General features: G+C 43.5%; 1 protein-coding gene across 2 annotated transcripts; it reads right to left on the bottom strand.

Annotated features, from left to right (window-relative positions):
• Positions 1 to 9,223: 9,223 nt before the first annotated feature.
• Positions 9,224 to 44,145, bottom strand: GABRR1 (gamma-aminobutyric acid type A receptor subunit rho1). 2 transcript variants are annotated; one of them, XM_049695481.1, is made up of 10 exons: positions 43,103 to 44,145; positions 27,752 to 27,849; positions 26,943 to 27,049; positions 25,408 to 25,475; positions 24,107 to 24,330; positions 20,040 to 20,122; positions 17,713 to 17,853; positions 15,588 to 15,740; positions 12,858 to 13,054; positions 9,224 to 11,691 (listed from the first exon to the last, which is right to left on the bottom strand). In XM_049695481.1, exons 3-10 carry the CDS (start codon positions 26,959 to 26,961, stop codon positions 11,398 to 11,400), a joined length of 1,179 nt encoding a protein of 392 aa, XP_049551438.1. In that variant the 5' UTR covers positions 26,962 to 27,049; positions 27,752 to 27,849; positions 43,103 to 44,145; the 3' UTR covers positions 9,224 to 11,397. The 2 variants fall into 2 exon arrangements, with proteins under 2 accessions (XP_049551438.1, XP_004264871.1); XM_004264823.3 differs by lacking the exon at positions 27,752 to 27,849.
• Positions 44,146 to 62,013: the final 17,868 nt, after the last annotated feature.

The following is a 62,013-nucleotide window of genomic DNA, read 5'->3' as shown; positions in this document are numbered from 1 at the left end:
TCATAAACATTAATACTTAGCTTAAATTATCATTATTGATTTGTCCTCATACTTTGGATTAAGTCTCCAAAGATTTTGGAAGATAAATGGGGAAGCACTCGATTACAGGAGAACAGTGTCACTTCTAGATAAAAAGGGTTATATATAGCTCTTTGACACATGAATAGGACTTTTTCAAAATTTTGTGTCTTGATTTTGAGGAAGGGGGCAACTAAGTTTTTCTCCCAGAATTAATTTGAAGGATGACACTTTACTGTCACTTGGATTCGGTGATTGTGTGTTATTCCTCCACTAGATTGTATGTTCTTTGAAGCCATTGTCTTCTCAATATGCTTAATTTCCTTCAAGTACACTAAAACCTGACTCATCTGGAAAAAAACAGGCCAAGCTGAGTTCATGTAAAGTTTAAAATAATATAATTTTTTAAATATGGAATTAGTTTCTGACCTCAACTAGAGATATAGGTGGACCTGCTTGAGGTATCTTTGTTTTTATGGAAAATGCTTTTATTACATGCCTTTTTTTTTTTTTTTTTTTTTTAACTTTCACTGTTCACAGGCCGAACGAAAGGCCTTTTCCTCAAATAGCAACTTTTGGCTATCTTTGTTAAATTAATAGACTTTAAAGGTATAATTCAAATTAATGGTTTAAATTTAATTACAGATTGAAAATGTTTTCTCTTTTGTGACTTAATTTTAAAAGCAGGCCTGACTTAATATGGGACCTGTATAAAACAATTATACTGAACAATTATATTAGACTGAGTATAGCTAATATTTAGCTTGCCTCTTAAAATTATCAGACTGCTATTCAGTTTTAAAAACTACCCATAGTTTATGAACTACTCAGGAAGATTTTCCCTTTTAATTGCTTCTTCGTGTAGTACTCATAAGGGCTGGGGCATTTAGGATAAACTAGAACATTTTCATGTGTTTTATGAATACTTGTATAAACTGAAAGTGTTTTGATTTCCCACAATCCTCCAAAGGACTGTTTATTTGTTGATGAGTTGTGTTGATATTTTTGCTGTTACAATTTCAGCAATGGAGTTCAGTGAACGTTTGTCGAGGAGAGCCTACTTCTAAGCACTGGGGGGAAGACAAAGAGTAAGATATGGTCCATGCCCCAAAAAAACTTGTGGTTGGTGGTAAGTTCTCATAAGATTTGCTTCATCTGAGCACACTGGGATTGAGGGAACATCTGAAGGCTGCTGTCTTGGAAATTTTTGAGGAAGTGTTTCTAAAACACTTAAAAATACCTGAGTCATGTCAGTCTGTTTGAATAAAAGAAATCGATATGAAAAGTCTTTTCTTAAAAAATGATTGTCTTATTTTATAGTATATTCTTTTTAAAAAAACATTTCCGATAGCTGTGTTTTATACATTTCTTTTTATCTGAAGCATCTCTAGTCTTCTGGAAAATGTCCTACATAGTGCTAGCCTTCAAACTATCAAAGTAAATTTTCATTGTAAAATAAATTAATTGTCTTTGTGCCAGCTAGCAACTCTTTATAAGTCTGTAAGGTATGAAAAATTACATCTTTATTTTTTTTACATACTTCAAGCATTTTACAAACCAATTAAATAGTTGAGGATAGTGCATTTTGACATGTATAAAATAATTTTTTCAAGTAAGCAATCAGTCTCTACTACCATCAGATCATAGTCATTTTTAAAATATTTTAATACATACATATTAAAGTATGTATGAAAAAATCTAAAATGTTAATAAATATGTTTATCAAATAGCCATGGTCTTGGGGTTTTTTCAACATAATTAAGGAGTTTTAAAAATATATGAAGATAAAGCACAGTTACCCAAATACAATGTGATATATTATATTCTCTTATGCATCAGTATTACAGATGTTGATTTGCTTTTAAACTTTAAATGTCGTATTATTTATATGAGAATTTTAAAAGAACAATTAAGTTCTTTTGTGTAAAAATAAATGTTTTACTAGTCTCGGATGCTGAAAAATGCCAATGCAAGTTTTACATGGTAAGAGGTAGGTACATAATTACAGTATTGAATTTTCTTTAAAAATTATTTTTCAACTTCAATACAAAGTAATTTCATGTAATAACTCAAATGCAGTAGAGCAGGTTTTTAGATTCTTAACAATGGCTAAAGAATAAGTGCCTCATGTAAGAAAAATTACAGGTGTCTGTGTTTTTTGGTTGAAACTTGCTTGCAAAATAGAGTTCAAGTCTGTTCTTTTTTTCCAGTGATTAAAATGTAAGATTAGCTTTGGTTGGTTTAGTGGATAAAAGCGTCCAATCACCTTAAAATATAAACCTCAGAAATACAAAAGAATATCAGGTCAAGGTCTTAAATAGACAAGAATCTCATTTAGGTCAAAGACTAAGTAGACATTGCCCCACTGGGTAAACAATAAATTGCATTTGAGAGAGTTTGAACTTTTATCTATTTGTTGTGTCACTAATGCCTGACCATATTTTGTTTGGCTCAAGACAATGGAAAGCAGTTCAAAAACTTCATGTTTTCCCACTTGAGCTTAATTTATTCAAAGAATACCAAACCTTCTAGGTCCAAGCATTGTTGCTGCCTGTAAATGATACGGATTCAGGATTCACAACCACTTCATGCCTTGTCATCTGATCTGAGTCATTCCCTGTAGGAGGATCATGTGTTGTGTATGAGGACCTTAAAGAGTTTGATGTGAACCTAAGTACCCCTTGATTGTGAGTAAAGAGTTCAAGTTTGCTTATAGCTTGATAGAGGGGTAGGATGCCACCTTTGAAGAAGTAGACTTAGATGCAGTTGAAGCCTAAAGTTTTAAACTATTGTCCAAGCCCCATTAATCGCTGAAAGTGGTAATGGGTACTAAGTTATCGTTCAGCCTAATGTTTCTTTAGAGATGGAGCGGTTACCCATAGCAACTGTTTGGTATACCTCCCATTGTCTTTATTTTTATTTTTTTATAAATTTATTTATTTATTTTGGCTGCGTTGGGTCTTTGTTGCTGCGCATAGGCTTTCTCTGGTTGTGGCGAGTGGGGGCTACTCTTCGTTGTGGTGCACCGGCTTCTCGTTGCGGTGGCTTCTCTTGTTGTGGAGCATGGGCTCTAGGCGCACGGGCTTCAGTAGTTGCAGCATGTGGGCTCAGTAGTTGGGGCTCACGGGCTCTAGAGTGCAGGCTCAGTAGTTGTGGCACACGGGCTTAGTCGCTCCACGGCATGTGGGATCCTCCCGGACCGGGGCTTGAACCTGTGTACCCTGTGTTGGCAGGCGGATTCTTAACCACTGCGCCACCAGGGAAGTCCTCCCATTGTCTTTAGAAAGCTTTTAGCTTCTGCCCATTTATCCCAAGTCACAAAACCCACTTAGGTGGGTTGTGTGTTTCTTAAGAGAAGCTTCCTTGTAAAACAATATGTATATAAGAAGAGTTTGTGATAGAAAATCCCAGCCAGAAAGAGATTGCAACCATGGTTATTTTGGATTTTTATCTCTCCAATAGATAAAGTAGGTGTCTCCAATCAGATTTTAGCCCGTGTTCTCCAGCTTCTGATGTTGCTATTACCCCACCCACTCTCTGCCACTTTTTAAGTTCTGGCCTAAATATTTATTCCGTTGATCCAAGGTTGGACAAAAGTGAATTTAGAAAATCAAGGGGAAGAAGCTACAAAGGCTTAGAAATTAACGCACAAAGCACAAATTTCTTATTCTAAGATGATAACAGATAATTTGACTAATAAAACTTGTTTTCTGTCCTCGCTCCAATATGTCATAACCACATTTATTACCTATTAATATATGGCCTGATCTATCCATTCCCACTGCCAAAGAAATATATTTTCTGCATATTCAGAAGCATGTTCTTCATGTTGAACCAGTTGTTGATGTTTTGGTTATTTGGAGGGTTTGTTTATTTGTTTTTAACAGTGTGAAGGATCCTTATTCTGGCCTCATTTGCAGACAGCCATCATTGAGCTCAGGGTAGTTTGAGTAGAAAAAAATCTAATTCCAGCTCTGGTTACTAATTCCTTTCACATCTCCTGAAGGGCCAGCTCACCCTCTTTCAGCTCTCTAGAAGGCCTGTACAAACTGAAATGGAATTCTGATAAGGGTGGAGAGACTCTTGAATTAGCTCTCCTGGAAATTTAGAGTTGAAGTGCGGCCATTTAGATGATGATGAGCCCTGGAATTTTAAGGTCAACAAATCTGGAGCCTGAATGTCATGTGTGGGCAGAGGACATTCTTCATAGCAAATAAAGCAATCAACCAGAAAAATGTAAAGGTAACTGCCGAGAAAGAGAAGCTGTCTGAAATCTTTGCAGTTCTCATCAGGCACAGCTCTGCCTCTCTCTATTTACTTCATGTCTGTGCAATTCCTGTGTTCTTCTTCTTAAGCTAGTTTGAGTGGGTTACTATTCCACAGAATCAGATACCACTAAGGTATAGTGTAATACCTTTTGTGATTTTTAAAGTCTTAAAAAGCTAAGGACCTGAAACTATACTACACACAGTTTGTTCAACGTAACAGAGTATTGGTCTCAAATCAGCATCCATTCTATACATTCGTTGTTAATATGAGGAAGTAGTCTAGAGTGTGACAAGAATATATGCTTAAGAATATTCATCACAGTATTTTTTATCCCGTGTTAAAGAAAAGATTGCCTTGTACATCCATAGTATGGAGTGATTTTATTGGCTGCAAAATACAGGGAGTTTTTAGTAGGAAAAATGGTCATACTATGTCATGGAAAAGAACCTATATCAATTTGTATCTAAAATATGATGGCAACTATATAAAACTATATAGAAAAAAAGATGAGAAGTAATACTTGCCCATGGCTGATAGGATTATGAATGGGTTTTTTCCTGCTTTTTATAACTTGAACTTTACAAATTACCCCTGCTCCACCAAAATAAAGGTGGAAAAGAAAGGAAATACACCTCCCAAATCTGTACTTAAATTTCTGGTAACTCAGATTCATACTCCCTTAGAATTAAAAAAAATTTTTAACTCAATTGAGCTTTGTGGTAGAGGAATATTTTTAAAATATTCCTGGAAAAACATTTCTTCCTGTTTTGTAGAGGCATTTGTGTTTCTTTAATGTGGGTTTGGTGCTTGAGGGCTGTAGACTTTAGGAGGGTTCTTTACCAACCTGAATGAGATCAACAAAGCAGCTACAGCTCGGAACACAGTGCTTATCACATACAGTAAGCCCGCAATATTGAGTTGATTAATGTATAAATGCAGCTCTCATATCACTTTTTGTGAATGATACTCAAAGGCATATGGTTAGGCGAACGCTAGTTCAGTGCTTTGCTCACTTGAATGCACATAAGACTCACCTAGGGAACTTGTTAAAATAAAAGTTCTAACTGGGTGTGGGGTGGAGCTTGAGATTCTGCTTTCCTAACGTGTTCCTAGGTAATGCCAGCACTGTTCTGGGAATTGCATTTGTCCCAGTTAAAAAGAGGTGCAGTGATTACCCCAAAATGGAACTCCAACTTGAGGAATTCCATGGTAATTAAATCTTATTATGGAACAGTATTACAAAATGGGAAAATAGTTGTAATACTGTAGCTTAAATCCTTGGATTTTAGCTCCCAGATATATTGGAGTACAGTCATGCCGTATTTCATAACTAAATACCATTGTGCAAAGATTGTTAACTATTTGTAACGGCAAAGCCAGTAACTATGTTAACTAAGTTCATATTAAGTTGTAGTCATGGTATATTTGGGAAAAGCCAGAACATTAAAATTGATTTTTAAATAAGGATAGTTATATTCAGATGCACAACATGAGAAAACGGTGCCAATTTGGGGTGAAGACTGAGAAATTTTCAGATTATCATTTTCAGATAATTTTTTAAGTTATCATTTTTTCATACTTGAACTATTTTTCTGGGTGTATCATTAAGTTGGGCAATACTAAAGTTGGTTGCTTTCCAATAGCTCTAAGAGAAAGAAACCTACTGGAAAATTACAAGTGGAATCCTGTTAAAACATGCCTGAGTGAGATTTAAAACTTGGCCTTTGCTCAAAGGAAATCTTGCTGTAGTAGCCAGGAAATTTTCCTAAAGCAGCTTCCGTGACTCTTTATTTAATCCTTATCAAACAAACAATTATGTTGACCTCTGCAAAAATTTCTTTTTCCTTGGAATCCATCATTTTTAGGGACAACGTTCTGGAATTACATTTATCTAGGTTCTACATTGCAACAACAACAAAAATTCACATTTTATTTGTTGCCAACACCAGTTTTCTTGCTCCAATGGCTTTTCCCCAGCCACCGGGGAATCACAATGTTTATAAATTGGAGAATCAAAATTCAGATAAGTAAGGAGGGTTCAGTTTACAAAATGCCAAAGCTACTGTTCAATTGATCAGACTAGTCAAACTGTCAGACATTGTATAGACCCAAAAGGCATTGAATTTTATCTCACAGTCACTAGGGTTGTGTTTAACCCTCACTTGGAGACTTCCCTGGTGGCGCAGTGGTTAAGAATCCGCCTGCCAATGCAGGGGACACGGGTTCAAGCCCTGGTCCGGGAAGATCCCACATGCCGTGGAGCAACTAAGCCCATGCACCACAACTACTGAGCCTGCACTCTAGAGCCTGTGTGCTGCAACTACTGAGCCCATGCATCGCAACTACTGAAACCCACGCACCCTGGGGCCTGCATGCTGCAACTACTGAGCCCACTTGCTGCAGCTGCTGAAGCCCGTGCTCTGCCACAAGAGAAGCCACCATAATGAGAAGCCCACGCACCGCAATGAAGAGTTAGCCCCTGCTCACTGCAACTAGAGAAAGCCCTCGTGCAGCAGCAAAGACCCAATGCAACCAAAAATAAATGAGTAAGTAAATAAATTTATTTTTTTAAAAAAGAGCTACTTGAAACCCACTAAACTCACCAATAGGTAAATTGTTTTTGAAATAAACAGTTTATAAAATACTCTGATGTCAAGAAAAATCAAAGATGTCTCCTTCCACACAAAGGAACTAATACTAAAAAAATGATTGAAAGAAAATAGATTAAAATTAAATTCAGAATATGAAATTGAAAAGTTAAAGCGTCCCATTATTTTGAGAATTGTGATAATACTGAACCTAACTAAATGGTGTTATTCTAACGTTACTGGTGTGCTCACTGGATAATGTGCTTCCTTATTACTGCAGATATGGGAATTTCCCATACACAGAAACTCAGTTGTAACAGTTGTTCTTAATAACATCAAAATGAAATTGTTCTTTCTCCACATACTTTATTGTGATCGTTGTGACTCACATCCACACACGGTTTTGAGCACCATGGTCAAACCCACAAGTCCGTGTTCCTAAAGGGTGGAATGCAGGCTCAGACCTGGGATTGTGAGGAATTCTCCACTGGATTGGAAATATAAAATAATTAAACTGGTCCTTCACCACAGATGGTTTGAGAAGTACTGGTCTTGAACATTGCGTGCTACACAGTAGGTGCTCAGAATTACTTGCTGAATGAAGGAATAGATAAAAAGGTGCCACTGGTAAAAAAAATTTCCTCATACTAATGTTTTGTTGTTGTTGTTTTAAAAAGGGCTTCAAATGCTTGGCTTTTTATTTATTTATTTATTTATTTATTTATTTATGGCTGTGTTGGGTCTTCATTTCTGTGTGAGGGCTTTCTCTAGTTGTGGTGCGCGGGGGCCACTCTTCATCGCGGTGTGAGGGCCTCTCACTATCGCAGCCTCTCTTGTTGCAGAGCACAGGCTCCAGACACGCAGGCTCAGTAGTTGTGGCTCACGGGCCTAGTTGCTCCGCGGCATGTGGGATCCTCCCAGACCAGGGCTCGAACCCGTGTCCCCTGCATTAGCAGGCAGATTCTCAACCACTGCACCACCAGGGAAGCCCCCTCATACTAATGTTTATGTATTGTGTGTGACAGTTTGTTTACTTGTTCAGTATTCATCCATTATCTGTAATAAGGTGAATGAGAACTGAGTTAGGAGTCTTCTACCTGTTAGCCATGTTATCAATACATGCCAGTCAGTCTTTCTCTGCCTTTAAAATTTCCTCATTCAGCTTCAAATGAAACAGCGAATGTGAAAGTACTTTTTCCTTTTTTATAAAACGGGGTTTTACAAATGTGAGGTTTCATTGTTATTAACAAACCTTTTTTTTTTCTTTAAGTATAAGTTTCAGGTGTACAGCATTATACTTCAACATCAGTATACACTGTAAAGTGATCACTGCCACAAGTCTAGTTACCTCCCATCACCGTATGGTTGAGCCCCTTCACCCATTTCTCCCACCCTCCCAACCCCTTCCCCTCTGGTAACCACTAATCTGATCTCTGTATCTATCAGTTTGGTTCTGTTTTATTTTGCTTGTTCATTTTTTTGTGTTTTTGTCTTGTCTTGTTTTTAGATTCCACATATATGTGAGATCATATGGTATTTGTCTTTCCCTGTCTGACTTATTTTGCTTAGCATAATTCCCTCTAGGCCCACCCATGTTGTTGCAAATGGCAAGACTGTTATTTTTTATGGCTGAGTAGTATTCCATTGTGTAATACATATACCACATCTTTATCCATTCATCTGTCAATGGACACTTAGGTTGTTTCCATTTTTTTATTCTCTCTAAAACCTAGCATCACTACACTTCTCTATGAAATATGAACTATGAAAAAACTAAAGAATATTGTTTAGGAACATAAAACTCAGGAAGAGAATGTTGCCGTGAAATAAAAGCTGGTCTGACTAGCCCCAGTGCTCTCTTGGCTAACACTCTGCACATCTTTGTGATGTCCACATTGTATCACAACAATAATAAGAATCCCTCAGACTCCTGGAGTGCCTTTTGAACTATCCAACAGAGAATAAATTATTTTTGATATAGTTTTAGTCAAGTGTACTTTACAGTATTTTAACTCTTTAAAAATTAATTATTCAATATGGCCATATGGTACCTGCATATTAACCAGACAATATTATTAACCAAATCTTCCTATTCTCCAGTCATGCCAGCAAAAGTTGATTAAGTACTATAGATGCCCACATATAAGGTGAGGTTTTCTCCAAAATTATCAGAAAAGAGAGTTGCTTTGTATTTGGGTCTTTACAAAGTCAAATTACAGAGTTCTCTCTCAGTTACATAGCTTTGAGAGCAAAGTACTGTCTTGGGAAAACATTACCATGGAAATCACCTCAGTCGATGCTACTTTTAAATGCTTGTAGAGGTCACCTGAGAGAATTGCTAGAAAAGATAGCAAAGAAACAACATGAATTTAATAACTTATTCTTCATAATCACTAGTATAGATATCAATGTAAACAAGCCTTTTAAAGATAAGTTTAAAAAACAATACTGTGTATGATTATGTTGCAAAGATCAAGTGTAAATACCTATAAGATGCACTGGATATCACTATTATGCAGCTGAATAATTCCCATGGGCATCTGTTATGGGCTGAATTGTGTCCTCCCCAAATTCGTATGTTGAAGCCCTCACCCCACAGTGCAACTTATTAAAATATAGGGCCTTTAAAGAGGTAATTTAGGTTAAATGAGATCATAAGGGCTGGGCTCTAATCCAGCATGACTACTGTCCCTAAAAGAAAAGGAAGCGACACCAGGGATGCATGTATTCAGAGAAAAAAGCCATGTGAAGACACAGCAAGAAGGCGGCCGTCTGCCAGCCAAGGTAAGAGGCCTCAGGAGAAACCAAACCTGCTGACACCTTGATCTCGGACTTTCAGCCTCCAGAACTGAAAGAAAATAAATTTCTGTTGTTTAAGCTGCCCAGTCAACGGTACTTTGCTCTGGCGGCCTGAGCAGACTAATACAGCATCCTATATGTTGATTCAAATGGTGGAGTTTCCCAAATGGGGTAGATGGAAGTTCAGATTATGTGCCCCAGAAACCTGCCAGATGGTTTAAAGTGGCCTTGCTCATAAGGACAAAGCAAGTGGCAAAGATGTTTGTGAAGTTTGATTGAAATTGTTTCATAAAATAAGCATGAAAAAGGTAATGTTCTAAAAATATTTTTTAATACTAAAAGTTGACGTTCAACTATTTCATCTATATTCCTTTACGTTTTTCTACTAGAGTTTGCTAAAAAATCTTTTTTTTTTTTTGATGAGCTTTTATTGGAAGAAATGGGAGAGTGCCTTGTAATTAGGCTTTCTGCAAATTTGGGTCTTTTTAAAGATTAAAGTATAGCCCTCATTAAGAAATAACATGATATTATTTAGTATAGGGATCAAATTAACTTTGGAATAAAAATGGCATTACTGTGTACAGAATTTAGTTGAGTTTCAAACAAATGCTGTTGGGATAAGTTTGGTAGGGGTTGATCTTGTAGATATATGGTATGAATAGCTATTTGTTTTTTAAATAATAGAACACTCTCCTTTATCCCATGCTCTTACATCAGTGGCCATTGTTTTCTGGTTCACAGAAAATGCTGGTATTCACTGAGTATAAATGGAGATGACCAGTGATGTGCTCCCGTTTCTTTTTTCAAAATTCAGAAACCGTGTATTTCTCATCCTAAAGAGTTACAGGTAGTCCCAAATTATGCATTTCCTTGAAAAGTTTATGCAGAAAAAAAATCAGTCTATTCCCAAGTTCCTCAGTGAAGATATCACATTACTGACTTCACTTTGAACTTGGACATGCTCCAAGGTGGAGATCCATGAAGCAGCAACTATTAAACAGGGAACACTTACACACACGTTTTCTAGGCTAGTTACCTCTATGACAAAACGGACAAAATGCATGCATATACCCTCTTCTTCAAAGTTTCCCTACCAGGGAAATTTCCTACCCAAATCAGAAGCCATTGCACCCAGTCAAAAGAGCTTTTCTGGTGAAGAGGTAAAACCTCAGGAACCACAAGAGGTAAATAAAAGGAGGAATATTATTATTGCCTTGTATTGAAATCAACATGAGGAGATGCATATAAAATAGGTAAGAGGCTATAAACTGAAGTATGAATTTTGATCGAAGTGGGGTTTAGGTGCATGTATGTTCTATGTAAATGAACTTTAGGTGCTTCCCAGTTCCACCTGGTCCAGAGAATAGAATGACACTCACGTAAGGGACATGGTTCGTATGAATAAGCATTTAGGGTCTAAAAGAGGTTGAACCACAGTGTGCCCACCTCACTGGCAGCGTGCTTTTCTAGGGGATCTCGGTAACAACTATCATCAGTTGCTATGGGTGTTTATACCTGCAGCACTGAGTATAATGCTGTGTACACAATAGGTGGTCAGTAAGTGCAAATTAAACCAGTAAGTGTCTTGTCAGTAGTTTTGGAAAGATGGAGAAGGGTGGGTGCTGTGAACTTTCTTTTCATCATAACCTTAAGTTATTTTTCATCATTCAGGTATTTCTGTAGTACAGATAGAAGAATGTGAAATTTATAGAATTACAGGCATTTATGAGAAAATCGACCAGTATATTAAATTGAATAAGATGTATGCAGCTGGAAAAATGATTCTGGAGTATTTATCAATGGCATGAGTGTCAATCTTCATGCTCACGTAGCTGCTCCTCTGGCTTTTCCTCTGTGGGGAGCTCCTGTCCGAGGCCAGCGTCAGCTGCACCATCATCCTGTCTGGCTTGTCTCCGTTCTCGGGCGTGTAGTTGCCCAGGTCATTCACCTCCCCATCACTGTAGCTGCCGTCCAGCAGGACCGCGTGTGGCTGAGGCAACCCGCAGGTGCAGGGAAGCTGCGGACACAGCAAACGCACGTTGGGATGTGAGCTCAGCATCCTCTCTCAGAAGCCCTTCCAAAGAAGCTGCCTAGTGGAGAGCATTGCCTTTTTCTAGTTTTTATTATGGGGTTGGGGGAATAACGGTGGTGGCACAGTAAACATTCTAAAACAGCAGGTAACCCGTCAACTGTTAGGAAACATCACGTCATATCAGAGACGCACAAGAAGGTTCATGATCAGATAATCGGCATGTTCTCCATGAGATCATAAACTGATATGAGCCCTGATAAAAATGTTTACAATTATTGCATGTGTGTGTGTGTGTGTGTGAGAGAGTGAGAGAGAGAGAGAGAGAGAGCGCGGCGGGGTTGGCGGGGGGAGGGATGGGGGGGAATTTGAAAGGTGTGGCATTGTGGGGATAGTTCCTCCTATGTAGCTAGAGTTTTCTGGAGGAGATAACCATTGAATTGCAGACAGGAGGATGAAAGGGAAACCAGGTAGGAGGGAAGATGATCTGGGAAGTGATGGGAGATGTATGAGGTCACATGTGGAGAATGGAGAATATGTTTCCCTGGAATGGAGGATATGTTTCCCTGGAAGCTTTTATATATATATAAATATGTATAATATATATTATATGTGTATATATATAAATATATATGTATATATATTTATATATTAATGTTTATTGAAGCATTTATTATAGTGGCAAAAAATGGAAACAATATACTGCCCATTAATAGGGGAATAAATCATGTTACATCCAAGGCACTTATTATTATACCACTATTAAAAAGAATGTCTTGGAAAAAGAAATTCCTGGAAGCTTCTTTTATGATACCTCTATGTTCATAAATCATTTGTTCCACTGTGTTGAACTGCCATTTATTTCTATCACTAAACTACCAACACCACCAAGATTAAAGGGACCACGTCTTAGTTAACTTGGCTTACCAGCTCCTGGTATATGGTAGGTGCCAAATAAATATTTGAATGAATGAAAGAAGTAGCCCAGAGTAAATTTCACACCGTTTTTGTTTGCTCTTCACACCAACCCATGAAGTAGGTGGAGGAGGGGGTGTCATTGTCTCATTTTACAGAGGAGGTTGGACCTGGCCAGGGTCCAGAGCTAGTCCAGGCGCCCATTCCAGGGCAGACACTCCAGCTCATGGTAAAGTCACCTTCTCCTGCGGCTTCCGCTCTTTCCTCTCCTGCACGGTGGTCAGGTAGTTGACGGCCGCGTACTCCAGCACCGAGAGGAACACGAACACGAAGCTGACCCAGAGGTAGATGTCCACGGCCTTGATGTAGGACACGCGGGGCATGGAGGCGTTCACACCCGTGATGATGGTGGACATGGTCAGCACCGTGGTGATCCCTGCAGACACAGTGAGAAAGAAGCATGGGTTTGTCTTTCACCAAACCCACTGGATGGCTTCGTGCCTCTGTTCTTTCTCCCAGCTGCTCCTCTAGCCTAGAATGTCTCCATCCCTGCCCCCTCTGTCTAGCAAACACCTGCTCACCTTTCCAGTTTTAGCTTTTATGAAGCTTCTCCTGTTTCTCCATCCCCCGTGCTCACCCTCTCCCAGCTGTGTCCCTGCATCTTCATCACAGCCTTTGCATCACTCTGTTCTTCGGCAGAGAGCCCCTGACAGGTTGGCAGGGTCTTCCCATTCAATTGCTCAAAACAAAGATTGCCGGGGACTTCCCTGGTGGCCTAACGGTAAGGATTCTGGGCTATCACTGCCCTGACCCGGATTCAATCCCTGGTCGGGGAACTGAGATCCCGCAAGTCGCGGGGCACGGCCAAAAAATAAATAAATAAAATAAAAATAAATGAATAAAAAAACAAAGATTGCATATATGAGCAGGTATGTATATTTCTTGTAACTCCTTCTCCAAAAAAGGAAAAAAAGGTACACAAGTTTTATTTTAATCTTTGTGCCCTTGTTGCTGGTGTAGCAGTCCTGGGCCTATATTACCAGCTGTCAGGGCACTTCTGGCAGAGCCCCATCCCACTATGCTGCACCTGGCTGCGCATTCTGCCATGTTGACTTGAGGACTCAGTCAATTTTACCAAGAATGATGTTAACCTCATTTATGGGAAACAGATTTTTTAAACTAGAATGTTTATTTATTGAGCACAGTAACTGTTCAAGCTACAGAACAACCGTTAAAGGCCAGGGCATCTGTCAGTGGAAATTTCCCCAAGATTTCAAATTAAGCTCAGAACATTTGCTTGGCAAACACCAAATCACAGCGGATTGGGGTCATCTTAAGGGCCAGCGCCAATCCTATTCCACTAAAACCTGGTGGGTCATCTCTCCCTTGAAGCTCCTGGACGTATTAGCAATGGTGCCGTGTGCGGAGTGGGTGCGATATTTAAAGCGGGGAAGAGTTGATAGCAAATAGCTGTTGATGGAAGGCTTGTAGAATAGGGATTCTCAGACTTGAGTATGTATAGGAATTACGGGGGCGGGGTAGGGGGGGTGGTCAGTAAAACAATGATAATAATAGCTAGTTCGTGAGCTTTTTTTATGCGAATTAAGTGGGATAATGTATGTAAAACAGCCCAATACTTCACAATTAGTATTAGCTGTTACTATGTTACCTTATGGATTGAAAGCAGTGACAGACACCAATGATAAGGTGTTTTTATCTTTGTGAACTAAGGCAAAAGATCACAAAGACTTGATCAACAGATCAATGAGTAAGAAGAGGAAACCAGTCAAGACAGGAAAAGGTAATAGATGTGCAAGAAAGTGGAAAAATAACAATAAAAAAAGAAATTTGGACAAGCAATTTAAAAAAGCGAGACTTCCTAAAATCTGGTTAGTTTTCTGACTTTAACTTGAAGAATGTGGGACTTCCCTGGTGGCGCAGTGGTTAAGAAACTGCCTGCCAATGCAGGGGACATGGGTTCGAGCCCTGGTCCGGGAAGATCCCACATGTCGCGGAGCAACTAGGCCCGTGCGCCACAACTACTGAGCCTGCGCTCTGGAGCCTGCGAGCCACAACTACTGAGCCCACGCGCCTAGAGCCCAAGCTCCGCAACAAGAGAAGCCACCGCGATGGGAAGCCCGCGCACCACAACGAAGAGTAGCCCCCACTCGCCGCAACTAGAGAAAGCCGTGCGCAGCAGTGAAGACTCAATGCAGCCAAAAGAAAAATAAATTTTTAAAAACGGAGAGATAAATTGAAGAACAATTTGCTTACAATAAAGTGCATAAATCCTAAATATTGAGCTCAATGAATTTATATATTTCTATAACTACCATACAAATCAAAATATAAAACATTTACAGAAAAAAAAATTACTGGGGGAGCTTGTTCCAAATGCAAATTCCTGGTCCTCTCTCAGAGCTTCTGATCCTGTACATGTAGATGGGACCCCGGATTCTTCATTTTAAACAATTTCCCCCAAAGACTGTCACAAAGATCCCTTGGGCCACCTTTGGAGAAACCCCATTACAGAATGTGACTTTCTTAGGCAGGTGGGCAGAGAAAGCACCACAGACCAGGACCACCCACCCCAGAACTCAGCTCTAACAAGATTAAAGATGAGTTGTTTACATGGGAACCTATGGGGACCTAGAAACAGCTTTGCTGCACAGATTTTTTTTTCTTTTTTTCTTTTTTGGCCTCTATGCTTTTGGGATCTTAGTGCCCAGACCAGGGATGGAAGCCGGGCCCTCAGCCATGAAAGCACAGAGTCCTAGCCATTGGACCACCAGGGAATTCCTGCTACATAGATTCTTAATAGTGGCATTTTACCTGTGAATGAATAACAAAGTTTTTCCAAGTTATAATACCAACAGGGGTTCAGGGCCAATTTGGAAAGAATGGTTTTATCTGGAAGGAATTACTTGTATTTTCAGATATCTGGAATGTGCACTTGAGAGGTTTCTTACCTAAAGGGACTCTGGCGGGCACAGCTCTGCGGTCGATCCAGAAGGACACCCAGGACAGCATGACCATCAGGGTGGCGGGAAAGTAGGTTTGCAGCAAGAAGAAGAAGATGTGGCGACGCAACGTGAAGTTAATGTAGAGACGGTTGTACCAGCCTGGGGGACACAGGAAGAAAAGAGAACACACAGCAGAGCCACTCAGCTCCTTCATAGGACAAACTTTATTCAGAGAATCATAAATGCCTTAGATGCTTCCCTGGAAACTTACCCTACCTTTATAAAGGGGAAGTGAGAAAAAACATGGAACAGAGTGATTATACAATAACTCATACCGCATGGGTGAGTCCATCTCAAGGAATTTTGGCCCTCGTTCTGTACGTAAAGGGAACCAGGCCATTGAAGACTCTTGTTACTCAAACTACAGCACAGGGCCCAGCAGTACCGCCATCACTTGGTTGCTTGTTGGAACTGCAGACTCTCGGGCCCCGCCCCAGATCCTACTGACTCAGAACCTCCTTTTAACACTCCTCTCCACATGATTCCTGTACACGTTAAAGCTTGAGATGTATGGATTTAACAACGCCCGTTGGATTTCTTACGGGGGAAAATATGTTTGAAGTTAAAATACCAAGCTAACTACAACAATGCATTTAGGCTATGCTTTAGCTCCACCCTGTTGTTCTTTACAAGGAAAACGTACAGGGAGGAGTCGAAAGGAACAGGAGAATGGTGGAAGGAGAGGAAAAGGCAGGATAAATTTGACATGATGAGGGCTGAAAATAAAATGGGGACTTGGCAACATTAACTAGAAAACTTCGCATCCAGGACAATTTTAGTGCAACGGTTATAATTATAACAGCTCCAAAAAGTGACTGTGGAGGTGCTTCCGGACTGCCTGTGTCCTTCTCAAATTCGTGTGTTGAAACCTAATCCTCTATGTGATGGTATTTGGAGGTGGGGCCTTTGGGAGGTGATTACATCATGAACGGGATTGCTGCCCTTATAACATGTGTCTCGGAGAGCTCCGTCGCCTCTTCCCCCATGTGAGGACACAGTGAGTCTCTGAACTAGGGAGCGGGCTCTCATAGACACTGAATCTGCCAGGACCTTGATTTTGGACTTCCTAGCCTCCAGAACTGTGCGAAATAAATTTCTGTTGTTTGGAAGCTACCCAGTCTATGGTACTTTGTTATAGCAGCCTGAAATGGACTCACGCAAGGAGGAAGGTCAAAATGCTAAGAGTCAAAGGAATGGGGGATCCCCCAAAGGACCAAGACTGGTGGGTGATGTATGCAAAAGCTAAGAGACGCGGGATCGCCACGTGTTGGAAGGGAGCAGTGCCCTCTGTTACAGATCAGAGAGACTCAAACGGTGGTACTTCTCTGGGTAGTCAACCATGCGATGTTTTAGCAACAGAAACTGCATAAAGATTAGAGCAAAATCAGCCTGAAAGGTAATTGGTCAAGAAAGAGGCAAGGGTTGGAGAGAGTGAAGCTCAGCTGTAACCTCAGCGGCCAAGAGGAATACCACAGCGCCTGCCCTCAGGCAACGTCGGGCGGTGGGGGGTGGGGTGGGGGGGAGGGTTGGCAAGCTTGCCCAGGCCCTTGGTTCAGAAAGCAACAACATTGCCCACAGAGAATGACCAATGACGAGTAGTTCCTGCACCGTGGCTCACCAAGAGGGTCGTGCAAGCCGTATGGGAGGAGGGGATTGGTTAAGAGAGAAGCACTCAAAGGGGCTGAAGCCAAGAGAACGTGAATGGAAAACAATAAACCTGAAATTGGACTATTTCTTGCCCATAGGAGAAGGCGCTCTGGGAGTTATATCAGGGTGAGATTCCTGCTGCTAAACTGGCGATGCTGTCGTCTCAAACAGACCTCCCCATGGGGTTTATGTTGGAGCCCTTACCAGCATTTTCTAGGTTATCACTTCTGATGCTTTGGAAGTATCAAAAAATCACCCCCACCCAATGCTCACCACCCTCTAGACCTGATCTAGAAGTCCAGATCCTTGGTTTCAAATCCAAGTGGCACAGGCTCTGCTCACTTGACCACAAATTCACAGGCTTTCTGAGATGGAGGATGCCCCGCCCCTCTCTTAGCCCCGCCCCTCTTAGCCCCGCCCCCACCTGTGCTGCTGTAGAAGGCCAGTTTGGTGGTGGTGTGGAACTCCTGGATGAGGAACTGGGAGAGTGAGATCCGCTCATCTGTCTTTAAAGAGTCATTGCCTTTCTTCCAGTATAGCATGAGGTCGTCTTCCGTGTAGGCATCTGGAAAGACAGAGACAGCGTCAGACGCCAGGAAAGACGACGAGCCTGTGAGGCTCTGTGGGGATTGGGATAAGATGGTCTGAATAAACAAACCGCAGTCTAAATGAAGCAAAAGTAAATCCAAAAAGACAAATCTAATTCTCCTCGGCCTTCCAAAAGTCATCAGGGCAAAGCCCTCAGGCCTAAATGATCATCATCGCTGCAAAAGCGCTCACCCCTCAATTCAGCCTCAAACCAGATGAAATTGCTATACTTGTAGACCAGAAACTACAATTTGCTCTTTTAAAAAATTTGTTTGCAGGTTAAATAGTGGCAACATTTCATATGGTTCAGCTTTCTAAACCATGGGTGATTTACACCTTTCTTCTTTCAAAGGGTGACGATGCATTATTGATGGCAAATACCTTTGTTCCTTTGTTGTTCTTTTCTTGTTTTTAGCGGCATGTGGGATCTTCCCGGACTGGGACACGAACCCGCGTCCCCTGCATCGGCAGACGGACTCTCAGCCACTGCGCCACCAGGGAAGCCCGGCAAATACCTTTAAACACTCTCTCAGGTAATAAGGGCTGCATTCCAGCAAGAAAGGACCCATAAAGAGATGCAGCAGAACAAGTTCCTTCTCTGCAGGCTTCCGGTTGCTCCGGCCCGGGGTAGAATCAGAGCGATTCCCCTGAGGATTGCTTCCCCTCTGGTGCTACGCTTCCCCACCCTGCCCACCTGGCTGAGCACACCACCTACCCCAGCCAAGCAGACCTACCTGCTGCGGGGGCAGAACTGGGATAACACCCTCAGGGGTTGCCGGTCCAGTCTGCTCGTGTGTAAACAGTTCTTTCTGGGGCTCCCTGAGGCTCTATTTTATTCCTCTTTTATTCTGCCTCTAACCCTTGACCTGTGTGATGGCTGCTTTCACGTGTCCCCTTGGCCAGGCTATAGTAAGAACCCAGTGATTCAATCCGACACTAATCCAGGTGCTGCTGGGAAGATGCTTTGTAGTTGTGACATCCACAACCAGTTCATGTGAAGTAAAGGCGATGACCCAGATTAATCTGGGTGGGCCTGATCCAATCAGTTGAAAGGCCTTAAGAGCGGACCTGAGGTTTCCCAGAGGAAGAAGACATTCCACCTGTGGGCAGCAGGGTGGGCTCCTGCCCGAGAGTCCCCAGCCTGCCCTTCCCCATGGCCCGCCTTGCAGGTGATCGCCGAGCCCTACGCTCCGGTCCCCTGTACTAACTCTCTCCCTGTGTATCTCCTATGGTTCTGCTTCTCTGGTGGAACCCTGACAGATGCTGCCGCCTGGGTATTGTGGGGAAAGCAAGGTTCTGGAGCCAACGATTAGTCCTTCACTGTGTTACGCCCCTCCTCTGTGTAATGGAGATCACAGGGAGCTTGGGAGGATTAAAGGACAGAGCAGGTGGAAAGCCGTGGTGCAGGAAGCAGTCACCCCCTTGGTCCTGGGGTTTATTCCCCCTGGTCCCACACTAAGCGTCCTGCAGAGCTGTCCATGCGGCCCCTGCTACATGGGGGTCCACGTCCCTGTGCTCCTTGGCCCTGGTTGACTGGAGCCAGGGGACCCCTGCTGCACCACCACCGCCCGGGGAGGCTTACCAAGGTGCCCTGGGCCAACATGACTCCTTACGGGACTTTGACACAGGCTGAGACGTGGCAGTGGGTGTGTGTTGGTTCGGGAGAAGTACAGGAATGGGAGTCATGGGAGGGTCCAGACTGTGCCCATAAGAGGAAATGTTTTGGCAGAGATTGGGGCATGGGGCAGGTTCGCAGAGAGCTAGAGATGCCAGCGGCTAGTCCTGGATGCTGCCGCAGCCTTGCTCTTCCTGGGGCTGGTGTTTAACTTTCCAGGGCGTGTGTGTGTGTGTGTGTGTGTGTGTGTGTGTGTGTGTGTGTGTGTGTGTGTGTGTGTGTGTGTGTGTGTGTGTGTGTGTGTGTGTGTACGTACCAAAGTTCAAAGCCATTGCCATGGGCATTAAAAGGGTCAGTTATGGGAATAGAAGGTTTGAGTCCCAAATTTGTTTCCGATTTTCAAACTTACCCCAGACTTCGCTTCTATCTAAAAAGTCATTTTAAAAGCATAGGCACGATTAGGAACATGTCCTGCTCCTGTTGAGGGTCAGAGGTGTTTAGAGTAACTTCAGATGTGTGTGTGGATATCTGGGTACACGTCTACTCACAGCTCTCAATTTCGAGCGAGCACGTTTGTGTGTCCAGGGGAAACCGGCTGAAGTCCATGTTGCACATGGCAGTCACTGTAACCCTAGAAACAAAAAGACAAAATCCAAGTGTGCAGAGGCTGCAAAGTACAAGTGCAAAATGATAAAACAAGCAGAAAGCCCTCTGCTTCCTCCCAATACAACTGCCTCCTTCTTGTAATTCATAAGCAGTGTGCCAGGATTTAGAGAACCAAGCATCTTATGTGTAATACCCACATTGGAGTACTCTTGGGTGTTTATGTTTAACCCCAGGGTCAGTGTGGGGAAAACAATGATTGCACTAAACTCCTATCACATGCAAGCATTGTAGTAAAGCAATGGTCTCATTCGATAAAACAATGTGAAATCACAACTCATCTGATATGGTTCCTTAAACCATAAGAGCATTTATTGCTCTCCTGTTTCAGATCATTCAAATTCTTCTTTTACTGATTTTATTGATATTCAATATTTGTGTCCAGTGTCTTAGAGATAATATTCATGAAGTACTTATGCCAGTTGCCAAATCGGCACTTTTTTTTTTACAATGTTGATATTTCTATATTGATAATAACGTCTACTAGTGGACGCAGGTGTTTTTAATGGGTAATTCCATGGAGATCACAGTAATGGAAAAACACTGGAAGATCTTACGGTATCAACATGCAAGCACTTGTTGGCATCTAACGGTTTTGCTTCAGAGTTTACACAGGAAAGTAAGATTCTGCATCAGAGAAGAAGCAAATACAGATTGTCAGTCATGGAAGAAAGACCTCCCGCCCAGTGTGGAATCCCATGGCGGGTTATGATTAACAGTCATTGGCTAGTGAACATACTATTTTTCCTTCAACCACAGAAAATTGGTTATGTATAAGTTGTAAAAATTATCTGGATAATTCATGGCCAAAAAGGAAAAAAATTCACTTGTAAATGGAAATTTCAAGGAAAAGAGCTTTCTTGAAGAAATTAATTATCCATATATTCACCTTATTTTCCTCGTTCCATTTGAGTGTTGGAATGGTTGTGTTCTGGGAGGGTTTCTGTATTGTTAACAGCTGGGTCATCTCATCTCCCCTAGAAATACTGATATACAGGATGTTTTTGGGGGGTTGTCAGGCTGGCCCCTGACTTGGACACTTAGTGGGTAGCCAGCCTCCCATTTCTCCGGGCACATCACCAGATAACCACACCTGATAGCATCACCAGCAAGAAAGAAACTAGGAACTAAGCTTGGAGACACTTGTGGCACACTTTGGGGACATGAAATGTCAAATGCAGGCAGTTTTTGCTGTGAACAAAAGGATTAAATAGCTCTACTCTCTGTATCAGTAGGTACAGGAACAGATGTTTTTAGAACCACAGACATCATCAGACTGGTTCTTGGCACCCTGACTTGATGCTTTTCCACTTGTAGCCCACACACTGAACAAGCACAGTGTGTGGTGTGATCTCACCCGTGTTTATTATTATGCTTCCCACAAGTCCCTTTAAACTGTTCCAGTGGGAGGATCATCCCCTGTCTTGGATGAAAACTTGCCAGGTCCTGGGATTTTCCTGCTTACTCTCATGTGACAGGCAGTCAAAACCCTCAAAAGTAACAAAACACATCTCACTTCCAAAATTAAAAGAATTTTGGTCCGAGATATTAATCAACACTTCAAATTTCATTCACATTGAGACTTCTTCTCCCCGTCCCCAGCTAAGGCAGAGCTGACATTTGAGTAGTCAGTGTCTGCCCATCTCTGGTCGCCTCCTACCTACGTGGGCGGAAGTGAGGGCGGTGGGGGGGGCAGGACAGTTCTCTGGTGAGGGTGGCTTCAAGCTCTCTGGGCCTGCTATGCAGTTGAAGCGGAGACTTTCTTTCCTGTGTCCTTCATTCCCACCGCTGGACACCTGCATCCTTCAGCCGCATCTCCCATGCCAGCTCTTGGCTCACCCACTGTCCATCCCACACACACTGAACTACTCCCAACAACCCTGGTAGTGCAGACCGAGCCCACCTGGCTCTGCCCCTAGATGGTTAGGTAGCTCTTCTCTCGCCCACTAACTGCAGTGTCTCCCAACTGTAGGCACACATGCTCCAAGCTCTCCAAGTGGTCCCCGTGGTCCCACTGCAGGCCCGCTCATGCAGTGCCCCCAGCTCTCCCCCAAAACATCTCTTCCTCCCACAATCACTGACTCTCATATCTTGAAGCTGACTGGGAACTCAAGAGCCATGGGATTGGTTTTTCAAGCTACCTCGTGTTTTGGTCTAGTCCTCTGAATCCCTGGTGTTATTCGATCGGGTTATTTTGTTGGTGGTTGTTGAGCTGAAGATGTCTTGGCAGCTGCCTCAGATGTGAGGACTCCTGGGAGAATCAACCCAACATGGCTTGGGGAAGGGGTTGCACCCCCTTGAGCCACCTGGGTACTCCTGTGAGAGGAGGTATTTCAGGCCCTGCAGAGGAATACCCCATGACCCTGCTCTGAGTCTGGTATCTAACTGCTTAGATTCCAAGCCAGCATGAGGAATGAAGGATTATTATAAATATTCCTTTGGGAGATGGGGGCGGAAATTCAGCTTCGACACTGCCATCTCTGACTCTAAAGATACACTGCATCCACGCAGACACCCCCTATGTAGACACTGGTGTGCGGATGCAGCTTTACCGAAACCAAGTCTGTAAAACTGAAATGTACCAGCAGCACAGCACAGAAGGAGTCAATCTCAGGCAGCAGCTGAGTCGCTTCTCTGTGAAGGCCTGAGCTCATCTCCACACGCCCTCCCAGGGGGAGGCGAGCACCACAAGTTTCTAAATTGGGCGCACAGGGAAAGCCCCACTGCATGCCTGTGCTTAAGGAAAGCTTCCCCACGTCAGTGCTTGATGAGCAATTAAACATTTCTAAGGCTACTGCACAGCACAGGGAATAGAGCCCATATTTTCTAATAACTGTAAACGGAGTATAGACTATGAAAATATTGAACCACTATGTTGTACACCTGAAACTAATGTAATATTGTAAATCAGCTATACTTTAATAAATAAATAAATAAATGAAAGAAAGAAACATTTCCAACGTATCTAAGCTTGTGAGAAGATCTTATTCTTTATGTTTTCAAAGTGATGCTCAAAATAGCATTTAAAATCATCAAGCGGCCCAGGGTCCCCGTAGTTTCTCAAGGAGAACACCAGGGAGAAGGGACAAAAAACAAGCCTGAGCTGGCCAGGCGAGGTAAACAATTTTTTTCTAAACCAAAATTTCAAATCGGAAATTGGGAATCGGAGGAGTTGAAGGAGGCAGGTCTTTGAGAAGAATACGTTAGCTACTTCTCTGACCCCTACTAGAGAAATAAAACTTTCATTAAACGTTTGAAATTGAACTTGAATAGGGCATAAATCATAAGCACCAGCCTGAGAAATTTCCCCAAGTGTATTTGCAAGACGAAATAATTCTTTAAAATGTTTACTCTGGGGCTTCCCTGGTGGCACAGTGGTTAAGAATCCGCCTGCCAATGCAGGGGACACGGGTTCGCGCCCTGGTCCAGGAAGATCCCACATGCTGCGGAGCAACTAAGCCCATGCGCCACGATTACTGAGCCTGCGTGCTACAACTACTGAGCCCAATGAAGAGTAGCCCCCCTTCGCCACAGCTAGAGAGAGCCCACGTGCAGCAACGAAGACCCAACGCAAAGATAGATAGATAGATAGATAAATAAATAAATAAATAAATAAATAAATAAATGTTTACTCGTGTGTAGAGTTAGGTTTTCTTGATGTTGAAAAGTCGGCAGCTCCTGGAAAGTTAGAAGCTAAGCTGTTCAAAGCCAAAAAGCAGAATTCCCTGGCGGTCCATGGTTAGGACTCCGCTTCGACTGCAGGGGGCACCAGTTCCATCCCTGCTCGGGAACTAAAATCCCACAAGCCACGCGGCGTGGCCAGAAAAAAAGGTAAAAGCAAAACTGCTGTGGTGGGACCAGTGATGTTCTTGGTTGACAAAAGTTTTCCCTTCCTCCCAGCTTCAGGAGTAAGAGGACTCCGAGGGAAAGAGGGAGGCCAGAAAGGGCTCACCTGAGGCTGTAGAGCACTTTGCCGTCGGGCTGGACCCGCAGCATCACGTTGTCCGTGGTGGTGTCGTGCATGAAGGAGCGCTTGGAGTGCACGAAAAACATGTCGGGGACCCAGATCTTCTTCACCAGCCGGCCGTCAAACGTCATGCTGAGGTTTTTGGTGCTCGGGAAGGACAGCCTCTCGTCCTTCCAGTAGTGCCGCAGGTAGAGGGTCATCGTGAAGTCCTGGGGGGCGAGGGCAGAGAGGGAGACCCCACCCACTGAACAGCTGGGTGATGGCAGGACCCTCTGTACCCCAGGCTGGGGAGGGAACTGAGCCCAGGAAGGCCTTGCTTTTAGTCCCTGGGGTTTGCTGCCGCAGGAGGCTCTCGAACCCTGCTTGGGGCGGGGGGGGGGGGGGGGGGGGGGACTCAGCAAGAGGCTCTACAGAGGGGGGACCTGAGCCCCACTCCATCCTCTGACACTCGCCTCCGCTGGGCAAAGGCTGCTACCGCCGGCAATGAGACCCGCAGCCTGAGGGCTCCCAGCCCACGCACAGGACCAGCCCAAAATGCCAGACAGTTCAAGCCTCTGGAAGCAGCCCTCAGCCAGGGAGTGGAGCTGGGGGAAGGGTTGGGAGATGGATAAGTAACCCAGCTCCCGGCCTCTCAGCTGCGACAACGCTGAGGTGAGTTCTTTGCTGACTCGGAGTACCCCCGAGGGACCGAGTCTCACGTAGATCTGGTTGGATGGCATGGCCCTTTCTGCTTCCTTCCCTTCCCCTGTCCCCAGCCTCTTCTTGTGTTTCCCGGGATCGCCTGCAATAAACTGCTTGTGCTGGAATGCTTGTCTCAGGTCTGCTTCTTGGGCAACCGAAACTAAGATAAGGCCCTACAAAGTCCTGTAAGTCAAGGAGCTGTGGAATGTTCTATCTTTTATCTAAGCCCACTAAAAAGGAAAAACAAAGTAAACTTTTGCTTTGTCTGCATTTTCACAGCCATACACAGAATCCACAGCAGTAGCATATATCTGGATCCTTGGACCCTGCTGTTTGTGTTGGAGAGCCTTTGCCCGGAGAACAATCCCAGTGGCAAGACCCTGGACACTGGGGCAGGGAAGATCATGTTTGTCATCTGGCTCTGTTTCATACCAATTGGGTAGCTTTGAGCAAGTGTCTCAACCTCCCTGAACTGTAAAACGAGTGTGGGAATTCCCACCACCTGGGGAGTTATGAGCCTGGTGAATTCTGGTGTGGAGCTCCTGGCCCGGCATAGGCCCTGTGGGAATCTCCCTGTCTGCAGCTCTGGTTAGAGCAGCACTTACCATGTCGACCTCTGAGATGCTGTCCAAGCTCTCCACCTGCACATCCACGCCAACAGGAATGGCCGGGCCTGGGGACAGGGCACAGCAGAGCATTTATTCTTTTCACTTGAACTCTGACTGTGAATGAGACAGGCGTAAGGAGCATTTCCCCTGGAACCTCCGTGTCTTGTCAGATTTGAAGGTTTGGTGTCCCACATGCCAGGATAACCAGAGATAAAAGGGTGGAGTCATGGGCTGGCTCCCTAGAATATTCCAACTAAGGTGAAAAGAAATGTTTTTGGTCTGAATCATCCAGGTGATTCTGAAACAATTAGATTAATATAAAGCATCTGTCTTTGGTTACACATGCTCATCTAAGGGGACGATGAAGACCTAGATCAAAGTCAGGTCCCATCTAAGGAGTTACTCCTCAGCATGAGGTCACACATTTTATATTTTTATATTTACCTCCTGGTTTTGTACCCTCTTTCATCTTGGAAGCCAATGTCTCTGGCCATAAGAAAGGCATTGCTTGGTAAATCAGTGCCCAAAGTCATATTCAAAACATTAGCCAAGCCCACAGATCTGCTTCTTTGCTACAAGATGGAGTAGCTTCCGTGGGGGATGTGATACACTGGGATGGATATGAAAACATTAGATTTTGGGGGGGGGGGTGTTTCTAGGCCATAAACACAATATTCATAAAGAGAAAGAAAGTATTATAAGGGAAGTAAATTGTTGCCTCTTTTCCTCCCTGCTTTCAGGCGTGTAGGGCAGGCATGGAACACACTTAGATCATCACAGAGTAAAAAGGTGGGTTTGGATCCAACAGCAGCTGATTATGGACTGGACAGAGACTCCCTTCCAGAACCTGTTTATTCTTTAGGCAAAGGTGACTGGAAGAAATAAAAGGCATGAGAATGATTTCTGAAATAAATATTTTTTTTTTCCAGGGAAAAAACCCATAAGGATGAAAACCCTATTTGACACTGAGAAAGCTGAAACCTGGCAGCTGCAGGCTAAGCTTCAGAGGGCTTTGGCATCCCTCAGCACTAAATCATTATTTTCTCCAACTATTTTCATTTAATTAAACCCAGCAGACCACACTCTGCCCTTGGATGTGGACCCAGAGTTCCGTCTGCCAGCTCCCAGACGAGAACAAATTTAGTCCAAGATCGTTCTTTCCGAGCATTTTCAAGAGGCAGCTTTGGGATGCAGCTGCCCTGTCTTCCCATTGCCGTCCTCACAGCCAGCTGCTGGGCTCCCCGATGCTGAGCCATCCCTGTCAGCAGTGGCCCGAGCACAGCTCGGCTGGGCTGGCCTGGCCACCAACCAGCAGCCGCCTCCCAAGAATGCGTTCAGCAGAGCCCAGGGCAGGCCGGCCGGGGAGGTACTCAGATGATGCTGGGGGCTCAGGGGCCTTGTTCACCAAGCACAACCAAGGCAGACTTGAATGCAGGGAGCGACATTGAGTGGACCCTTGGCTTGATTTCTGCCCACAGACAGACAGAAGGACCTGTAGAAAGAAGACAAGCCCCCACATGCGTGTTTCATACCTCCAAAGCCAGGCCTCATGCTGAAATCGTGGTCATCTATCCTCAGGAGCTGTTCTGACTTTGTCAGTGGCGATTTGGTAATATCAGGGCTGCGTTTAAGAACTGGGCTGCAGAGGGGGAGAAAACAGGTTGATCACATAACCTAATTAAGCCAGATAAAACCCATTTGCATTCAGACTTGATCTTGACAAGTTTGATGGGATGTGTTATTTCTTCTTTAAAGCTGATGGAAATCCTCTCTTCCTCCAGCTTTCTGGATAAATGAACTGACCCAGAAGGTCCAAGACAGGGGTTTAGGAGTGTGAATGAGGGACTTTAAAAATACCAACATCCAGGCCCCATCTTAGAGGTGCTGATTTGGGTGGTCTGGGAATGGGGCCTGGACATTGGTGTTTTTAAAAGCTTCCCAGATGATTTTAATGTGTAACCAAGGCTGAGAACTGCTGGTCCTGGGCTTACTAATAAGTCTAACTCACCCGAAGTTCCTCGGCCATTTTGGGCAGGTTGGAGCTAGAGGAGAGAGGCGGCGGGTGTGGGCTGAGCCCAGCTCCCTTGGCCTCTGCTGGCCCATCCTGTGGAGGGAGCATGGACTTGCCCTTGGGTCAAATGCCAATCATCCTGGCTCCCTGGGAGGCAGTTTCTTGTGCTTCTGCTTCTGAATAGCATCTAGGGCCATTTTAATTTATTTTCACTTTTTCTAAATAGGCATTATATTTGCAGGGTTTGACAATTTTTTAAAACAGAAATACAGTGAAAAGTTGGCCTCTTACCTGTGCCTCCACCCATCCCATTCCCCCATCCTCTGGTACCTCTCTTATTGGTTTCTGGTCTATCTGTCCAGAGTATCTTGTAGGTACAAGTAAATACAAATATATATTCTTAGATCTCCTACTTTTTTCCAGTTTCACTGAAATATAATTAACACATAACATTGTCTTAGTTTTAGGTGTACAACATGATGATTTGATACATGCATATTTTGCGGTAAAATTATCACTGCAATAAATCTAGTTAACATCATCACCTTACATAGTCACAGATTTGTTTTTTCCTTGTGATGAGAAACTTTGAGCTACTCTCTTAGCAGCTTTCAAATATACAATACAGTATTGCTGACTATGTCACCATGCTGTACATTACCTCCTCAGGACTTATTTATCTTATAACTGGAAGCTCGTACCTTTTGATCCCCTTCACCCATTTCACCCACACCCTATCCCCACCTGTGGCAACCACCTGTCTGTTCTCTTGTGTCTACAAGTTCGTTTTTTCAGACCCCACATAGAAGTGAGATCACACAGTATTTGTCATCCACGTTGTCACAAAGGGTCTCCTATTTTTATACACAAAGTTTACATATTATATAAACTCTTATACTTTTTCTTTCTTTATATATGACTTGGATTTTTTTCCCATAGCAAAATGTCCTAAGCCTCATATCCTGTTTCGCACTGCACAGTGTTCCATTGCACGGATACACCATCGCTCACACACTCAGTCCTCTATTGGTGGACATGTGAGTTGCTGCCAGTCTTTTGCTGTTTCAATCAGTGCACGGCCTTCATTTACCCATTATCACCATCTCTAAAACCCACAGAAACCATGAACTGCTCTCCTAGTTCCTCCTGGTTCCAACACCAGTGTGTGTGCTCTCCCGGGTAACACACACACACACTTCTTCCTTTCAATGCACATTTCCCACACTTTGGCCTGCATCAGCATCTCCTAGAGGGCTGGTTCAAACCTAGGTTCCTGAACCTCTCTTTGCCCCATAGCTTCTGATTTAGTAGGTCTGTGCTGAGGTCTAAGAATCTGCATCTCTAATGAGTTCCCAGTTGCTGCTTCTACCGGTGGTCAGCAGACAGTACTTTGAGAACCACGGCCCTGATGCCTTCATCCTCAACACACAGTTTCCTTCCTTATAACTGGCTCCGTCCACCTTTAAAGTCCTTTGCTATCTGCTTTCCTGAAGAAATTCCTTATCCTTTGGGGTGGGGGGGATATATGTCTGGGAGACAGAAAAACAGAGCTCTGCCCTCCACTGACCTGCCTACTCTGTGCCTATGGGCATCTTATTTCCCTGAGACTCGGTTTTCTCGCCTGATTAAAGGTGAAGCTCTGTGACCTGACCAGGGGTGTGAGGGGCCAATGAGATCGTGCGTGTGCTTTAAGGTGGAAACGCAAATGGGAGGAGCCATTGTCGTTTCTGAGCCAATAAGGAAGATTCCTCCTAAAGGAAGGAAATCATTGTGCTGGCAGCAAAGGCAGCAGCCCAGGGGAAGAACTGGGACTAGGGAATCAGGCAGAGCTACACTGCTGGTGGATGGAATGGAGGAAGCTGGGGTCCCCATGGCCGCCCACCTCCTCTCTCTCTCCCACTGGAGCTGGGAGCCACCTCCCTTCTCCTCCTTTCCAGCTCCCCCTTCCTCTTGTCCCACCCTCTGCTTCCCGCCCCTTGGCCAGGGGTTGGGGTGCTGCTGAAATCACTGCAGCCGAGGTGTGGGGAAGAGACCCCCTTAGGATGGTGTGTGTGTACCTCTGGCCAGTGAGGGCATCTTTGTGTGCTCCTGGTCTTTGAGGCTTACCATGAAAATTAAAAATAAAAGTGTTCTAGAGAGTCTAGGTACTCAAATCAACAAAGCATCCCTCACCCTCCAGATTTGCTTCAAATCTAACCAGAATAAAATGTGAAAGAAAAAAAAAACTATGAAGCTGCAATGCATTAATTTAGCTTTTTTTTTTTTTTTTTTTTTTGTGGTACGCGGGCCTCTCACTGTTGTGGCCTCTCCCGTTGCGGAGCACAGGCTCCGGACATGCAGGCTCAGCGGCCATGGCTCACGGGCCTAGCCGCTCCACGGCATGTGGGATCCTCCCGGACCGGGGCACAAACCTGTGTCCCCTGCATTGGCAGGCGGACTCTCAACCACTGCGCCACCAGGGAAACCCTAATTTAGCTTTTTGATGAGCATTTTCGCAGGACCCACAGGGAGAGGAACTGGAGGATTAATTACTCAGTAGGCCTGATTTGAAAAGGTCTGACCTAAACTATCTCCCCCACTGAAATTGATGGCATTCTTAACCTGGATCTACCATGAAGCTGTCGGTACGGAGAGGAACACATTGCCAGGTGGACTGTAACACTTGGGCGTCCTTGCCCCCGGGCTTAGGGATTCGGCCAAATGGGCACTGGCAGGAGATGAAACACAGAGTGTTTATTCCTCCTTCTCTCTCTGCTTTGATGCCAGGGACTAGCAATGTCTGTGTTGCTCTGTGATTACAGGTAATCACAGTATCGACGATAAGCTCCAATAACACAATTTACCCTTCAGGCCTGTGGGTCATCATGGCTTCCTTCTGTTCCTAGTGCTTGGGGGGCAGCCACCTGCCTGGGTGCTTCCCAGAACCCTTTGCACAGCTCTGCGAGCAGTCCCTTTGTTCAATTATTGGTTAAGCCCTTTTGAGTGCGGCGCTGTTTTTGGTCAGGACCAGACTGATGCCCAGGGACACGTCAGGGCTGATGCATAGGGATTATGTCATCCGCGGCAAAGTGGAGCAGGAACAGGTGTGCGGGGGCAGGTCCCAGGGGGTGGGAAGGGCTAAGATTACAGGGAGGGCGGCCTGTTGGGCAACGGGCAGGTGGTCAGGAGGGGCAGGATGAGATCACAGGCCACCAAGGGCAGAGTCCTCTTCATCGTCAGCACTTTGCACAGTGCTGGGCCCCTGTGGACTCCCAGCACATGTTCGTGAATGAAGGAAGGGATCAGTGCCTTGGATAGGCACCAGGAAAGAGAGCCAGGAGGACCAAAAGAGGGGGCAGGAATGAAAATCAGGTTTGGCCCTGGTCTTACTGTGGCTTTGGGCCAGGCTGAAACAGAACTGGGCATTGACTAAAGGGAGGTTTGTCAAATTCTGAGATGTCACTGCCTTTGCCGTCATGAAGCTTAGATTCTAGCTTAGAAAAAACTGATAAATAGGATACTTAAAGTCTTTTTTTTTTTGGCCTCACCACACGGCTTGCAGGATCTTAGTTCCCGGACCAGGGATTGAACTCCGGGCCACAGCAGTGAAAGTCCCAAGTCCTAACCACTTGACCTCCAGGGAACTCCCTTAAAGTCTTTTTTTTTATTGTTGTTGTTTAATATTTTAAAATAACTTTTTTTCTGTTTACATGCCCATGTTAAAACTTTTTGAAAAATAGATTTAAACATAAAGGAGAGGCTGAAAACCACTAAGAAATAACCTGTGCCATCCTGAGTATATCCTTACACTCCTGAGAGAGAAATACTGTAACGTGCTTTTAACTCAAGTTATAATATATCTTCAAATATTGCTTTTAACTCAAGTTACAATACATCTTCAAATATTTTTCCTGTCATCAGCATCTTTTTACCAGCCGAGGTATGATTATTAACCTTGAAATGAAGTGTGACACGCATCAGATAATAGGAATAACTAACACTGCCTGAGCGCTCTGCCAGTTAGCATGCTACATATATTACATGTATTAACTTGGGTTAGTGTTCAGAACAACCCTGTGAGGTATGCTTTGCCACTGTCCCCATTTTATACACGAGGAAACTAAGACACAGAGGGTTTGAATAACTTGTAAAAGTGAAGGAGCCAGGAGGCAAATCCAGAGGCTCTGGTTCCAAGGGTGAGAGGCTAGGTTGGCCACAGTGTCTCGATGGAAGACCTGGCTCCCACTGCCTGGAATGTGGGTTACATGCGGAACATCCAACCTTACCTTTCCCCTCACAGAGAAGCCAGCATGGACCTTGCAGAAACCTGGTGGCCACTCACTGATTAAACGAGTGCATTTATTGAATGAGTCCCTGGAAAGTTATGAAGAAGGAATTGACATGTCCCAAGTTATGATGATACAGGATGACATTTGAGACAGCTTTTTAGAATGAACAGCGGGTGTACGTTTTTTGAACATCTATTGATATCTTTTTTCTATCCTCTTGGAGAAAAGGAAAAGTTCTGACCTATGGTTCTTCTTCTTGATGTTTCCTTGCTGTGCTGTCCTCATCAGTTTGTAAGTGGATGATGTTTTCTCAGAACATCTCCCAGAGGTTAGATAAAACAGGGATGGGGGAGTGTGAGAAACAAGGGATCTGCCAGAAGTCTCATTCAGCCAATAGCAGAGCACTTGATAAGTTATACTTCACTTTGCTGATTATTTCACCTCTGAAGGTAGAGAACTTAATTTTGACAAGAAAGCAAGAACTAGCTAATGAACCATATGACCCAGCAATTCCACCCCTGGGCATAGATCCAAAAAAACAAAAAACATTAATTCAAAAAGATACGTGCACCCCATTGTTCATAGCAGCATTATTTACAGTTGCCAAGATATGGAAGCAACCTAAGTGTCTATCAACAGATGAAAGGATAAAGAAGATGTGGTCTATATATACAACAGAATATTACTCAGCCATAAAAAATGAATGAAATAAGGCCATTTGCAGTGACATGGATGGACTTGGAGGGCATTATACTTAGTAAAATAAGTCAGACAGAGAAAGAAAAATACTGTATATCACTTGTATGTGGAATCTAAAAAATAAAACAAACTACTAAATATAACAAAAAAGAAACAGACTCACAGATATAGAGAACAAACTAGTGGTTACCAGAGGGGAGAGGGAAGGGAGGAGGGGAAAGATAGGGGTAGGGGATTAAGATGTACAAACTACTACGTATAAAATAAATAAGCTACAAGGATATATTGTATAACACAGAGACTACAGCCAATATTTTATAATAACTATAAATTGGGTATAACCTTTAAAAATTGTGAACCACTATACTGTACACCTGTAACTTATGTAATATTGTACCTCAACTGCACTTCAATTTTTTTAAAAATCCAAACAAAAAAAAAGAAGAAAGAAAGAACCTGCTACTGAAATGTTCTTGCTTTCTTGGCATATGAATAGCCAAGGAGAGAAACCCTGAATGTGGGGTCCAAACCACCTGGATGTCATCCTCCTTCACACCCCCATCCAGGGCCATGGAGAGCAGTGGGGCATGTGCAGCCCTAGCTGCACTGCTTGGAGGTGTATCTGTTCATAGGGCTGCCCTCCTGGCTCGGCCAGCCTCGCCCACCCCAGGCGCTCAGCCAGTCCTGGATGAGCTTCCCCCTCATGGCCTCTCTCCATATCCTGGCCTCTCCTTTCCCACCCCCTCGGCCCATCATCTCTCCCATGGGAGGCAGAAGACTTCCTCGCCTCTGGTCTCACCCTACTCTAATCCAACCATCACACCAACAGCATGGTATGGGAATCACAATCATGCCACTTCCCCTCTTAAAAGCCTCCACCCTCAAAGTGAAATCTATACAACTTAGGCATACAAGGCCTATAATAAGCCTCCTGCCCACCTCCCCAGCCGCAGCTCCCTCTCTGCCCCCCTCTTCTTGCAGCTGCCAGTTATACCCCCCATGCCCCATGCCTTTGCTCCTGCTGTCCCATCTACCTGGAAGGTCCTTTCCACTAGTCTTCGTACACTTTCTTACCCAGACGATGCCTTGCACACCCAGATCAATATCACCTCCTCCGGGAAGAATTCCTGGGCTTCCCTCCTTCCCACTGAAGTCAATACCTTCATCAGAATGTGCTCCATCCTGCACAGCGGGGGCTTTCTGATCAGCCCACCCACTTCCCTGTGCACTCTATGTCGGAGGGACTCTATCTCATACATCTCTGTGGCCCCAGCTCCTAACGGTTTGCAGAGCTCAGACTTTACTAAGATATATACAAAATATGGAAGGAGAAACACAAACCCACAGGTGTATTCCAAAGAGATGAATGGGTCCATAAGCAATATGGCAAGAAGACCAAGGTGTAAACGAGGCAAGGCTCAAAAAAGGTGCTAAAGACAAGCAGAATTCTTTAAAGTTGGATTCTGAACCAGGACAGTCAGTAGAAGGAAGTACTGCTTGGAAAAGATGGAGCAATGTGAACAATTACAATATGACAGTAATTCTGCTAACAGAATCCAATTTTACTTTGCTACTCTCCATCAAAGAGAATGGTCTTCAAATTGGGAAGGGAAGAGTGAAAAGAATTAGCGGCTGACCAGCGTGGTGAAAATGATAACCTGAGATAATCCCACTCAGTGTTTCTCAGCCTTGATCACACATTGGGTTCACTTGAGAGACTTAAAAACTCCCAGGCCACACCCCAGACCAAGGGTGGCACCCAGCCATCAACAGCTTTCAGACCTCCTCAGCCAACATAGAGAACAACTGCTCTAGCTTTTTAAATGGAACTCAAGCCTACAGACCCAGATGAATTACAGCTCAAGAAACTTAAGGATCCTGCAGCAGAGAAAACATGGAAACTAGGAGAGAAGCCAGAAAACTGGAGATGGAAAGCCGCTTTCTTGAGATTCACAAAGAAGAAAAAAAGAGTATCGTGGAAACTGCTGAGGTTAAGCTCCAGGTTGATTCCTGGCCATGTTCTAGAACTTTGATTACACAGACGACTTAGGGACGTTATTGGGTCCCATCATGTCAATAGCATGTGAGTTCAGTGTGAGTTCAGACAGGGCAAGACACCCTGAAGTGGTCTCCTTCCCCTGGGCAGGACCCCCATGTTGGCAAATCAGGGAGTATCACTGGGTGATGTGTGGAGTATAACTGTCCTCAAAGCAAAGGCACCTCTACGGGTGGATGAGGGTCTGCACTGGCCTTTCTGATCTGTGTCCGCCATAGGACTGCATAAATGAGGCCCAGCATCTTTATGGGTTTTCGAGCTTTACAGTCAAAGTTCTTTGACATGCATTGGTCCACACAATCCTTACAGTAACCCTGAGGTGACAGACATAATTGACTCCGCTCTGTGGAAGGGGCAGACTTGAAGATATTCAGCAACTTGTCCAAAGTCACGGTGTGAGAACGTGGCAGTGGCAGGTCCCAAAGCCAGGCACTCTTTCAGTTTGAGCCTGACTTGGTCCCTCTGGCTTGGGAGCTTTGGTGACGGATTCTTGGGGTTGCCCGTAACTGTTCGTGCCCAAGCCAAGACTTCGAAGGAAATCCTCACGGACACACATCCAGGGCTCCATCTTACCTTATGGGAACAAAATTCGGGGCTGTGATGGTAAGCAGGGTTAGGGGTTAGGGAATGGGCCGCTGGGGGGGTTGTTTTATATCGGTGGCCAGGGAACACATCCCTGAGAGGGTGACAACCTAGCAGAGGCCTGAGGGAGGTGAGAGAACGACCTGCCGATTCTGGAAAAGAGTGGTCCAGGCAGAGGCACAGCAGGGACAAAGGCCATGAGATGGGACTTGCTCGGTGTGGCCAAGCTGGTTGGACAGCAGAAGGGAGAGGAGACCCATGCCAGACCAGCTGCGCTCCCTCTGCCACTGAGCTAGGGTTGAACATGGGCTAGTGTCTTGGTTTTCCACCCAAGTGACGCTGCTGTGACGTTTGCACACCCTGCTCTTCTGCACAGGTCTTTGAGGCAGTGACCTGTCGTGGCACGGAGGGCACTGGGCAGTTAGGGGGCTGGCACACTGCCGGGAGCCCCGGCTTTTCTGACTGATGAGGGAACACGGCACGTTCCTCCTCTCTCCAAGTCTGTTTCCTCTGCCATGAAATAAGGGATTGGGCCACAGGGCAGCTTTGAGACCTTTCAAGTCTGTTCCAGAAGCATCATCCCTCAGACGTACTTTACAGCTCTAGTCCTGTTGGCAGATGGTGATGTGGAAAGGGTCAGTCCACTGTCAGGGCCCCACAAAGACGGTTTTGTGTTCCCCTGGACCCGCCAGCATGGGGTGTGTGTGTGTGCATTTAATTTGTATTTATTGTATTTATTTATGTTATCATAATGTTATTTACATTGCACTTCTTGAATTGCTATAGAGGCTGTGCATTCGTCCACATCATGAGTCAGTATTGTGTATTTTCCCTCAAGTATAAATAGTTTATTTCCTTTGATTCCTCACTAAGTGGATTTTGGGGTAACCAACAATCTCTTTTTCAAACCACTGCCTCTAAGAAGGTGTGATAGGTTAATTTTCGGTGTCAACTTGGTTAGGCTATGGTACCAGTTTTTAGTTAAATGCCAGCCTAGATGTTGCTGTGAAGCTATTCTTAAGATGTAGCTGTGAAGCTATTCTTAAGATGTAATTAACATTTAAATCAGTAGCCTTTAAATAAAGCAGACTACCCTTCGTAATGTGGGTAGGTCTCACCTAATCAACTCAGTCTTTTCTCCTAAGGTCCTCTGAGGAAGAGGGAATTCTCCCTGCAGACTAATTTTTTTTTTTTTTTTTTTTTTTTGCGGTACACGGGCCTCTCACTGCTGTGGCCTCTCCCGTTGCGGAGCACAGGCTCCGGACGCGCAGGCTCAGCGGCCATGGCTCACAGGCCCAGCCGCTCCGCGGCATGTGGGATTTTCCCGGACCGGGGCACGAACCCATGTCCCCTGCAGTGGCAGGCGGACTCTCAACCACTGCGCCACCAGGGAAGCCCAGACTACCTTCAGATTAGAGCTGTAACATCAATTCCCTCTGGAATTTCCAGCCTGCCTGCCCCATAAATTTCAGACTTGGTGGCCCACACAATCATGTGAACCAATTCTTTAAATAAATCCTCCTCCCCCTATCTCTCCATACACACACCACACACACACACACACACATATTACACTATATATATGTTACACAATACACATATGTGTGGGTAAGATAGAGAGAGAGAGAGAGAGAGAAATAGGTATTATATATATCCTATTGGTTCTACTTCTCTGGAGAACCCTGACTAATCCAGAGTGTGAATACTCCTTGACACCTGAAGTCTGCATACCCGTGGCAGACCTGAGTCACCTGGACCCAGAAGGCTGTGTCTGGTGTGGGTGGGACCAGCCCAGCTTGGATGTGGCTTCTGTGTTATCTTGGGTTCCTCTGATCAAGCCTTCTTCTCGCCACCATGACAGACCCAGGTTCCCACCAAGCTGATGGGTCCTCAACTCGCAGACCTGGCCTGCTGTGGCCCTCCCAGGGAGACAAGAGGGCACAGTAGGAGCATGTTTGTCCACCTGCTTTTCAGGTAAAATCTCGACCTAGATCATCCCTTTTTCCTTGTTCGTATGTCTGAACATAAATTCTCTATGCCTTCCCATTCGAAGACACTGCATTACTTTTTTTTTTTTTTTTTTAGTTTAAAGCTCTGAATTTTCCCCACCTATTCTCTTTATCAGAATTCTCAGGTTGTATTTTTCCCATACGTTACAGAACATTCTACTTTCTAACTTGTAGATCAATATCTGTCCCTAATACCAACACCACCTGCTTTATGAGCAACCTTTGTTTAGTGATCATATCCTATTCACAATGTACCTATATGGCTTTGAACATTTTAGACTTGCAATAAAGGTCTTATGAGTGGAATTCCCATCACTAATTAAATACACCAGCTGTTAAACAAAACAAAACAAAGCGTATGTACATCAAGGAGCCTGTGATGCGTTTGGGAATGAGAAGTTGCTGGGTGACTTCTCAGCCTAGTGACCTCCCGCCCTCTCACCCAAGGAATGGGGAGGAGACCAGGCCTAGAACAGGGGGTCACAGATCCCAATGTCACAGAAATCACAAGTTACAATCACTTGTTGGAAGTTAGATTTCTTTAACGAGGCTGCTCGTGGTATTGGAAGGGTCACTGATTTGGCACCATTCAGACTTCAGTTTGAATCCTAGGGTGGCCACCAACTAGCTGTTAACCTTGGGTGGGTTCCTTGATCTTTCTGTTTCCCAGTTTCCCATAAAATGGGGGAATAATACTAACCTTAGGGGGTCACTGTAAGAATTAAACAAGAAAATGTTAGCTAGAACCACGGGAAATGGCTGATATTCCACTGTTTTTGAAGTATCAAAACATTCTCATATGGTTCAACCTGACTTTCACATCCATGAATAGAACTTCCTGTTCTCATTTTATGGTGGTCATAGTAGGGCACAGGAAGTAGAGAAACAGGGGACGCGGAACTCTGAGGGTACGCGGGGTGGCATGAGTTCCATACCTTTCTGGGCCTTTCTCTCCTCATCTTTAAAAGGAGGGGCTTTCTAAAGTCTTTGATATTCTGACATTCTGTAAAAATTATTGGATTAAGGTCTGTCACCCCCACTAAACTGTCAGCACGACACGGGAAGGAGTGAGGTCCACGTTCCTCTCCGTTGCCTCCAGTGCCTGGGGCAGTGTGGTCAACACATATTTGTTGAATGAATGAATGACTGAAGGAATGAGTGAGTGAAGTACAGGAATAGCAAGGGTTAGGAGTCACTCATTTATTCATGCCCAACATTTCTTGAGCATCTACTATCTACCAGATATTGTACTTGAACCTGGGGAGACAAGAATAAATGTGCTGGTTGAGCCCTTGTTCTGAACTGAATTGTGCCCCTCCCCAATTCATATAGTCCCCTAACTCTTTGTGTGACTGTATTTGGAGATAGGGCCTTTAGGGAGGTACTTAAGGTTAAATGAGATCATGAGGGTGGGCCCCAGACCCAGTAGGACTGGTGTCCTCATAAGGAGAGGAAAATACACCTGGATCCTCCCCCACTACCCCACTCCGCATTGACGAGCACAAAGGAAAGGCCATGTGAGAAGGTGGCATCTACAAGGCAGGAAGAGAATCCCTACCAGAAATCGAATTTGCCAGCACCTTGGTCATGGCCTTCTAGCCTCCAGGACTATGAGAAAATAAATGTCTGTTGTTTAAGCCACCCAGGCTGTGGTGTTTGGTTATGGCTGCCTGAGCAGACAGCCCGCAAGGGGCTCACAGTCTAGAAGCTGAGACAGATGAAGAAAAGTGATAATGCTGAATGATTATTCCTCTGAGATAGGACCGATCAGGGGCCGTGGAATTTCCGAAGAAAGTTACCTGAGACTTGAGAGGCAGGGGTAGGGGAGGGCCAAGGAAGGCTCCTCAGAGAAGGTGACATCTGTGCTAAATATTAGAGGAGGAAAAGACTTGAGCCAGAGGAAGTGGGAAGAGACGGGTGTCATAAGCATGGGAGCAGCCCAGCAGAGGCTCAGGAAGCCATCAGTATGAGGGGCAGCTCATACCAGATGAGAGAGAAGCACAAAGTGGAGACTCAAAGTTCCAGCAAACTCTCTGGAGAATGAAGGGATGAGATGCAGAGAGAACACTAGTAACTTAAGAGGAAATCACATTCCATGGTGTTTAGGGCAATCAGAGAGATGCTGTCCATAAGCCAGAGGCTTGCGCTTTGGCAGGACAGGATGTGACAGCAGTGCCTCGTGCGTGATCACTGCCTCCCTCCCGGCCTCTGCCCTTCATCACCTGAACCCGCTCGTCTCCCCTTGCCTGGAAGCTCTTGCCTGTCTCTCCCTCTCACCTTCTCTAGTCTCAGTCTCCCAGTTCACAGCCAGGTGTCTTGTTAAGAGTGAACCACATTCACTCCGTTTTCTCTTCTTAACACACCACCACCCGTCTCTTCTTGCTGAGGTTGTTAATGGCTCTTCATACCGTATCTCTTGGCCCACTCACATCTTGGCCCTCTGCCTAACTGATTTTTACTCTGGTGGGATCTGACCCTGTTGATCGCTCCCTCCTTCTGGAAACCCTTGACACAGCACTGGAACACTTCTCTGGTCTGTCAGCCTCTTGCAGGCAGAGACTGTATCTGATTCAGTCATTGGCGAGGCACCCGTTGCCCAGGGCAGTGCCTGCCCTGTAACAAGCAACTGATAACTGTCCCAAAGGTGCTCCCTTCGCCTCCTTGATACCTCTCGATTCCAGTGCTACATCTACTTCTCTGGTCCCTCGTTTTCAGCTTCCTTCACCGAGTCCTCTTCCTCCAACCTCTCCTTAAATGTTGTCCGTCCCCAAAGCTCTGTCCTTTGTCCTGCTCTTATTTTATGCTACACACTGTCTTTGGGTCACCTCATCCACCACCACCTAGGAGGACTTTTTTTTTTTTTTGCGGTACGCGGGCCACTGTTGTGGCCTCTCCCGTTGCGGAGCACAGGCTCCGGACACGCAGGCTCAGTGGCCATGGCTCATGGGCCCAGCCGCTCCGCGGCATGTGGGATCCTCCCGGACCGGGGCACGAACCCGTGTCCCCTGCATTGGAAGGCGGACTCTCAACCACTGCGCCACCAGGGAAGCCCTAGGAGGACTCTCTTTACAACTACATCTCCAGGCCCGAATTCCCTCCCGAGCTGCGGACCTGTAGGCCTTCCTGTCAACTGGACAACCATCTCCTGGTATCTTGCAGGCACATCCAGGTCCACATGCTCATACTAAAATCATCATCTTTTCCCCCAAACATGCTTCTCTTCCTGCTCTCCCTTCTCTGGTACCACCCTCTACCCAGTTATATCATCCAAATACCTGCTAGACTTTCACCCAGTCTAATTCTGACAATTCTACCTCCTTAAAGCTCTCATCCATCTTCCCCATCCCTGTTCATTTCATCCTACTCATATCCTGGTTCCGGCTCTCACCATCTCTCATCTGGTCTAAAGCAGACACACTGGATGACTTTCTCTGTCCCCCCTGTAGCACTTTTCCCATCCTCCTGCCATCCTGCCACCAGTGTCATCTCTCCAAAATGGAAATCAGCTGAAACTATTAGATCCTCTCTACCTTCAGAGTAAATTTGAATTCTTTAGCAAGACAAAGCAATATGATAATGGTACTTTGTTTCTGATGTTATCAGTTTACCCTCCTAGAGCTTGAGCCAGCATTTGTCCAGGGGCCTGTGGTATAGACAGGCTAGATCTTTATTCTTTTTCTTTTTCTGGCCACACAGTGTGGCCTGCAGGATCTTAGTTCCCCAACCAGGGATCAAACCCGTGCCCGCCAACATTGGGAGCACGGAGTCTTAACCACTGGACCGCCAGGGAAGTCCCTAGATCTTCATTCTTCCAGGGAGGAGGGAGAGACCATAAGTATTGATTCATTCTAGAAACATCGCCCTGGCATTCTGATCTTTACCGAGAGTCAAGTAAGGCACAAAATGTAAGGAGGCACTCCCTCTCAGGTCGTGCAAGGGCCTCCTTTAAGTTTGCATCGTAGCCACCTTACTTGCCTCACCCCCATTGTGTGCATGAGTTCACCTTGCTTCCTATGTTATTATTATGACCCATGAAACGAAGCCTGGATACAAATTACCAGCAGCTTATGAGTTTAGAGTCTGGCTGAAATTAAGCGAGCCTTTAAAAGTTGAGGCTACATAAAAACAAAAACCTGGCTGGGTTCACCATTCTGGAAAGCAATTCTGCCAGTTATATTGGAGCTTTAAATGTTCTTCTGCCATTTGACCCAGTACACTTCCAGGAGTCTATCCTAATTAAATAATCGTGTATGTAGGCAACTACCCTATGTACAAAGATATTCATACAGAATATTTATAATAACAAAGAGGAAGCAATTAAATGTCCACAAATAGAGGAAGATGCTTAAATGGTGGTAATTATACACTATTATGCATTATAGTGTGGGCATTCAAATGATAATTCTATAGACTTCAAATAAGTAAACAAAATCATTGTATTAAGTACAATGAGGTTACAAAATTATATGCATAGAATAATCCCAGGCTAGTAAATACTCAATATATGCTTAGAGAAAAAAAAGACTGGAAGAAAATACACAAAAATGTTAACAAGCTTACTTCTAGGTTTGGGGATTATGGGTGATTTCTGTGTGTTGAAAAAATTTTTGTTCCTATGCTTTTTAAAATAATGGTCATATATGGCTTTCATAATTTAAAAAAAGTGAAAGTTCTTTTAAGTAATTTTTAAAAGAAAATCTATTTCACTCTCTAGACTTCTCTTCCTCAGTGGTATTTACTAATAGCTCCCCCTCTAGCTCTGGCTTGGGAGAGAGGCTGAGAAGTTTTTGGCGACAACCCATAGGATTTGTTGCTGTCGTTGTTTTTAATCCTCGAGGGCACATTTGGTTCAGAGCATCTCTATGGCAGCACCGCTCCACTGATTCCACCGTTTGCCCAGCAGCTTCTGACTCTTGACTGTAACAGGACATATGGCTTGTGCACAGCGGTCTCTGTCTGCGTCCTGGGCTCACCATGACCACTGGATATTTCAGCTCCTAGCTTTGTGATGTTGCTAAAACAGCTTGAAACAAGCGCTGTGAGCCAGAGCTGGCTGTTCCGGATCCCATGTGTGGAGGGCTCTCTCAAACACAGAGCTGGGCGCTGAGGAACAAGACACCCAGCCCAACCACTAGCCCCAAACTCCAGAAAGCTGGACTTCCTTCCATACTAATTGCTTTTTTATGACCTCTATTCACGTTACGTTCAGAGATGAAGAAAGCTGAAGCTCAATTTGGACTCAGGCTGATAAAGAACCAAGAATCAGTGCCCTTCCTGCCTCCATCTCTTCCTCAGTGAGAGAGAGAGAGTTGGATTGGGGGATCTCCAAATGTACTATTTTATTCATGCATATCGGACAAGCAGGTATGCAGGTATTCCATTACCAGCTCTGTCACAGAGCTGCCCAGGTGAGACCGATGCTGAAGGATCGGTCTGGCTCTGTCTAAGCTCCCTCCGCAGGCTGGTATGGCCAGGGTGACGTGTACCGCGCTGGTAACCAGCAGCGGCTGGTCCTCAGGCAGGTCCATCCCTGCCTCTTCCCGATTCACTACTGGTGGGGACAACCTAACGATCCTCCTAGCCACACAGCTTGAAGACAGCTGCTTTCTTCTCTTTTAAAAGATGTTAAAAGGGACTTACACATCTAGCAGCAATAATTAGAACTCACAGAATCATTCTCACTAATTAGAGGTCCCATGGGTTATTTGAGAATTCCCAGATTTGCTCCAACCTAGGATGCACACATCAAATAATTGCCCTTATTTTCTTTTAATGTGCATATATTCTTTTATCCAGTATCTACTTTTACCCAGGACAATTCCTAAGAGATTGAAGAATATGCAATGATAGCACTGTATCAAATCTAGCATCATTTAAAAAGAAAACATAATTCTAACTTCCTAAAAGGGGGAGTAGGCGGAAGCAGGAAAACAAAGGGAAAAGGAGTAAAAAGGCAAAAGGCATCCACGGGAAACACCATATATTGTAAACGATTCCACAACAAAACCAGAAGCTTGCTTTACATACCCTCTTCCCCTAAATTCTCCATCAGGGGAAGTCCACTCACCTGCCTTTCTTCGACATCTCCTGTACGTCTCTTTTTCGCCAGTGCACTCTGCTTTCAGTAGCCAAAGCCCATGGCCACCACAAAAGGAAAAGGCCAACTTTCATGTTCTGGACAGCCAGCATGCGTTTCCAAATCCAAACAGTTCTCTCAAGAAACAGCAAAAAAGGAAAAGGATGTTCTTTTTCTCTCTTAACACATTATTGTTCTGTTCATTATTAGAAAGATGTTTACTCATGCAAAAAAAAAAAAAAAAAATCAACCCACAGTCTGTAATCTGGAGGGCAGGAGAAAAAGCAATTTCCACTAAACCTATAAATCCTCCTACGTCAGATGTCAGGGATTTTCTGAACTGAGGTTGAAGTCCTGTGTCCCTGTCGGACAATTATTTTGGCTGGTCTAAATGAGTTCATCGTCAGACGTGGTGAATACGTTCATAAAAGGTCTGTATTTTCTGTTCCAACAGAATAGAAGGAAGTAAAAACAAACCAAAGCAATTTCTGAAACAAGGCATACCTGAAGTGCTGCACTGCTTCTTATGCCCCGAAAATGAGCTCCTCCCTGGATCTATTTAAAGCTTTTCGCCATTATTATTTGCTTTAGCTGAGGGCTGGATTTGGATGGTTCCCCACCCTCACTCCTTCCTGTGGTTGAATCTGTGGAAACTCAGGGCTCTGTACCTGTGCCATTATCTATCTGGCTGCGGTTGGGAGGGCTAGGGGGAAGGAGGCTTTTTTTTTTTTGTCTTTGTTTTTTGCACAGTAAGAGTGAAATTCTCTTATCAGTAGTACTATTCATACTGTGGACCTCATCAGACTTTTCACACTTGGAAAATATCAGTAATAAATTAACAATAGCAATTAAGTCTGAGTTATCTATTGTTAAAAACAAGACAGAGGCCCAAAATGGAGTTGCTTATGCTAAGCTCCACATCACCAAAAGGAGACAACTTCATTCGTTTCAGCTCTCCCAGAAATGGAATCTTTTTTTTTTAACATCTTTATTGGAGTATAATTGCTTTACAATGGTGTGTTAGTTTCCGCTTTACAACAAAATGAATCCGTTATATATATACATATGTTCCCATATCTCTTCCCTCTTGCGTCTCCCTCCCTCCCACCCTCCCTATCCCTCCCCTCCAGGTGGTCACAAAGCACCAAGCTGATCTCCCTGTGCTATGCGGCTGCTTCCCACTAGCTATCTACCTTACGTTTGGTAGTGTATATATGTCCATGCCTCTCTCTCGCTTTGTCACAGCTTACCCTTCCTCCTCCCCGTGTCCTCAAGTCCATTCTCTAGTAGGTCTGTGTCTTTATTCCTGTTTTACCCCTAGGTTCTTCATGACTTTTTTTTTTTTTAATTCCATATATATGTGTTAGCATACAGTATTTGTCTCTCTCTTTCTGACTTACTTCACTCTGTATGACAGACTCTAGGTCTATCCACCTCATTACAAATAGCTCAATTTCGTTTCTTTTTATGGCTGAGTAATATTCCATTGTATATATGTGCCACATCTTCCTTATCCATTCATCCGATGATGGACCCTTAGGTTGTTTCCATCTCTGGGCTATTGTAAATACAGCTGCAATGAACATTTTGGTACATGACTCTTTTTGAATTATGGTTTTCTCAGGGTATATGCCCAGTAGTGGGATTGCTGGGTCATATGGTAGTTCTATTTTTAATTTTTTAAGGAACCTCCATACTGTTCTCCATAGTGGCTGTACCAATTCACATTCCCACCAGCAGTGCAAGAGTGTTCCCTTTTCTCCACACCCTCTCCAGCATTTATTGTTTCTAGATTTTTGGATGATGGCCATTCTGACTGGTGTGAGATGATATCTCATTGTAGTTTTGAGTTGCATTTCTCTAATGATTAATGATGTTGAGCATCCTTTCATGTGTTTGTTGGCAGTCTGTATATCTTCTTTGGAGAAATGTCTATTTAGGTCTTCTGCCCATTTTTGGATTGGGTCGTTTGTTTTTTTGTTATTGAGCTGCATGAGCTGCTTGTAAATTTTGGAGATTAATCCTTTGTCGGTTGCTTCATGTGAAAATACTCGCTCCCATTCTGAGGGTTGTCTTTTGGTCTTGTTTATGGTTTCCTTTGCTGTGCAAAAGCTTTGAAGTTTCATTAGGCCCCCATTTGTTTATTTCTGTTTTTATTTCCATTTCTCTAGGAGGTGGGTCAAAAAGGATCTTGCTGTGATTTATGTCATAGAGTGTCCTGCCTATGTTTTCCTCTAAGAGTTTGATAGTTTCTGGCCTTACATTTAGGTCTTTAATCCATTTTGAGCTTATTTTTGTGTATGGTGTTAGGGAGTGATCTAATCTCATACTTTTACGTGTACTTGTCCAGTTTTCCCAGCACCACTTATTGAAGAGGCTGTCCATTCTCCACTGTACATTTCTGCCTCCTTTATCAAAGATAAGATGACCATAGGTGCGTGGGTTTATCTCTGGGCTTTCTATACTGTTCCATTGATCTATCTTTCTGTTTTTGTGCCAGTACTGTACTTTCTTGATTACTGTAGCTTTGTAGTATAGTATGAAGTCAGGGAGCCTGATTCCTCCAGCTCCATTTTTCGTTCTCAAGATTGCTTTGGCGATTCAGGGTCTTTTGTGTTTCCATACAAATTGTGAAATTTTTTGTTCTAGTTCTGTGAAAAATGCCAGTGGTAGTTTGATAGGGATTGCATGGAATCTGTAGATTGCTTTGGGTAGTAGAGTCATTTTCACAATGTTGATTCTTCCAATCCAAGAACATGGTATATCTCTCCATCTATCTGTATCATTTTTAATTTCTTTCATCAGTGTCTTATAATTTTCTGCATACAGGTCTTTTGTCTCCTTAGGTAGGTTTATTCCTAGATATTTTATTCTTTTTGTTGCAATGGGAGTATTTTCTTGATTTCACTTTCAGATTTTTCATCATCAGTGTATAGGAATGCCAGAGATTTCTGTGCATTAATTTTGTATCCTGCTACTTTACCAAATTCATTGATTAGCTCTAGTAGTTTTCTGGTAGTATCTTTAGGATTCTCTATGTATGGTATCATGTCATCTGCAAACAGTGACAGCTTTACTTCTTCTTTACTGATTTGGATTCCTTTTATTTCCTTTTCTTCTCTGATTGCTGAGACTAAAACTTCCCAAACTATGTTGAATAAGAGTGGTGAGAGTGGGCAACCTTGTCTTCTTCCTGATATTAGTGGAAATGCTTTCAGTTTTTCACCATTGAGAACGATGTTGGCTGTGGGTTTGTCATATATGGCCTTTATTATGTTGAGGAAAGTTTCCTCTATGCCTACTTTCTGCAGGGTTTTTATCATAAATGGGTGTTGAATTTTGTTGAAAGCTTTCTCTGCATCTATTGACATGATCATATGGTTTTTCTCCTTCAATTTGTTAATATGGTGTATCACGTTGATTGATTTGCATATATTGAAGAATCCTTGCATTCCTGGAATAAACCCCACTTGATCATGATGTATGATCCTTTTAATGTGCTGTTGGATTCTGTTTGCTACTATTTTGTTGAGCATTTTTGCATCTATGTTCATCAGTGATATTGGCCTGTAGTTTTCTTGCTTTGTGACATCTTTGTCTGGTTTTGGTATCAGGGTGATGGTGGCCTCGTAGAATGAGTTTGGGAGTGTTCCTCCCTCTGCTATATTTTGGAAGAGTTTGAGAAGGATAGGTGTTAGCTCTTCTCTAAATGTTTGATAGAATTCGCCTGTGAAGCCATCTGGTCCTGGGCTTTTGTTTGTTGGAAGATTTTTAATCACAGTTTCAATTTCAGTGCTTGTGATCGGGCTGTTCATATTTTCTATTTCTTCCTGATTCAGCCTTGGCTGAATGCAGGTTGTGCATTTCTAAGAATTTGTCCATTTCTTCCAGGTTGTCCATTTTATTGGCATAGAGTTGCTTGTAGTAATCTCTCATGATCTTTTTTATTTCTGCAGTGTTAGTTGTTACTTCTCCTTTTTCATTTCTAATTCTATTGATTTGAGTCTTCTCCTTTTTTTTCTTGATGAGTCTGGCTAATGGTTTATCAATTTTGTTTATCTTCTCAAAGAACCAGCTTTTAGTTTTATTGATCTTTGCTATCATTTCCTTCATTTCTTTTTCATTTATTTCTGATCTGATTTTTATGATTTCTTTCCTTCTGTTAACTTTGGGGTTTTTTTGTTCTTCTTTCTGTAATTGCTTTAGGTGCAAGGTTAGGTTATTTATTCGAGATGTTTCCTGTTTCATAAGGTAGGATTGTATTGCTATAAACTTCCCTCTTAGAACTGCTTTTGCTGCATCCTATAGATTTTGGGTCGTCGTGTCTCCATTGTCATTTGTTTCTAGGTATTTTTAATTTCCTCTTTGATTTCTTCAGTGATCACTTCGTTATTAAGTAGTGTATTGTTTAGCCTCCATGCGTTTGTATTTTTTACAGATCTTTTCCTGTAATTGATATCTAGTCTCATAGCGTTGTGGTCAGAAAAGATACTTGATACAATTTCAATTTTCTTAAATTTACCAAGGCTTGATTTGTGTGACCCAAGATATGATCTATCCTGGAAAATGTTCCATGAGCACTAGAGAAAAATGTGTATTCTGTTGTTTTTGGATGGAATGTCCTATAAATATCAATTAAGTCCATCTTGTTTAATATATCATTTAAAGCTTGTGTTTCCTTATTTATTTTCATTTTGGATGATCTGTCCATGGGTGAAAGTGTGGTGTTAAAGTCCCCTACTAGGAATGTGTTACTGTCGATTTCCCCTTTTATGGCTGTTAGTATTTGCCTTATGTATTGAGGTGCTCCTATGTTGGATGCATAAATATTTACAATTGTTATATCTTCTTCTTGGATCGATCCCTTGATCATTATGTAGTGTCCTTCTTTGTCTCTTCTAATAGTCTTTATTTTAAAGTCTATTTTGTCTGATATGAGAATTGCTACTCCAGCTTTCTTTTGTTTTCCATTTGCATGAAATATCTTTTTCCATCCCCTTACTTTCACTCTGTATGTGTCTCTAGGTCTGAAGTGGGTCTCTTGTAGACAGCAAATATATGGGTCTTGTTTTTTATCCATTCAGCCAATCTGTGTCTTTTGGTGGGAGCATTTAGTCCATTTACATTTAAGGTAATTATTGATATGTACGTTCCTATTCCCATTTTCTTAATTGTTTTGGGTTCGTTATTGTAGGTCTTTTCCTTCTCTTGTGTTTCTTGCCTAGAGAAATTCCTTTAGTAGTTGTTGTAGAGCTGACTTGGTGGTGCTGAACTCTCTCAGCTTTTGCTTGTCTGTAAAGGTTTTAATTTCTCCATTAAATCTGAATGAGATCCTTGCTGGGTAGAGTAATCTTGGTTGCAGGTTTTTCTCCTTCATCACTTTAAATATGTCCTGCCAGTCCCTTCTGCTTGCAGAGTTTCTGCTGAAAGATCAGCTGTTAACCTTATGGGGATTCCCTTGTGTGTTATTTGTTGTTTTTCCTTGCTGCTTTTAATATGCTTTCTTTGTATTTAATTTCTGACAGTTTGATTAATATGTGTCTTGGCATATTTCTCCTTGGATTTATCCTGTATAGGACTCTCTGTGCTTCCTGGACTTGATTAACTATTTCCTTTCCCATATTGGGGAAGTTTTCAACTATAATCTCTTCAAATATTTTCTCAGTCCCTTTCTTTTGCTCTTCTTCTTCTGGAACCCCTATAATTCGAATGTTGGTGCGTTTAATATTGTCCCAGAGGTCTCTGAGACTGTCCTCAGTTCTTTTCATTCTTTTTTCTTTATTCTGCTCTGCAGTAGTTATTTCCACTATTTTATCTTCCAGGTCACTTATCTGTTCTTCTGCCTCAGTTATTCTGCTATTGATCCCATCTAGAGTATTTTTAATTTCATTGATTGTGTTGTTCATCGTTGTTTGTTTCATCTTTAGTTCTTCTAGGTCCTTGTTAAATGTTTCTTGCATTTTGTCTATTCTATTTCCAAGATTTTGGATCATCTTTACTATCATTATTCTGAATTCTTTTTCAGGTAGACTGCCTATTTCCTCTTCATTTGTTAGGTCTGGTGGGTTTTTATCTTGCTCCTTCATCTGCTGTGTGTTTCTCTGTCTTCTCATTTTGCTTATCTTACTGTGTTTGGGGTCTCCTTTTTGCAGGCTGCAGGTTCGTAGTTCCCATTGTTTTTGGTGTCTGTCCCCAGTGGCTGAGGTTGGTTCAGTGGGTTGTGTAGGCTTCCTGGTGGAGGGGACTAGTGCCTGTGTTCTGGTGGATGAGGTTGGATCTTGTCTTTCTGGTGGGCAGGTCCACATCTGGTGGTGTGTTTTGGGGTGTCTGTGGACTTATTATGATTTTAGGCAGCCTCTCTGCTAATGGGTGGGGTTGTGTTCCTGTCTTGCTAGTTGTTTGGCATAGGATGTCCAGCACTGTAGCTTGCTGGTCGTTGAGTGAAGCTGGGTGCTGGTGTTAAGATGGAGATCTCTGGGAGATTTTCGCCATTTGATATTATGTGGAGCTGGGAGGTCTCTTGTGGACCAGTGTCCTGAAGTTGGCTCTCCCACCTCAGAGGCAAAGCACTGACTCCTGGCTGTAGCACCAAGAGCCTTTCATCCACACGGCTCAGAATAAAAGGGAGAAAAAGTAGAAAGAAAGAATTAGTAGAAGTAGAAAGAAAGAAAGGAGGGAGGGAGGGAAGGAGGAAGGAATGAAGGAAGGAGGGAAGGAAGGAAAAAAAGAAAGAAAAGATAAAGTAAAATAAAATAAGATAAAATATAATAAAGTTATTAAAATAAAAAAATAATTATTAAGAGAAAAAAAGAAAAAAACCGGACAGATAGAACCCTAGGACAAATGGTGGAAGCAAAGCTATACAGACAAAATCTCACACAGAAGCATACAGATACACACAAAAAGAGGAAAAGGGGAAAAAATCATAACTCTTGCTCTCAAATTCCACCTCCTTAATTTGGGATGATTCGTTGTCTATTCAGGTATTCCACAGATGCAGGGTACATCAAGTTGATCGTGGAGCTTTAATCCATTGCTCCTGAGGCTGTTGGGAGCGATTTCCCTTTCTCTTCTTTGTTCTCACAGCTCCCAGGGGCTCAGCTTTGGATTTGGCCCCGCCTCTGCGTGTAGATCGCCTGAGGGCGTCTGTTCTTCGCTCAGACAAGACGGGGTTAAAGGAGCCGCTGATTCGGGGGCTCTGGCTCACTCAGGCCGGGGGGAGGGAGGGGCACGGAGTGCGGGGCGAGCCTGCTGCGGCAGAGGCCGGCGTGACGTTGCACCAGCCTGAGGCCGCCGTGTGTTCTCCCGGGGGAGTTGTCCCTGGATCACAGGACCCTGGCAGTGGTGGGCTGCACAGGCTCCCGGGAGGGGTGTGGATAGTGACCTGTGCTTGCACACAGGCTTCTTGGTGGCGGCAGCAGCCTTAGCGTCTCATGCCCGTTTCTGGGGTCCGCGCTGATAGCCGCGGCTCGCGCCCATCTCTGGAGCTCTTTTAAGCGGCGCCCTTAATCTCCTCTCCTCGCGCACCAGGAAACAAAGAGGTAAGAAAAAGTCTCTTGCCTCTTCGGCAGGTCCAGACTCTTCCCCGGACTCCCTCCCGGCTGGCGCACTAACCCCCTGCAGGCTGTGTTCACGCCACCAACCCCAGTCCTCTCCCTGCGCTCCGACCGAAGCCCGAGCCTCAGCTCCCAGCCCCGCCCGCCCCGGCGGGGGAGCAGACAAGCCTCTCGGGCTGGTGAGTGCCGGTCGGCCCTGATCCTCTGTGCGGGAATCTCGCCGCTTTGCCCTCCGCACCCCTCTGGCTGCGCTCTCCTCCGCGGCTCCGAAGCTTTCCCCCTCCGCCACCCGCAGTCTCCGCCCGCGAAGGGGCTTCCTAGTGTGTGAAAACCTTTCCTCCTTCACGGCTCCCTCCCGCTGGAGCAGGTCCCGTCCCTATCCTTCTGTCTCTGTTTATTCTTTTTTCTTTTTCCCTACCAAGGTACGTGGGGGGTTTCTTGCCTTTTGGGAGGTCTGAGGTCTTCTGCCAGCGTTCAGTAGGTGTTCTGTAGGAGTTGTTCCACATGTAGATGTATTTCTGGTGTATCTGGGAGGAAGAAGGTGATCTCCGCGTCTTACGCTTCCGCCATCTTCCCGGAAGTTGAAATGGAATCTTAAACCAGCCAATGAGGTGTCATTTGATAAGCGCTGGCTAGCTAATCTGCCTGGTTGGCCCCTACTGTCCCCTAAAGGAAAGTAATCTTGCAATAACCAACCTGCTTTTTTACCTAGTGTTCCCACTCCCTTCTGCCTGTAACAGTCTTTTATTTTGTACCACTCCTCGGAGCTCCTTTCTAGCTCCTTGCTAGACTGAACGCTGCCTGATTCATGAATTGAATAAAGTCAATAAGAGCTTCAAAATTTACTTATTTGAATTTTGTTTTTTAACACTGTAGATAGTTTTTCTTTTCCTTTGATGCTTGATCAAAGACTCTGCTATGGGGGCTTCCCTGGTGGCACAGTGGTTGAGCATCTGCCTGCAGATGCAGGGAACACGGGTTCGTGACCTGGTCCGGGAAGATCCCACATGCTGCGGCTAGGCCCGTGAGCCATGGCCGCTGAGCCTGCGCGTCCGGAGCCTGTACTCCGCAACGGCAGAGGCCACGGCAGTGAGACGCCCGCGTACCGCAAAAAAAAAAAAAAAAAAGAATAATCTTGTTGATCAAGAATAATCTTTCTTTGAAATTATGTATGATCACAGGGGAAGGAAGACTGTCAGGAAAAGCTGTCAAACTTTGAAATGGGCAAAAGGGATTACTGGGGGTCCTTTCAACAGAAGGCTAAGTCTTGTCCAGTGAACCCTCCAGGGATTTTCTGATCCTCTAGGGATGTGGTTTGGATTATCTTTGTTTTTGTTTTGTTTTGTTTTGATGTGAAGAGTGGTAAATATGTTCTTTTATTGTATTTTTTCATTTTTTCTTTATTTTTTATATTGGAATATATTTGATTTACAATGTTGTGTTAGTTTCAGGGGTACAGCAAAGTGACTTAGCTATACATATACATATATCTATTGTTTTTCATATTCTTTTCCCATATAAGTTATTACAGAGTACTGAGTAAGAGTTCCCTGTGCTATACAGTAGGTCCTTGTTGATTATCTATTTTATGTGTAGTAGTGTGTATATGTTAATCCCAAACTCCTAATTTATCCCTCCCCACCTTGCCTTTCCACTTTGGTAACCATAAGTTTGTTTTCTAAGTCTGTTAGTCTAATTTCTGTTTTGCAAATAAGTTCATTTACCATTTTTTTAGATTCCACATATAAGTGATATCATATGATATTTGTCCTTCTCTGTCTGGCTTCACATAGAATTCTCTAGGTCCATCCATGTTGCTGCAAATGGCATTATTTCATTCTTTTTTTTATGGCTGAGTGATATTCCATTGTATATAGGTACCACATCTTCTTTATCCATTCGTCTGTCAATGGGCATTTAGGTTGCTTCCATGTCTTGGCTATTGTAAATAGTGCTGCAATGAACATTGGGGTGCATGTATATTTTAGAAGTATGGTTTTCTCCAGATATATCCCCAGGAGTGGGATTACTAGATCATATAGTAGCCCTATTTTTAGTTTTTTAAGGAACCTCCATACTGTTCTCCATAGTGTCTGTACCAATTTACATTCCCACCAACAGTGTAGGAGGGTTGATTGTCTTTGACCAGGCTATTTTACAACTCTGTGAAAGGTAGATATTAACATGTAGAAAACTGATAGTAATGCATATCTTTCCTGTCCATAGCTATGCAAATTATTCCTTTCGTCCACTAGGAAATATAAATCTCTGTAAATCAAATCCTCATTTGAACCAGTTATAACATCCTACTGGTCCCCTCACTAATTAATGAGTTAAACAAAATCTTTGACACATGTTCATTTTATAGTTATATGAGTCATGATTCAATCCTCTTATATAAATCAGCCTAAAGCACTTTAAATAAACACATGTTGGAAACAGTTCAACATACAGAAATAAAGGCAGAATATGTGATGTCTCCAGAGGTCAATATAAGCTAAGCACGATTAGATACTTAACTGATAGTGACTTGCTGATCTGAAGAGCCAAAGTAGCAAATAGGAAACATTCTGGAGTTGAGTACATTAAAAACCTCAGGCCACAAAGGCACTGAGGGAGACTTTAGATGGCTTTTTTTTTTTTTTTTTGGCCACACTGTGTGGCCTGCGGGATCTTAGTTCCCCAACCAGGGATCAAACCTGTGCCCCCTGCAGTGGAAGCTCAGAGTCTTAACCACTGGACCGCCAGGCAAGTCCCTAAATGGCTTTTTGATGCTCAGATTAGAAAATGTCTTTCTTTCTTATTTGGAGGACCCTGGACTAGCGCCAGGGGCCAGGGGCCTGGACATAACCAAAGAGCAAATCCGGATGGCCTCACACATGCATTTCTTAACCTTTTCTCTGTAGCTTAGCAGAGAGCTGGCTCAGTAGGTCTGGGTTAGCTCTGTGGGAGAACAGGCTGATACCAGCTGCTGAGCCTTCCCAACAAGGCCACTTCTTCCTCTACCAGGAAGTTCCCATGGCAGAACCGGAGGGCAAGGGCCCTGTCTTGGGAGGGCCCTGGCCAACCATGCCCAACCCAACTCAGGGGGATCAGAAAGCCATGTGCACTTTGCCCAACCCAACTCAGGGGGATAAGAAAGCCATGTGCACTTTGCTACTTCCCTGCTTGTAAGTGCTCTTAATAAAAAAATTTTTTTCCCATTAACACCACATGACTCTGCTGCAGAGTATCTGTGCCCTCTCTGCAGGACACAGACATGGGAGGAGTTGTCAAGAGGACATGGGCCTGAGAGAACCAGCTGGGGCCAACCCCCAGATTCAGGAAGGCAGAGGAGTTAGGAAGCAGAATCAAGCCCTACTGGGGATCCAGACTGACTTACCCAAGTATTGGATTTCCAGACCAATTTTAAAAACCACTGTGTTTTTTGGTTTCTTTCTTTCTTTCTTTGGTTTTGTTTTGTTTTACCAAACCCTCCTTTCCCTTTACTCAGTATACCAGTCTCCTCTTTTTCCCACTTCCCTTTTTATTCCTCAATCATCATGCCCTTCCCTACATCAACGTAAGGCAGCCAGGGTAGTAACTCCTTCCGCGGAGAAAGGACCAGGCAGCAGTTGGGCCTCACTTACTTTCTCATTGCCTCTTCTAGGCTCTGCAAGTGTCCCCTTGGCTGCCGCCCTCAGAACCAGCCAACACTCCACACCATAGGCACTCACTGACTGAGAGGGTCAGCTTCAGACACCATGCTCCCAACTGCTCCCGGACGATGACCCCAGGCCCACATTAACTGTTTTAGAGTTGCTCCCTCTAGAACATTCTCTAGCTACATGCCCACCAATAATTCTCTGGCTCTGAGTTCAGTGTCTAAATGTGGTTTCCCAGCATGGATTGGACTGGACCTTGCCAGGTAAGGAATTAGGCATAAGTGAAAGAATAAAGGAAAGGAATCTGTTGAAACAATGACCAGAAGCATCCCTGATACAACAGTGTATTACTCACTGTATTGCCTAGCCTACAAATTCAGCTGCTGCTGTAATCAAGACATTTAAAGACCAACAAATAAGATAGAAAAGTAAAAGTTCAGAGGCAAATAGTCCAGGCTGATGGGGATATCTGCTCCATATGATGGCCTTTCTGTCTTGTTGCTTCTTCTTAGCGTGTGGTCCTTAGATGCATGGTTAAAATTGGGTTGCCTCTAAGATTGTGGCCCAGGCCACCGGGAGAGGCAAAGAGAAGAAATGAAAGGCAAGCAATTTCGCTAGTGACACAAGAGCTGTACTCATCACTTTTATTCACATTCCATTGTCAAGAACTTGGCCACGTAGCCACTCCTAGCTGTGAGGAGTCTGAGAAATGCAGCCTCTAGCTGAGTCATCTTCTGTCTAGCTAAAACTCCATCGCTATGGGAAAAAAGGAGAATAAACTGGGGGGAACACTCAACAGTCTGCCAAACTCCCCAGTTTTGCTTTCCATCTTAGGAATCAGGTAGCAGTGACTTGAATCGCAACTTCTATTCCTATAAACCCCTTTTGCTGGGGTTTACTGGGCCCTTTTCCTCCTTGGCCCACTTTATATGTAGAGCTAAACATTCCAGATCGGTCAGAGCATCCAGACTAAAGAGAGAGGGGACAAAATGTCAGTCAGACCATTAATCTGAGGCATGTTGAGAAGGCTGTGGTATTTATGGCGAGCATCCACCCCCTTCTGCATCGCTATTTTAATTCAGGTCAGAGTCCTTGATCCCTAGGTCTTTTAAAGCCCATCTGTAATGTGCACTCTCTTTGTCATTTCCCTGTGGCCCCTTCCCTGTTGAACCACCAATCCCACTAAAAGCACTTAGATTATTTAATTCAAGTTATTTAATATAGCAATGACAATAGGCTATCTGGAGACTACCCACCATCTATACTGAAATTTGCATGATTGGTGGGAAGTCTAAATTAACAAGAAGCTTCTAGTTACCTAGAGTTGACTTTTTTTAACTGTGTAAATCTTGTGATCTGAACAGACCTTGTTGATATCCCTAAGATTTTAATCATCAGTGAGGCATATCTGTTTTGCTCATCACTTAGAACATTAGCTGGTAAACAGTAGGTGCTCAATAAATAGTAAATGAATAAATGAACCTATTAAATGCCGAATGCTTTTATTTCCTAAGGAAGATAATGTATAAATTTGTTTACATTTTTGTCTAAGTTTAATTTCAAAATATTCTAAAATATTATAAACAATTTCAGATCCTCATGTATTAATACATCTTGGGAACATTTTTAACAACAATGTTTGAAACAAAAATTATTTATGACTAGTATTGATTTAATTTGTTAAACACCATACCATAATTGCCCCAATTTTCTCACTTTGAAAGTTCATCCACATCCAAACCATCCTGTTTAGCTCTTTTCCTCCATAAAAAACCTCTCCTGATCACAATAGCTCATTCTAAGCCCTTTTCGTTGTGTACTGATAACACTTATTCTATACCTCTTAACTTGAGCATTTCATTTTCTGCTGCCTAAAATATTTGGCTACTTATTTCCCATATACTGTATGAGTCTTCTTTCTCTAAGGACATCTTTTAATCACAACATTACTCAGCACAAGACTTTGTATATTGTTGGCTGAAAAATTACATTCCTTTTTGATTCTTTTTCTTTTTTTTTTTTGGCTGTTCTGCACAGCTTGCAGGGGGAGCTTAGTACCCCAACCAGGGATTGAACCCGGGCCATGGCAGTGAAAGCACCAAGTCCTAAACACTGGACCGCCAGGGAACTCCCCTCCTTTTTGATTCTTTATTTCTCATTAATTATGACCAAATAATAACTGTTTCATGAATGCTTAGACCATTTATCTGGTGATTCTCTGAACAATCCCTCAAACACTTGGCCAAAATCCTTGGAATGTTGGGCCCCCTGGTCTCCTTCCTGTGAGGCAACCACTACTTCCTGCTTTGGCAAGCTCTTTCCACCAGGAGCCACAAGAGGCTTTTAAAATGTGGTTTTTGGTTTAAATTCATTAGAAGTTATGAATATAAACTAGCAATGCAAAATCAGTAAGAAAAAACACATGTATAATCCCCCAACCTTGAAAAAGAGAACAGGGACTTCCCTGGTGGTGCAGTGGTTAAGAATCCACCTGTCAATGCAGGAGACACAGGTTCGAGCCCTGGTCTGGAAGGATCCCACAGGCTTCAGAGCAACTAAGCCCGTGCTCCACAACTACTGAGCCCGCGAGCCACAACTACTGAAGCCCGTGCGCCTAGAGCCCGTGCTCTGCAATGAGAATGAGAAGCCAGCGCACCACAATGAAGAGTAGCCCCCACTCGCCACAACTAGAGAAAGCCCGCGCACAGCAATGAAGACCCAACACAGCCAAAAATAAATAAAATAAATTTATTAAAAAAAGAAAAAGAGAACAAAGTAAGACAGCACTAAAGATTTCTGTTTTTTAAAACTACCATAGTTTGCTATGTTAGATAACCTGAATTTTTCCGTCCATCAGGCTAGCACTACAAATGAGAAGAGCACTTATGAAGTATACAGTATTTTCAGCACAGTCATGGACATATTGGGTGACTTTGTACATGTTTTGACTTACTGTACTGCAGTCTCTCACTTAGAGATAACCCCTCTCAGTTATAGATCCATCTAGGACTAGGAATAAATAACAAGTATCTCTAAAGCACTGGGTTAATGAAAAGGATAGTATCACAGAAATAATACGCAACAACATCCTCAGCAAGTGACCCACGGAAAACCAATAAATAGTTTAAGATAAAAAATAGTCCAAAGTAGTTGCTCTCAACCACTATTTCAACTCACCCAGTGGGTGGCCTTGGGAAAAGTGAAGGGAGCTCATTAATCCATATACGTACGGTATCTGCAAAAAATAAAGGCTTGACCAAAGCAGGTTTAAACAGAAATGTATTATCTCACAAGACAAGAAGTCTAGGTGACAGGGTTGTTGGATTTAGTGGCGTCACCAAAAACCTGGGTTATTTCCTTCCCTCCTTATTTTTCCTCTGGCCATCTTACCCACCCTTACAATATGGCTGCCAATAGCAACAAGTTTCCTCATTCATATCCAGTGGGAGAGAAAGAGGGAAAACTTTTTCCCAGATCATAGAAGATAAGCCCTACACTTCAGTCTGACTGGGCCAGGTAAAGCCCTAAGTCCATCCCTGGACCAGTTACATTTACCAGGTTAAAACATGCTCTGATTGGCTTAGACTAATCAGGACCCTCTTCTGGACTGGAAATGGGACAGATGCTTGAACAACCCCCAGGTTCTGATTCAGGAAGAAAGAAGACAGGGTGAATGCTGGCTCTGCCACCAATGGTGCCCACAGGTGTGAAGCATCCGGAGACTGAACACATTATGTGCCTTTGTTGCTGTTTCCAAATGCCCTAGTGGATCCTGTGATTTAAAAAATGCAGACCCATTCTGGAAGTGTTTGGGAAGTGCAGCTGAATGCATAATGGCCTTCAGCCATATCTCTTCTCTACAAAGAGGTATTAAAATTATGACTATAATCATCTGATTAGAAAGGAAAGAAGGAAGGCAGGCTCTGTGTGTTGTTAACCTTTGAATTACATTGCAGTTCCTGTGGGAGAGTCACTGCAGCCCTGTCGCCCTCTACTGGAATCATAGCAAATTTGTTGAACTTTTTATTTGTTTCCAAGTCTGTTTTTAACCGAAATGCATAGGCTTCTAGGTTCAAGTCTAACTTCGCAAAAAGTTGCCTAGTTTCTTGTTGATAGACTGTGATATGCTTGTCATGGCTCCAGGGGAATCATTGTGGAGGAAAGAGGAAATACTATGAAATCAATCCAGGCCTAAAGCCACAGAAACCATGAGGAACCCCTTAGGGGGTCTGCTGGGTTAGAAGAGGGCATGCAAATGTGGGGTTCCCTCAGCAGTATTACGTGGTCTGAGGGCTGAATGTAAAACACAAGGACTTTTTCTGCTGTCTCCAAAACAACCCAACTACTGAATAATTGTAGTTTGCAATTGAATGGTCCTTTGGCATTTACGAAACATTTTTACATGATTCATTTGGTCCCAAGAATGAGCTCTGGAAGCAGGCATAACAGGTTACTACCTTCACTTCATCAGTGAGGAACCTGAGGCCCCAAGACATTAAGTTATTTTCCCCAGGACACGTGGTTAATAAATAGGAAAATTTGTGCTTTCAATCCCAGGGCCTGTGCTTTTCCATTGACTCTATACCCTCTTCTCCCTTCCTGGCTGTTCTGTAAAGTGATTTTATTATCTTACTTAACATGTTTCCCAAAGCATTTTGAGGACAACTCAGATCTTTTTAAATTTCATTTATTTATTTATTTTTTATACAGCAGGTTCTTATTAGTTACCTATTTTATACATATTAGTGTATAGATGTCAGTCCCAATCTCCCAATTTATCCCACCACCATCACCACCACACCCCTCACCCTGCTTTCCCCCTTTGGTGTCCATACGTTTGTTCTCTACATCTGTGTCTCTATTTCTGCCTTGCAAACTGTTTCATCTGTAACATCTGTAACATTTTTCTAGATTCCACATATATGTGTTAATATACGATATTTGTTTTCCTCTTTCTGACTTACTTCACTCTGTATGACAGTCTCTAGGTCCATCCACGTCTCTACAAATGACCCAATTTCATTCCTTTTTATGGCTGAGCAATATTCCATAGTATATATGTACCACATCTTCTTTATCCGTTCGTCTGTCGATGGGCATTTAGGTTGCTTCCATGACCTGGCTATTGTAAATAGAGCTGCAATGAACATTGGGGTGCCTGTGTCTTTTTGAATTATAGCTTTCTCTGGGTGTATGTCCAGTAGTAGGATTGCTGGGTCATATGGTAGTTCTATTTTTAGTTTTTTAAGGACCCTCCATAGTGTTCTCCATAGTGGCTGTATCAATTTACTTTCCCACCAACAGTGCAAGAGGGTTCCCACAACTCAGATCTTTTAGTTAATTAGTTCCAGATTATTTCCTGCTAATTAGAGGAGCTGATTCATTTGAATGAAATAGAGGGTTTTTGGCGATTGTAAGAATGAATTCTTTGAATGAAAAGTCACATTTGGAACTATTCAACTGTTGAAGAAAAGAATGTAATTTAATTGTATGACAAAATAAACAAGAGGCTTAAACTGAACTCATGGGTAAATGTACAACAGAAAAGGACAGTTGGGCAATTTAATATATGACTATTCTAGGGGTGGCAAAAATTTCCATTCTAGGTTCTTTGGCTGGTCTAATAAGTAAATTGACATAAGACAGATTAACAAGAGAAAACCAAATTCAATTTTGACAAGAGTCCCACAAAAGTTTGAGACCTAAAGGTAAGTTGGGCAACCGAGGCTTATTATATGTCGTCCTAAGTCAAGGATTGGGATAGGGGCCCGGGGTCTTCAAAGGGGAGGAGGGTAATTCACAAGAAGATAAGAAGAGCAGGTGTTTGACGATTAGATGTTCACCCTGCCATGAAGATAGGTCATTCAGTAAAACGTTATCTCTGATAGTATCTCTCTTTCAGGACCAGGCCCGTTATCTAAATTCTTTTAGGCAGTTAAGGGAAAGGTAAAAGTTTTCCCTTAGTCTGCTGGGTCTTGATTACCTTCAGCTCAAAATAATCCACGTGTCAAATTGGCCTATTTGGAGGTGACCTATTCTGCTCCCCCTCACCATTTAACTTTTTTCAGCATGTCACTATCTTCTTTTTTTCCATTTTTTTTTTTTCGGTCATGCAGCATGTGGGATCTTAGTTCCCTGACCAGGGGTCAAACCTGTGCCCCCTGCAGGGGAAGCAAGAAGTCTTAAGCACTGGACCACCAGGGAAGTCCCAGCATGTCACTATCTTGGCTCACAGATTAACTTTGGTTGCATATAATTTCTTAAAGTAATTTAACATAAATTCCATTTTTTCTTTGAATCCGTTGAAAAAAATTTTTAAATAGCAAGCTTCAGAGTGTATTCATTTGTTGCCATGTTTCCAAATGATTTGGTTCTTTGCTTTAAGGAGAGAGAAACCACTGGAGATCTTCAAGAGTCAGTGACACAAAGGATTTTTGTAGATTTGTGTCCACCTTCTGCCCTCTGAGGGTTAGGGTTAGGATTTCTCTGGGGGCTTCTGCAATCACCCTGCCACCCCACTGGGAGACCACCCAGGACAGCTCAGAGGTGAACATCGCAGGTGTGTGGAGGATTGCAGCCCTTGACCGTTGGTGGCCCAAGTGTACAGAATCATGACTCTTCCAGCTGGCATAGGTGTTGGGACTCCCCCAGGTTAACCTGCCTCATTTACCACCAGAAAATGGGTCCAGATGGGTGATTTGGTTTTAGTTGCTTTTTCCAAGTGGCTATAAAGTCAAAGGAGGTTCTTGTTTTATTGGTTCCATTTAGTTACAACTAGTATTTCCTGGTTTTAGTCAGTGCTGGAGATAGAGCCGGCCAATCCCTGGCGACTGTGGGATTGGAGCCGTGACTCCTGCTTCTAACTGTTCTGTAGAAAATGCAAAAGAGAGCAATGCCTGTGGTTTTCTCGGTTGATTCTTGAAGCGTATAGTCAGTCGTTTCAGGAGTTGCTGAATGAAGTTTCATCTAACTTTAGAATTTTCACAGTTCACGCTCTGAAACCTCATTGTTAGGGACATATAATTTTTAGACATGGTTCATTTGCTTAAAAACCACATTTTACTTTCAGGTCCATTTACAGGCGCTAATTGGTTGTCCCTAGTAATTTTTTTTTTAATTGAAGTATAGTTGATTTACAATGTTTCAGGTGCACAGCAAAGTGATTCAGTTATACATATATATGTGTGTGTGTATATATATATGTATAACTTTTTCAGATTCTTTTCCATTATAGGTTATTACAAGATATTGAATATAGTTCCCTGTGCTATACAGTAGGTCCTTGTTGCTTACCTATTTTATATATAGTAGTGTGTATCTGTTAATCCCAAATTCCTAATTTATCTCTCCCCCCTGCCACCTAGTAATTTTTAAATGGAAAAGAAAAAGGAAAGCTGGACTGCCCATCCCCACCTGTCCGCACTCAGTCTTGCAAATGGCTTCCCCAACTCGGTTATTCACAACCTCTCAGACAGAAGGAGGTGGGCCCTGAAGTGCCTTAGGATTCTATAAGAAGCAAGTCCAGACCGTCCAGGCACTGAGGACAGAGACATTGAGTAAATGACCAAATGGCCTTGGGTGTGAAGAGGCTCTCTTCTTAGCAGTCAATGCCATGGGGCATTTCCCACCTCCGTGGGACACCTCGCTGTGTGTCCTGAGAAAGGCAGCCACATGTAGGAGCTCACAGGATTTTGTTTCAGCT

This window comes from Orcinus orca, chromosome 12 (genome assembly GCF_937001465.1).
Source record: "Orcinus orca chromosome 12, mOrcOrc1.1, whole genome shotgun sequence".
Taxonomy (NCBI): domain Eukaryota; kingdom Metazoa; phylum Chordata; class Mammalia; order Artiodactyla; family Delphinidae; genus Orcinus; species Orcinus orca.
This window is presented reverse-complemented; position numbering and strand designations above follow the sequence as displayed.

Bases quoted from the DNA above. Each gene is read 5' to 3' on its own strand.
- GABRR1 (XM_004264823.3), bottom strand. From the start codon at position 43,224: ATGCTGGCTGTCCAGAACATGAAAGTTGGCCTTTTCCTTTTGTGGTGG. The intron at 15,741-17,712 runs GTGGGGGCGGGG...TGTGTCCCCCAG, and splicing joins GGCCTTCTACAGCAGCACAG to GCTGGTACAACCGTCTCTAC. The intron at 13,055-15,587 runs GTAAGAAACCTC...CTGTGTCTGCAG, and splicing joins GCCCGCCAGAGTCCCTTTAG to GGATCACCACGGTGCTGACC.